Source organism: Schistocerca serialis, chromosome 7 (assembly GCF_023864345.2).
Source record: "Schistocerca serialis cubense isolate TAMUIC-IGC-003099 chromosome 7, iqSchSeri2.2, whole genome shotgun sequence".
NCBI classification, from domain to species: Eukaryota; Metazoa; Arthropoda; class Insecta; order Orthoptera; family Acrididae; genus Schistocerca; species Schistocerca serialis.
In genome coordinates, this window is record NC_064644.1 from 250,454,728 (window position 1) to 250,526,816 (window position 72,089).

The following is a 72,089-nucleotide window of genomic DNA, read 5'->3' on the forward strand; positions in this document are numbered from 1 at the left end:
AGGGCGCTGATAGTAGATGACGAGGATCACATTTCAGTGGTGCCAGTTGGGTCCATTAATATATCGGGTTTCACTAGACATGGCCTGAACCTCAATATGTATGGGAAAGGGAGGCTGGCTAAGTTTATTGGTGACAGTGTAGTGGGTGGTGGTGGGATCATTCATGGAAAAATTCCTGTAGTAGTTGGTGTTAGAACTGCACATTTTTTAAAGGCTGAAAACAGCTGTTAGGTATACCTGCTTAAAGGAAGTCCCTCTAACTAAGGACTCACCTTCAGAGGACGTAACGTTTCCAAGTAGGGAAGGAATTGCCATATTTCATCAGAAAATAAGAGGTATTAGAGATAAGGTTAGTGAAATGCTTACAGTTGTTGACACCGAAATTATTGGTATGTCGGAGCACCACTTAAATAATTTGACAGTTCAGAGGCTCCCTTTACCAGGAAACAGATTAGCTGGCTGTTTTTCAAGGAGTTCCTTGTGGGGTAGGGGAGTGGCTGTGTACCTAAAAAACAGTATTCCATTTGAGTCCATAGACGTATCACGGCACTGCAGTGAGCAGATATTTGAATGTTGTGCAGGATCAGTTGAATTTAGTGAAACTAAACTTCTAATTGTTGTTGGTTATAGGTCCCCTAACTCTACATCAGAGCATTTCTGCTCAAGCTAGAGAGGGTCCTTGATTCACTTTGTAGGAAGTACCAGAAATTAGTTATATGTGGTGACTTAAATATAGATTTTGTACATAATGATTGAAGAAAAAGGATGTTGCTGAATTTCCTAAATTCATATGGCCTGATGTAGACATTATTTTTTCCAACTAGGGTGCACAGGAACAGTAGCACAACCATAGACAATTTTTTTATTCATTCCTTATTACTAGATGGGCATTTTGTTAGCAAAAGGGAGAACGGCCTTTCAGACCATGAAGCACAAATTTTAACACTAAAAGGCTTTTGTACTCAAACAAAGGTCACATGGAATTACAAACTATGTGGGAAACTTAAACCAACAGCAACAGATAGTTTTTTAAACCTTATCAAGGAAAAAGAGTGGCAGGGTGTTTATAGTGCCGATAATATAGATGATTAATATAATGCTTTCCTTTACACATTTCTTATGCTCTTTGAGAGTTTCATCCCATGAGGAAGTTATAAACGTTGTACTAGCAGTAATAGGCAGCCTGGATGGTTGACTTGTGGGATAAGGATATCATGTAGAACAAAGTGGGAATTATATGAAAATATTTGAAGTAGTCACAATCAAGCTACAGTAGCCCATTACTAACTGTATTGTGAAGTATTTAAATATGTTATTAGGAAGGCAAAGAATATGTGGTATGCAAATACAATAGCTAAATCACAGGATAAAATGAAAACCATATGGTCAGTTGTGAAGGAAGTGTCTGGTCAGCAGCACACGGTCGAAGATATAAAGTCAGTTCGTAGTAAAAATATATCTTTTACTGATAAATCAGATATATGTACAGTATTTAACAACCATTTTCTGAGCATTACTGGTGAATAAAATAAAAATTTAGTGTCTGCAGGGATTCATATAACTTTCTTGGAAAATGCCTTTCCGAGATTGATGTTTGAAATACTCACTCCTCTGTTATACAGGCAAGTGGGAGATTAAGTCAATAATTAAATCACAGAAAACTAATGACTCTTATGGATGTGATGGAGTGCCTAACAGAATATTAAAGTACTGTGCTGCATATGATAGCCCTGTATTTAGCCATATTTGTAATTTTTCCTTTAGGATTTGTCAGGTTGCTGAACGATTAAAATACTTAGTAATAAAGCCGCTTTATAAAAAGGGAGAAAGGGATAATGTAGACGATTTCAGAGAAATATCCATGCTTTCAGTGATTGCTAAAGTTGTTGAAAAGGCTGTGTCTGTAAGGATAATTGATCGTTTTATACCACACGATATGGTATCAAATGTACAGTTCAGCTTTAGAAGTTGTTTAACATCTGAAATGCTACATTCTCTTTTCTCTGTGAGGTACTGGATGGGCTAAACAAAACGTTTCGAACGCCGGCCATATTTCTTCATTTAACTGAGGCATTTGATTGTGTTGATCACAAAATATTGCTCCAGACGTTGGACCATCAAGGAATATGGGGAGCAGCTGACGACTGGCTCACTTCTTACTTTGGCAACAGACAGCAAAAGGTCATTATTACCTATGTTGAGATTGGCTGTGATGTGGGGTCTGAGTGGGATACAGTCAAGTGGGGCATGCCCCAAGGATCAGTGTTGGGGCCACTCCTCTATCTTATTTATATAAACGATATGCCCTCTAATATTATGAGCAGCTCCAAAATATTTCTGTTTGCTGATGACACTAGCTTGGTAATGAAAGATGTTGATGGTTCAAATGGCTCTGAGCACTATGGGACTTAACATCTGAGGACATCAGTCCCCTAGAACTTAGAACTACTTAAACCTAACTAACCTAATAACATCACACACGTCCACGCCCGAGGCAGGATTCGAACCTGCGACCGTAGCGGTCGTGCGGTTCCAGACTGAAGCGCCTAGAACCGCTCGGCCACACTGGCCGGCTGAAGGATGTTGAGTGCAACATTGGCTCGATTTCAAATAGTGCAGTTCATGGCCTAAGATCATAGCATGCAGAAAATAATGTAACGCTAAACCACAATAACACTCAGTATTTACAGTTCTTGACGCAAAATTCAGCAAATCCTGACGTTCTAATTTCACAGAAAGGGCATATGATTAGTGAAACTGAACAGTTCAAATTTCTATATGTTCAGATAGATAGCAAACTGTCACGGAAAGCCCACGTTCAGGATCTTGCTCAAAGACTTAATGCTACAATTTTTACTATTCGAAAGGTTTCTGAAGTGAGTGATCGTTCGACACGAAAATTAGTCTACTTTTCTTATTTTCATTCGCTTATGTCATATAGTACTATATTTTGGAGTAACTATTCCTATTCTAAAACAATATTTTTGGCTCAGAAATGGGCGATTCGGGAAATGAGTGGTGTAAGTTCACGAACCTCTTGTCGACTCCTGTTGACAAGTCTAGGTATTCTGACATTGGCCTCTCAATATATATATGTATTCCTTACTGTCATATCTTGTTGACAATGTTAGCTTATTCCCACGGAGAAGCAACTTTCACTCAGTTAATACTCGGCAGAACTCAAACCTGCATTTGGATCGGGCTTCCTTATCTCTTATGCACAAAGGTGTGCAGTATGTTGCTGCATTCATTTTGAATAAGTTATCAGTGGAAATCAGAAATCTTAGCAGCAATCCACGCGCTTTCAAATCCAAACTGAAGAGTTTCCTCATGGGTCACTCCTTCTACTCTGTCAAGGAGTTCCTTGAAAAATTAAGTTGTTTCTTGTTGTATTGTTGATTGCATTTACTTAAAATTATAGACTGACTTTTTCGGGTTCATAAAAAGTTTATTTTTATCTGCTATTACTTTTATGTTGTAATTTCGTGTACTGACATTTTTCATGACCTTGGAGATTTGCTCCTCAATTTGGTCCTACGGAACTTAATAAATAAGTAAATCGACGTCCACGGCTTGACTGGTGCCGTCAAAGGTTCACTTGGAAGATGAAACGGTGGGATATGGTCTTCAGCGATGAAAGAAGATTCTATCTGTACGCAAATGACGGTCGTTTGCGCTTACAGTCTTAAACTGGCGAGCGCTGTCTCGTGGAGGGCATTCGTCCAAGGCACATTGCCCCCATCCCAGGGCCTGTGGTCTGGGGTACGCCAACCCACAATTTTCGTTTATCATGGGTGTTTCTGGAAGGGACATGCAAAATGTTGTTAGACATCTACTTTTGCCGTTCTTGTAGTGGGAAGGTGATAAGTTGATACAACAGAAATAATGCTCTCCCGTACACTGCCCGTAAAACTGAACGTGCTGCGGAAGACATGCAGCTATTTCCATGGCCAGCATAGTCTCTGAACTTGTCTACAACAGAGTACTTGTAGGATATGATGGGACTATAAGTGATTCGTGCAACTCATATCCACTAACAAATCTTACAAAGCCACGTGAACAGATCGAGCAGGTGTGGCATAACATACACCAAGACAGTATTCGTCATCTATACGATCGACCCGATGTCAGCACCTGCACTGACACTCGTAGAGGCTATCCACGTACAAATATGGGTGCTGCAAAGTGGGTCGATGCCTGGTACCTTAGAAATGCCTGTGCCATTGATCTGAAAATGTAATCATTTCATGTACTCCACATGCAATGTTGCAACAGTAAATCTAGAATGAATTAGAAACCTATAAATGATGTACTGACTTTTTTCCTTGCCGTGTATTAATCAAACGGTTTATCCTGTACTCGTGTAAGTGCGGATTAACAATGTATTTCATTTGGCATTGGATGTGAGCATAATTACATCTACATCAACATACATACTTGGCAGGCCACTGCGTGGTGCCTGGCGGATGGTTCCTTATACCATTACAAGTGTTTTCATTACTTGCTGCCTCCTTACGTGCCTGTTTCTCTTATATTCGTCATCTTTATAGAAATTATATTTGGGTGGGAGGGGAATAGTTCTGCAGTCAGCTTCAAATGTCGGTTCTCTTAGCTGTCTCATTATAGTTCCTCGAAAAAGACGTCGCCGTCCCTCCATAGATTCCCATATAAGTTAACGAAGCACATACGTAAATACTCGCATCGTAATGGAACTTACTGGTAATAAATCAGGCAGGCTGCCTTTGAATTGCTGCGCTGTCATCCTTTGAACAAAGCTGGTGGGGATCCCAAACATATTAAACGATTTTCTCAGAATAGACATTAGCATCCTATTTTTTATCTCATTTACGATCTACTAGCAGCACATGTGGGGTCATAAATACATGTGAAATTGAAAGTAACTATTTGTTGAATAAACTTCGTCATGAAATAATATGCAGCCTCAGCATAAATATACTTTCTTTTATCTCTTCTGAATAGTTTCTTCACTAACTTCCAGTTATCTTATTTGAAATCCTCGTTAACGTTCTCCAGCTCCACCTGTCTGTCTTCAACACGTGCAGCTTCCAAAGCCTCTCAGCAGCACGCTCTAGAAACAGCTCTTAACAATCTTATCTGTAGTAAGCCCTTGATTCACTCAGAGCTGTGTTCTTTGAATGAAAACGTGTTTAATGCTGCCATTCTTATCTTATTTCCAGACACTTTTCGTTGCCTTGTGGAGTTAAGCTACCTAAATAACAAAATTTACCAAATTTTTCATTTTTATTTTCTTCGCTCTTGATATTTCTCTTTCGTATCTTTGATACTTTTAACTTGAAGTTCGATTATTTCAGAACTGCTATAGATTGTTAAAGTATGCTCTGTATATCTTCACAATCAGCTGTTACGGCAATATAAACAAACTTGCGCAGCGAATGAGATTTTGTTCACGTAATGCCAGATTTTCTTAATTTGAAGTTCTTTCCCGATGAACAGACAAAACAAAGACCATGATAAGCAATAGCTACCTCATTCTACGTTGTACTAGCTTTACACTACGCTCCAGTAATCAGCTAGTTGAATGTTGTTTCTCTACCTTCGCGAAGACGTTCAAACTAACGCTGCATCAGTAAAGATTATGGAGATGCCCTTACCTCAGTGCAATCTTAGTTCCAGCTTGCGCAGGAGGGTTATGATAGCTACTCATAACTATTTTCTGCCAAAAGCCAAACTGATATTCTTGATATATTCTGAAATACTGACCATAGTTAAGGCGTGTGTCAATGTAGTACTGAAACCGTGATGTAATTCTATAATGCAATTTTATTTCCCTTAACTTAAGATTAACCTCGATTGTTAATAGTATGTCAGATTCAAATAACTGTATTAAAAATATGTTTCTTTTAATTTATTCTGTCGTGGTGCAGGACTATGATCTATTCAGCTAAACGCATTCAGTTTTTTTCTGATAGTTCAGGAGGATAATTGCTTGTTGAAAGCAATGGAATGCTAAGTATTTCGCTACCAAAATTGTTATAAATGTAGCTAAGAGACAAATCAGGATTAAGGTGCGAAATAACGCACTGGAATTACAGTGAGACTATGTTGACTATAATGTCGTAAATACTGTATTAAATTTTCACCGGATCTCGAAACACATCTGAACTTCTTCACCGAGTTCGTATACAAACAATTTTGTAGATACATTTACAGGTAATAGATGTAGGATTTGATAACGATTGTCACAATGACTTAAAGTGGCTGTGAATATAGACATGATATAATTTAAGTAGACTTCACAAGTGTGTTATCACACATGAGTTAATTCAAATAATTATTGCATTAATTGAGAAATTATAGCTCAAATCATTATCGGTTTCCAAACAGCAACTTGAAACTGATGACACAAATTTCATATGAATCTGAGTACTTGATAACAACAAAATCAGAAAAGTGGAAGGAGATCGTGCTCCTTATCAGTGTAAACAGCTTGTTACACATTCAACAGAATATTAACTGTTTTATTTAGCTTTCTGTTTAAAATTTGCTTGGGGGGGGGGGGGGGGTGGTATGCACAGTCTCTAATATCTCCTTAGCAACAGCTATAAGACTTTGAGAGAGGATATTACTGTGCTTCACTTCTCGTTCTAAAGTCAATGTTAAAAATATTATCCGGTCTAGTAATAACTGGTAATATCTGATCAAATTCTTGCTAAAAAGACATCTCAATGTCGTATTTATATAAAATTCATAATTATATTATCGGTGATCGTAACTTCAACATTTCTGTATTAGTATAGTATTTTATTATTGCACTTTTAAACGTCAAAATGCTCGAACTCTGCGCTCTTTATAACTGGCAAATCAGTGAGAGAAATCCTGAATTACTAAGTACGACTTGCTTCAACAAGCAAATGAATTTGAGCAGGAGTTCTTAGCGAACTTTGCCTCACTTATTTGAGGTAACTAAGAGACTCATTGTTGGTACCTTAGAAAGTGGGTGGCCTATCTTTTGTGTAGTAGAAATGACTGGAATCTCGGTGGTACCTCCGAAAATGTAAATACAAAGGTGCTAAGAGGAGACCAAAGCAGATCTTCGCCAAAAAAAGCGGGAAGACGTACAGTAGCTAGTACGGGTCGGGATCTGCGTATGTTGTGGCACAGATATGACAGACTTCCACGAGGCTACGGTACTGCAATGCCTGTGTTGTTCAGAAGTAAGATAAAAATTTCCTTAGGACATGCATGCATGCTGGAACTACAGTCGTAATGAAGTACATGAAACGTGCACTAAGGAGCCAAAACATTATGACCACCTGCTTAGTAGCTTCTTTGTCCGTCTTTGGGACTAAATACGTCAATGATTCTGTGTATCAGGTATCCGACAGTTTGTTGGTTGGTTTGTGGAGGTATGTGGCTTTGGATGTTCACGCAAAGGTCATGTAATTCGCGTCAATAATGGGCCTTCGATTTACGTACACGTTGATGGTGGCGGACGGAAACAAAGGCGGCTTCCACAAAATTTACTTCAGGCGAATTTCGTCGCCGAGACATCAACGTCAGTTCACTAAGATGTTCCTCAAACCAACGTAGCACGGTTCTGGCTCCGAGACACAGACACTCATAATGGTGGAAGATGATATCGCCGTCGGGGAAGATGTAAAGCCTGGAGGGATGGTTCGCGTGTCTTCGATTACTGCCAAATTTGCATGCCCTTGCACGCCAAAGATACCATGCAAGCGCAGGAGAAAGCCTCCCACAGCATTATAAAACCATCGCCAGTGTGCGTCCGTGGCGAGCTGCACGTTTCGAGCCACCCTTCAACTCGTCCACAGCGTTTACGGAGACGATCATCGACCTAGATTAGCAAAAATCTAATTCACGTGAAGAGACGACATGTTTCTATTGGTTGACGGTGCAATCTTGACGGTCCCGTTCCGACTGCAATCGTAATTGACGATATCGTTGGGTCAGCATGTGAACACGTAGGGGTAGTCCGTTCCGGAGCTCCATGTTCAATATGTACGATGAACGTTGTGCTCCGAAACACCACCATTGTGCTCTTTCGACAGCGATGCCACAGATCACCATTATCCTACTTTATAGAGCAGATAAGCCACCGAACCCCACGTTCTGTGGAGAGTCGTGTACGTCCAACCACTTAGCGTGTCTACCTCTTTCCGTAGATGCTCACGACGGTAGCACGTTAACATTCGACCACCTTCGCTGACTTCGAGATATTCGTTCAGAAGCTCTGCGTAATAATAATCTGCTCTTTGTCAAAATCGCTTATCTCAATGGGTTTCCCCATTTTCAACCCATATTTTCCCTAGGGTGATCCATCGTCCGTGTCTGCTCTGCTTGCATACTGTTGTTACCGCGTCACGTGCTCGCAACGCCACCAGGCGACATCCAACGTCACACAATGGTCTTAATGTTTTGGCTTATCATTGTATTCTGAGTTGTGAATATGGTCAACCATCAGCTGTTTAATGGAACGACAGTGAAAAGTTGTGCCGGACCGGGACCTGAACACGGATTCCCCGCCTATCGTGAGTGGTCACCTTATAATTAGGCACGCATGTTCTGAACAACACAGTGGAAGGCAATTTGAGAGCTTATGTGAGTTGAAAAGAGCTATACGAGACTAGTGGTCTGCGGTTACAAGGCAGGAACTACAAACCGAAACGAGATCAATGCAGAAGGGAGTTTTTGGAGTAATTAGGAAGAATTGAGGTTGGACCTTTGTCCTTAGTGCATAAGGCTACCCAAATGATAACACTTCCACTACGACAATTTCTGCTCATTATTACCTGCTGCCCTGTTCTCAGATCATGTAAGTCATACTGAAATCCGTCCGAACCCTCTACATTGCATTTCTTCTCATCACTGAAGAACTCTTTATACCATTCTCAAGTCCATGACACAAGGTTTCAACAAACTCCGATCTCTCCTGTTTACGTTTGAGTATTAGAGCAATTTTCTTGATGCAAGATGTTTTCATTTGACAAAACATGTTGTGCACGTCAGGCAGTTAATGGAAAGTGTAAATTAGCAACGTGCTGAAAAGGTTAACGGTTTGCGATCCTAGATTTTAGCAATAGTAACCGCTTAGGTGTCCCAGGTAATTTCTACTTTGCTCTTATTTCCCGTTCTGTCCAAATGTGAGCCCAATCTATCGAAATAGTAAATTTCTGTACTTGAACGGTTCAATTTCTTAGCGAGTTGACGATTAGAGTCCCTTTGCCTTCTATGCACTGATTTTTGCTTTTCATCGCATGATAACTGTTTTCCGAGTCACAGTCGTGGTTTATGTACACAACACGAATTGTCACTAATGGTGTCTGTTTCCTGTCAGCAGGAAATGCACGTACGCATACACTAACACAGCACGTAAAGGACTGTCTTTATTCCGATTTCCATTCCTCCACCTCCGGAATCGTTGATGTCTTGTTATATACTACACTACTGACATCAAAAGTGACACCATTTGACTGGATCTCGAATAACTGCGCATAAACTGTGCACAACTATTCCAATCTACAATGTTAATATTCCTACAAATATCCTTGCTTTTATACTAATTTTTACTACTGTTGGGGAACATACGTAATGAGTGTGCGAGTGCATGTCGTAAGCGTATGGCTGATGACATATGCAGGTTTGGGTTTGGCTCTGAAGAGCGCTCTGACAACCTAATCGTAAGGCGACATCTGCGATAAGCGGGAAATCCGGATTCGAGACCGGGTGTGGCACAAATATTCCTTTATACAGCTGATGGGTATCCATATTCGCAACTACGAATACATTTCATGTATTCCATAATGACTGCGGTCACAGCAGTACCTGTTGCTTCGGACGGGCGTGCATGTTCGGAGGAACTTCGCATCGTACTTCTGAACACAGAGGCACAGCCGATAGTCTTTTTCCTCCGATACCAGGCAAGCGACTTTCAATTAAAATTGTTTCCCCCCCCCCCCCCCCCCCCCCCCCCTACATGAATATATATAACCAATGTACGAGTGCAGCTTGCTGAGATATAGTTGACGACGTATGAAAGTCTGTGTCCCGTCGTGAGTCGTGTTCGGAAAGCCTAATGGTAAGGCGGTCGCTCGCGATAGGCAGTAAACTAGGGTTCGATTTCCTGTCTGGTATAGGTTTTCATTGTCGTCATTCCATTATACAGCTGATGATAGTCCATATTCGCGACTGCGAATAAGTTTCATGTATTTCTCCAATTTGGTGTACTTATTGACCTCGGCCATATACTCATTGGCCTTGGGGTAATCAGTTCTTCGATTTCTTTAAACTGGCTAGTCTTCTGAATTAACATGTTACACAATGGGACCGTGCCGGATGTGATTCTGTTGTGCTTTACTCGATTAACTCTGTCTTGCTGACGGCGATCTGAAAGCGCAGCTACTTTTAACTAAAATGTTTGTATCTGTATTGAAATTCAGCAGTCATATGTTGTCACTACTGTCGGTTTTCAAGAAAATATGACGACGGAAGTAATAATGATTACATTATACGTTTCTATTAAATGTAGGATTCATCTGGAATTTTGATAAAGCATTTCCAGTTGTAAGCTTCCCACTATTGTTACTGCATGAAACTTATCCAAAATTCACCTCCCACTCTAGAAAAATTCTACCAAAACTATGTACCCACAAACCGTTATCGAACTTAAACTCATATGTTAATGTTTGCTTAAACGTAATGTAATTTGAATTCAACTGTAACTGCTCTGATTATAACTTGCCTTTATACTAAATGTGCAGTTGATATAAAACAATTATCTGACCGTACTCAAAATTTCCACTTACCTCGCGTCTTGACAGCTTTGTTACAAGTTTCTCGAAAGCACAATAGCGAACACCGAGCAGGTAGTGTGTAAGCTAGATTGCTATTTTCAAATAAAATTTCCAAACAATAATCAAACTTTTGGGTATCATATGTTACAATACGATAATGCGTAGTGATAAATCTTCTTTTAACAGTCGCATAGGCAGGGTAACTACTCCTATGAAATGATATTCCGAGACAACGATTTTAGAATGAAGCATGTACTCAAAAAGACAGAGGAAAATTTCGCGTGATCTTTACCCATAACATTGGTCTGAACAGTAATATGCTAAACAAAGTGAAGAATGATTTGAAAAGGGTAAAATGTTAACAGAGAATTTCTATAAATACCAAACAGCTTAATCAGTTAATATCTTAATGCATGACTCAGGGAATTAGGGTGCTCTTTCTCTCAGCTCTGAGCAAGTTAAGTAGCTGACAATAATTATCCTTTCTAGCAAAGCAGTGCTGCAGTCTTACCTCAAACTCCTTCTCTTCAAAAACTATAACGTTATTCAAAATTAATATTCTTTTCGCCTTCCAATGTATATATGCACTGAAGAGCAAAAGAAACTGGCACACCTGCCTAATATCGCGCAGGGCCTCCGCGAGCACGCAGAAGTGCCGCAACACGACGTAGCATGGTCTCGACTACTGTCTGAAGTAGGGTTGGTGGGAACTAAGACCACGAATACTGGAGGGCTGTCAATAAATCCGTAAGAGTAAGAGAGAGTGGAGATCTCTTCTGAACAACACTTTGCAAGGCATCCAAGATGAGCTCAATAATGTTCATGTCTGGTGAGTCTGATGGTCAGCGGAAGTGTTTAAACTCAGATGATTGTTCCTGGAGCCACTGTGTAGCAATTCTGGATTTGTGGGGTGCAGCGTTGTCCAGGTGTAATTGCCTAAGTCCCTCGGAATGGACATGAATTGATGCAGGTGATCAGACAGGATGCTTACCTAAGTGTCACCTGTCAGAGTTGTATCTAAACGCATCTGGGTACAGTATCACTCCAATTGCACAAAATGGTTCAAATGGCTCTGAGCACTATGGGACTCAACTGCTGAGGTCATTAGTCCCCTTGAACTTAGAACTAGTTAAACCTAACTAACCTAAGGACATCACAAACATCCATGCCCGAGGCAGGATTCGAACCTGCGACCGTAGCGGTCTTGCGGTTCCAGACTGCAGCGCCAATTGCACATGTCCACAACATTACAGAGCATCCACCAGCTTGAATAGTCCCCTGCTGACATGCAGGGTCCTTGGATTCATGAGGTTGTCTCCATACCCGTACACGTCCATCCACTCGATGCAATTTGAAACGAGACTCGTCGGACCAGGCAACATGTTTCCAGTCATCAACAGTGGAATGGCAGTGTTGACGGGCCCAGGCGACTCGTAAAGCCTTACGTCGTGTAGTCGTCTAGGGTACACGATGATGTTCCGTTGACTGGTTCTCCCGCTGACACTTGATGGCCCAGCATTGAAGTCTGCATCAATTTGCGGAATGGCAGCACGTCTGTCACGTTGAACGATTCTCTTCAGTCGTCGTTTTGGTTCCGTTCTTGCAGGATCTTTTTCCGTCCGCAGCGATGCCGGAGAGTTGATGTTTTACCGAATTCCTCATTTTCACGATACACTCGTGAAATGGTGGAAGGGGAAAATCCCCACTTCATCGCTACCTCTTAGATGCTGTGTCCAATCGCTCGCGCGCCGACTGTAATACCATGCTTCATTCTCACTTAAATCTTGATTCCCTGCCATTGTAGCAGCACTAATGGATCAAACAACTGCGCCAGACACTTGTCCTATACTGGCGTTGCCGACCGCAGCGCCGTATTCTGCCTGTTTACATATCTCAATATTTGAATACGCATGCCTATGCCGGTACCAGTTTATTTGGCGCTTGTGTACATCATATTCATCGTTGCTGTCCTTTACAATAAATCTTACTTCTCCTAACAGAGAAAATCACAAGTTAACATAGCACTACGCAATACATCCATCACCTACCACACTTCAACTAATAGTATCAGGTTGTGCAGAGGCAAAGACTGTGCCACAACAAGACGAAAGATTGTTTAACAGTAACATATATATATTGGCTCTGAGCACTATGGGACTTAACTGCTGTGGTCATCAGTCCCCTAAAACTTAGAACTACTTAACCTAACTAACCTAAGGACATTACACACATCCATGCCCGAGGCAGGATTCGAACCTGCGACCGTAGCGGTCACGCGGTTCCAGACTGAAGCGCCTTTAACCGCACGGCCACACCGGCCGGCTAACAGTAACATAACTTGCTCTCTATCTCTCTCTGGCGTGCACATAGATAACTTACAGAAATCAAAAGGACATTCCCACATTACGTGGTTCTATATATTACCAGGGTATGAGAAATGCAGGTAGTTGAGATTCACATTAATTGTTGATTGCATCATCCAGGATGTACAGGCCGTATACTGATTTGCTCCACGTGAAAGGTGCCAAAATTACTCTTTTTAAAGTATCAGCTGGACTCATAAAGGTAGAGCACGTGTGTTGAACTCTGGCCAACCATTTTGGGTGTCACACGTGCTGTCCGTGTACCACAGAATGCTGTACCCCTCTAGACAAGCAACTGCAACTTTTGTTGTCCTGGGGCCGCGAAGCTTGATGTGCTCGTTAGGCAAGTTGGCCTGTAGCGTGGCATTTAGTCGAGTGGAGGAAGCGGCTCTGCCTTGTTTACTGCAGCTGTCCGAGGATGTGTTCTCGCAGCTCAGTACAGCCTCTTTAAACTATGCTCTTCGACTTCCGCTAATTATCAAAGTTTTTATCGTTAATTGCTTTTTAGAACCAGACATTAGGGAAACTCGATAACATATACGTTGTACTCGGACAGCTCTCTCTCTCTCTCTCTCCAACACACACGCACACACACACACACACACACACACACACACACACACACACACACACAGACTTACAAACTCGTATGAGAGAGAGAGAGAGAGAGAGAGAGAGAGATAGGGACAGAGCGAGTATCTTACTGAGTTGTCCTAATGTCCTGCTCAGAAAAGCAATTAACGACATAAACTTCTGCACTAAGCACTGATAAACCAAGACATTATGACCACTGTCCACCACGACATCGAACGCCGTCTGGTATCGCTGCATGTTGCGCCGTCCCCAGTGATTATACACAAAAAAGTGCTCGAACTTAAATACTAAAAAGAATTAATATGGATGAGAGCTTTTATCTCGCTGCGAAATATTATACTGAGTGCGATACTGGCCGCACAGGTGTCGAAAATATTTTTCATTTGTGTTATTATTATATAAAATATTAATTTCAGTTTTCAAATGCACAGATTACTAATTATTTGCAAGACAATCAATGTAAGTTTAATGTGAAGGGGAACGAAGTTCAATTGTTCTTATAATGTCCTTTTTCTCTCTCTCTTGTCTGATATGGTAGAGGTCGGACATGTTTGTTAATTGTTGATGAATGTAAGTTCATTTGTCGTATTAATTTAATAATATTATAGTAAAGTTATTGTTCACTTTATTTGTAGAAGGTGAGTTCTGTGTCATGTCCGATTTCTTTTTAGAATCAGTATTCAAAGTAATTTTCTGCGCAACAATTTCAGTCGTTGCTCCATCAACAGACGCCATTACGTGGTAATTTTAATTCAAGAATTTAGCGGAAGCTAAGAGATCGCTCGCTCATAATATAACAAATATTTTTTTCCGCGGCCGCCTGACGCAGCAGAAGGAAACATAGTTTTTACGATTTTTATTTCCAGTTACCCGCCGAGATCCAGAGCCACGACTCGGACTTCAATTATTTGTTAACGGCGGTAAGAACAATTCTCTCGCGTATGTTGGCAGTTGCAAATTGTAACAAACAACTCACGTTTGCAAAAAAATAAATAAATAAATAAAAAATAAATTAGCAGAGGCAAAATACAATAATTATATTTCAGTTTTCAAATTAAATGCAATTTTTTAAAGACTGCCTCATATTTCAGTAACTAACGTTAAGAAAAGCTTTGCTCATATTAATCTTTATTAACCAGCCAGTTATTAAAAGCATCATTCATCGTCATCATTTAAGACTGATTATGCCTTTCAGCGTTCAGTGTGGAGCATAGTCCCCCTTATAAAATTCCTCCATGATCCCCCATTCACTGCTAACATTGGTGCCTCTTCTGATGTTGCGCCTGTTACTTCAAAATCATTCTTAACCAAATCCAGGTACCTCCTCCTTGGTCTGCCCCGACTCCTCCTACCCTCTGCTGCTGATCCCATGAGTCTCTTGGGTAACCTTGCTTCTCCCATGCGTGTAACATGACCCCACCATCTAAGCCTGTTCGCTCTAATTGCTACATCTATAGAGTTCATTCCCAGTTTTTCTTTGATTTCCTCATTGTGGACACCCTCCTGCCATTGTTCCCATGTACTAGAACCTGCAATCATCCTAGATACTTTCATATCCGTAACCTCAACCTTATTGATAAGGTAACCTGAATCCACTCAGCTTTGGCTCACATACAACAAAGTTGGTCGAAAGATTGAACGGTGCACAGACAACTTAGTCTTGATACTGACTTCCTTCTTGCAGAAGAGAGTAGATCGTAGCTGAGCGCTCACTGCATTAGCTTTGCTACACCTCGCTTCCAGTTCTTTCACTATGTTGCCATCCTGTGAGAATATGCGTCCTAAGTACTTGAAACCATCCACCTCTTCTAACTTTGTTCCTCCTATTTGGCACTCAATCCGTTTATATCTCTTTCCCCCTGACATTACTTTCGTTTTGGAGATGCTAATCTTCATACCATAGTCCTTACATTTATGATCTAGCTCTGAAATATTACTTTGCAAATTTTCAATCGAATCTGCCATCACAACTAAGTCATCCGCATATGCAAGACTGCTTATTTTGTGTTCACATATCTTAATCTCACCCAGCCAGTCTATTGTTTTCAACATATGATCCATAAATAATATGAACACCAATGGAGACAGGTTGGAGCCTTGTCTTACCCCTGAAACTACCCTGAAACATGAACTCAATTTACCGTCAACCCTAACTGCTGCCTGACTATCCAAGTAAAGCATAAACGCAAAAATAATTTCTATTCAGTTCAACGTTACATTCAGATTTCAATCGTTTGTAAAGTCTTTCACGCCAAAAAGACATATTTTTATTATTGTCCTGCGAGAAGGTACATGCTGAGCTAAGGGAAGTGTACGTCACCCAGCTGCCCCTAGCGATGTTGTTTTATGCAACACGTAATATTCATACTCTGTCGCTCGCTATGCATAAACCAATAGTCCTATAGAAAAAAATGAGCAGAACCTTTCTGTAGGAAATTTAATGCAGTTAAATCTTGTACCCAGGTGCGTTTGCACTAGAGGCCATTGTTTTCGAGTCACTCAAGAAACGCGTACAAGAGTGATCTTCATACAGATTTCCACTCCGTACTCAGCCCACACCAATCATTATTTCTAGCATGTTGAGCCTTTGTAGAAAAATTTGAGACTGCACGAATTATTTCCCACAGTCAACCACTTTTTATCTTCATTGGTGGCCTTATTATGCCACCACTTTCGTCAAGTTCAAATGGGTCTGAGCAGTATGGGACTTAACTTCTGAGGTCATCAGTCCCCTAGAACGTAGAGCTACTTAAACTTAACTAACCTAAGGACATCACACACATCCATGCCCGAGGCAGGATTCGAACCTGCGACCGAAGCGGTCGCGCGGTTCCAGACTGTAGCGCCTACAACCGCTCGGCAACACCGGCCGGCTTTCGTCAAGTACTTATATTCTGTGATACTGACGCTTGCGTAAACTTTACCTAACAATTTTGTGAATTTTAACCACATAAAGTAAACAATTACATCGTTGAATTTGTCAGGCCTTCTCACTATCAAACTGCTGCGCATGCAAGTGTTGAGTTTGGATCGAATTGTCAACGTAAGACATTGAAGCGTCTAGTTTACAAATTAGCCTCATACGCAATTTTAAATTAATATGTTAACCGAATAGCCGACAATGCTGGCAGCGTAATAGCTAACTCAATGGAGACCAAAAAAGGTTTAATACCGGGAATAGTTGGTGTAGTCAGAAATTTTTGTACTGTATAATGGGGAAAGCCATGAACAACGCACTAGTAATCGTGACTGAAGAAGTGTGAGTGTGGTGTAATTTTGCGTTAATATGCTTTGGCAGCGGACAACCACAGCAAATACCTTTGCTAACAGCACGACATTGTCTGCAGCGCCTCTCATGAGCTGGTGAGAATATTGGTAGGACCCTAGACGACTGGAAAACTGTGGCCTGGTTGAATTAGTTTCTGTTGGCAAGGGCTGATGGTAGGTTTCGAGTGAGGCGCAGACATCACGAAGCCATAAACCGGAGTTGTTAACAAGGCAGTCTGCAAGGTGGTGGTACATCTACATCTACATCTATACTCCGCGAGCCACCTTACGGTGTGTGGCGGAGGGTACTTATTGTACCACTATCTGATCCCCCCTTCCCTGTTCCATTCACGAATTGTGCGTGGGAAGAACGACTGCTTGTAAGTCTCCGTATTTGCTCTAATTTCTCGGATCTTTTCGTTGTGATCATTACGCGAGATATATGTGGGCGGTAGTAATATGTTGCCCATCTCTTCCCGGAATGTGCTCTCTCGCAATTTCGATAATAAACCTCTCCGTATTGCGTAACGCCTTTCTTGAAGTGTCCGCCACTGGAGCTTGTTCAGCATCTCCGCAACGCTCTCGCGCCGACTAAATGTCCCCATGACGAATCGCGCTGCTTTTCGCTGGATCATGTCTATCTCTTCTATTAATCCAACCCGGTAAGGGTCCCATACTGATGAGCAATACTCAAGAATCGAACGAACAAGCGTTTTGTAAGCTACTTCTTTCGTCGATGAGTCACATTTTCTTAGAATTCTTCCTATGAATCTCAACCTGGCGTCTGCTTTTCCCACTATTTGTTTTATGTGATCATTCCACTTCAGATCGCTCCGGATAGTAACTCCTAAGTATTTTACGGTCGTTACCGCTTCCAATGATTTACCACCTATGGCATAATCGTACTGGAATGGATTTCTGCCCCTATCTATGCGCATTATATTACATTTATCAACGTTTAGGGAAAGCTGCCAGCTGTCGCACCATGCATTAATCCTTTGCAGGTCCTCCTGGAGTACGTACGAGTCTTCTGATGTTGCTACTTTCTTGTACACAACCGTGTCATCTGCAAATAGCCTCACGGAGCTACCGATGTTGTCAACTAAGTCATTTATGTATATTGTAAACAATAAAGGTCCTATCACGCTTCCCTGCGGTACTCCCGAAATTACCTCTACATCTGCAGATTTTGAACCGTTAAGAATGACATGTTGTGTTCTTTCTTCTAGGAAATCCTGAATCCAATCACAAACCTGGTCCGATATTCCGTAAGCTCGTATTTTTTTCACTAAACGTAAGTGCGGAACCGTATCAAATGCCTTCCTGAAGTCCAGGAATACGGCATCAATCTGCTCGCCAGTGTCTACGGCACTGTGAATTTCTTGGGCAAATAGGGCGAGCTGAGTTTCACATGATCTCTGTTTGCGGAATCCATGTTGGTTATGATGAAGGAGATTTGTATTATCTAAGAACGTCATAATACGAGAACACAAAACATGTTCCATTATTCTACAACAGATTGACGTAAGCGAAATAGGCCTATAATTATTCGCATCTGATTTATGACCCTTCTTGAGAATGGGAACGACCTGCGCTTTCTTCCAGTCGCTAGGTACTTTACGTTCTTCCAGCGATCTACGATAAATTGCTGATAGAAAGGGGGCAAGTTCTTTAGCATAATCACTGTAGAATCTTAAGGGTATCTCGTCTGGTCCGGATGCTTTTCCGCTACTAAGTGATAGCAGTTGTTTTTCAATTCCGATATCGTTTATTTCAATATTTTCCATTTTGGCGTCCGTGCGACGGCTGAAGTCAGGGACCGTGTTACGATTTTCCGCAGTGAAACAGTTTCGGAACACTGAATTCAGTATTTCTGCCTTTCTTCGGTCGTCCTCTGTTTCGGTGCCATCGTGGTCAACGAGTGACTGAATAGGGGATTTAGATCCGCTTACCGATTTTACATATGACCAAAACTTTTTAGGGTTCTTCTTTAGATTGTTTGCCAATGTTTTATGTTCGAATTCGTTGAATGCTTCTCTCATTGCTCTCTTTACGCTCTTTTTCGCTTCGTTTAGCTTTTCCTTATCAGCTATGATTCGACTACTCTTAAACCTATGATGAAGCTTTCTTCGTTTCCGTAGTACCTTTCGTACATGATTGTTATACCACGGTGGATCTTTCCCCTCGCTTTGGACCTTAGTCGGTACGAACTTATCTAAGGCGTACTGGACGATGTTTCTGAATTTTTTCCATTTTTGTTCCACATCCTCTTCCTCAGAAATGAACGTTTGATGGTGGTCACTCAGATATTCGGCGATTTGTGCCCTATCACTCTTGTTAAGCAAATATATTTTCCTTCCTTTCTTGGCATTTCTTATTACACTTGTAGTCATTGATGCAACCACTGACTTATGATCACTGATACCCTCTTCTACATTCACGGAGTCCATAATGGTGGGGCTTTAGGGGTGAGGAATGAACTTGGATGTGTTCGGCTACTTGGAGATCATTTGCTGGCATTCGTGGACTTCAAGTTCCCGAACAACGGCCGGTCGCAGTGGCCGTGCGGTCCTAGGCGCTACAGTCTGGAACCGAGCGACCGCTACAGTCGCAGGTTCGAATCCTGCCTCGGGCATGGATGTGTGTGATGTCCTTAGGTTAGTTAGGTTTAATTAGTTCTAAGTTCTAAGCGACTGATGACCTCAGAAGTTAGGTCGCATAGTGCTCAGAGCCATTTGAACCATTTGAACCCAAACAACAATAGGATTGTTGTGGATGACAATGAACTATGTCACAGGGCCAAAATTGTTTCCGACGGTCTGAAGAATATTGTGGACAATCAGAGAGAATGATTTAGCCACACACATCTCCCGACATGAATCCCATTGAACATTTATAGGACAACTGATAAGTCAGTTCGTGCACAAAATCCTATACCAGCAACGCTTTGGCTATTATGAATAGCTATAGAGGAGGCCATGGCTCCGTTCTTCAACAGGGGACTTCCAATGACTTTTTGAGTCCTTCCACGTCAAGTTTCAGCAGTGCGCTGTGAAAACGAGGTCAGCTTTGATATTAGGAGGTAGCCCACGACTTATCACCAGAGTCTATATACTGAGCCGAAACGAGTTAGGAATATTTCCACAGATGGGGAAATCCGCAGATGAAAGCGACTTTGACAAAGGGCAGATCTTTATGATCCAGCGTCTGGGAACGAGAATCTTGGAAACGGTAGTACAGGCACAAATGCTTTGCAGCACACCGTTCAGCGCACATTACTGAACGTCGGGCTCCACAACAGATCCCTAAGTGTAACGGTGCTGACCCAACGAGGTTGTCAATTACGGTGAAGTACGTACAGGATCACCGAAATTAGATCAATGACAGATGTAAACATTTTGACTGGTCAGATGAAACATGTTTCGTGTGACACCTGGCCGATTATTGTGTCAACATACACCATATAGGCTAATGAGTGCAGAATGGTGGTTGTGTGTGTGTGGGGGGGGGGGGGGGCAGTATTTTGTTACTGAGGTTTATGATCATGCCTTCCATTGCACTTGTAGTAGTAATGTTGACTACCTGCATCTTGGCACTGTCTTTCACTTTGATGCCTTCCCTGATAGCAATGTATTCTGTTCGTGTGACAAGAATTGTACTATAGTGCGTAGAGGAGCATCGTAATGGACTAAAATAATTAGCCTGATATGAACATGATGGCATCCATTACTTTGGTACTGGGCGCAAGTACCACGCCCACAAATTACTAGCCTGCAATATCTGGAAACCGTGTGACTTTGAAAGTGCCCTGCTTTATCTAGAGAGAAGTTCTGACAGATATGAGTGATAAGAAATTGAACTAACTGAAAGAAATTTCACAGGGAGGAACATATGCAGACTGAAGTAACAGATGAAAGTTTACACCGTGCCTAGGATTCTTTGGGTTTACTGCTCATTAGGCAGGTGCGCTAACTACTGTGCCACTCTGGCACAGTGGCTTCGCAGACCTGCACAGACTAATGTCCTCGATCCGAATTCCCATCCACTCCCTAGCCCACTTGGTATTCTCCCTAAACTGGAACAGCATGGCAGAGGCTCTCCACCTGCACTGGAATAGTACTTCAGAATGAAACGAAATGGGGGAACCATCCTGAAATCAGGGTATAAGTGTGATTCTTGAGTTTCTCCCGGCGTATTTGATAATCAAAATATCCACGGGTATGCTGCCGGTCTATAGTGTCCAACGGGCACAATATTTCGGCGATCATACATGTCGCCATCGTCAGGTGAACTGACGGACTGAGCTCCTGTGAACGTGCCGGCACGGAGATCCGTACGCTATGGCTGCTCAGAGGGAACTGGGTTCGGTTGCGGCGGCGGCCGATTTAAATACCCTCCACCCGCGGCGCGCTCCCTCCGCTGTCCGCCATGGCGCGGGGCGCGGACGGTGGACGGAGGAGCGTTGGTTGCTCGCACGGATGTGTTCTCATTTGAGGGGTGTGTCGGCTGCGGGCTGGTGGTGATGGCCTCCAATGCACTAGCAAGTGTGTAAATTGTACTACCTGAAGCTGGTTGCCCATGTGTGCCATGTGGATTCTCGCCGTTTGCTGCTACTAACGGTGGGAATCTGCTATTTCCTTGAAGTTGTGTTTTATGATCAATCTGATCGTAATTTGTGTTCACAGCCGGGGACAGAGATTGGTATGTGATTATACCCGTCGTGGCGGGAATAAGGAATTTAGACTTGGTTCCGGTATGAGTTGAGTAGTGGTGTTAAGTGTATAAAATACTGCTGAGTGACCGGAGCACTAAGCGTGAGTACTGTGAAGGCTGCATGAGTCATTCTGGGACAGTACGCAGGCCATGTTTAGGGTGAAGACAGTGCGATTGTAATGTTACCTGAGTATCTTATGATTTATTCTGTGGTCTCCGTTTGGGGGGGGGGGGGGGGATGGGGGCTGACTTTGGACTTTGGTGTCTTGTATTATGGGCTTTTTTGTTCGTGGTTCGACCGTCCGTTAACTGCTACAGAGTTTATATTTGTTATTGGGGTCTGTCTGTAAGAGTAAAGAATTATGAGTTGTAAGAAGTGAATAATTTTCCGTGCTATTGGTTTGAGGTATTGCATGTGTTAAGGTTATTAAATTTAAATGGGGGGGGGGGGCATAACTCTGAAATAAGGTGGTTTGTGCTTTGTCCTTTGGTTTGGTTCTGTCCTTTTCGTTTTTTAATTGTTACAGTGCACTACGAGCTACGGGAACAATCAGTTTCCGGTTCACCAATAATGCAGGGGGCGCTGTCTTGATTGATATATATTCGGACGCCGTTAGCTCGGCGGTACTTGGCTGCATCCTGTCAGAGCCGCTACTCGCCCGAGTGGGTGGCAGTTGTTGGGTACTCTCTCTTGTAATTATTTGGAGATTCCTCTTCTTAATGTGTTCGGGCTGAGCCAAGGTGCTCCCCCTGTTCCTAGTAGTTTGGTCACTCCTGTATTATGGTCGGTCATTCGTTGAGGTGGTCGATTATTGCGTAGAACTTAAACTATTATGATAACTGTCATTTCTGCCTAAATATTGTCGTTATACGTGAAAGGGATTTCACGAGTGAATTCAGTGGAATAAGTCACTATATAAATGGTAAAATTGCGTTGTTCTATGATTGGTCTAACAACCCTGTTGGGTATTTGCTGTTTTACTTAAAATTCGTTATTTAATATTCTTTACTGTTGGTTTTTTTACCAAAGGGGATTTAGTTCTGGTAAATTCCTGTTAAATTTGTGGGCAGTTTTGCTTGTCGTCTGTATTTATGCGGGGCTATTTGTTATTGAGTTAAGAGTAAGGATCTTTGGTAAACTTGTTTCGTTCCATACATTCTTGTAAAATATATTTGTTATTGGCAGCCATTGGAAGACATTTAAATCTGTTTTTGGGGATATGTGTGGTAAATCTTTGAACTACTAGGCTGTGTTTGCGTTTTCTTGTGATTGACCATTGTGTCTGGATTGAGGATTGTAAATTTCAAGTATCACAATGTAATGCGGATTCTATCAGTAGATACCAGGGGAGGTGAACCTGCTAGTGTGAAAGAAATCTGGGATTGTTGCGCTGTTAGTAGAGAACGATTAACAGCTGAATGGGTCGGAGAGGAGAATACACTGACTTGCAATGTCTACTAGTCATTTGATGTCACTTGAGTAATAAATGCATCAGGTAAATCTCAACCGTTCTGACGCTACATGACTGTTGGATTTCTGACGCGGAAACGCGAAGGAACAAAAGAAGACTGGGCAGATGTCATGTATTGACAGACAGGGACCATCGAGGTATTGCGAAGTTGCGAAATTGGCGGAAGGCATCACTAGTGAGTTCCAGCGTGTGACCAGAAATCTAGCAGAATGACAGGGAGTTAAAAGAATATCGTATCGTGGTCGAGCAGGTCATAAGTCACATATTTCTGTAGCAGCGTTAATCTCTGTTTGAGATACCGTAAAGTACGCTGTTCCCTGTGGAAAACCAGCGGCAGGGTTTGAGTTTGGAGTATGCTTGGAGAACGTTACCTCATGTCTTCTGTAGTGCCAACAGTGAAGTACGGTGGAGGTGATGTAATGGTGTGAAGGGGTTTCTTGTGATTGTGGTGTGATACACCTGTCGCGCTTAAGAAAAGGTTAAATGCGGATGGGTACAACATATTTTACAGCATTTTGTACTGGGCACATCAGAGGAATCGCTTGGAGACGACAATGCACCTTGTCGTAAAGCAGCACCAGTGGGGATAACTTTCTTTAAATGGATCGGCCTTACCAGAGTCCAGACCTGAACCCAATGGAACACGTTACGGGTGAGTTACAACGTCGACTTCCCTCCGGACTCCAGCGACCAGAGCCACTAACTTCCCTGGTCTCGGCTCTTGAAGAAGAGTGGCTTGACATTCCTCCACAGGCATTCAGACACCTCGATGAAAGTGTCCCCAGCAGAGTTCCAGACGTTATAAAAGCGATCGATGGACACACTCCATATCAATGCCCGGTAACAGAGGTGTCGATACTTTTGATTGTGTACACTGCAAAATTGCTTTGAAAAATTAGAAGAATCACTAAAGAGCGTTCAGAGAGGAATGTGACAGCGACTAACAGACTGATAGAAGAAGAAGAAGCATGCGAGACATGACGTCAAGTTCACCAAATACTATTCAGTTCTCAATGTAGACTGCCTTCGCAAATTATAGGGTGAAGGAGCTAAATGTGGCTCGAAGTACGAAACCTATCGGCGCATCACTGGAAAACGTGTTTCAACCTGTGCAGATACATCTGGTACAGCACTCTCCTGATACCTACAAAGGAAGTATCATATCGTATACCATCTTGTTTACATGAAATATTCAACAGTATGACAATCAATGCGATCGCTGTAACAAGACTTTTTATGATGCAACACTGTTTTGTAAATTTCAGTCCATCGCTTGTACTGTATCACGGTATGTTTTAACTTTTACTTAGTTTTCCTTTATTTACAGATACTCAGATGACTGTCGACTACAGCTGAAAAGTGTGGACTAATGTGAGTCTATGTTACCTGCAAGTTCGATTTAATAAAATTGTGACAAGTTACTATAATCAACAGTGCTACTTGACATTTTTAGCTATGTGAACTACTTCGGCCTCGAACATAACGGGGTTGGGATACTGATTTACATCAAAAGTACTGTCACTGGTCAACTTGGCAATATTTATCGCTAAAGATGATTCTGAATTTCCAATTTATATCTTGCCCGTATATGTACAACTGTGTTGAGAAGAAAACAGCTGTCGGTGGCCGATACACAGCAATTTAGAAAACGTTTTATGACTTGAGTACTGGAAGATGAAATGACCACAGGAAGAAATTATAAGGTTATTTATGTGATACCACTAGAGTTTACTACCAAAGAGACATTCAAGACAACATGAAACATGAAGTTACATTCTGAGCAGTATCGCGCGATTAAAAACATTGCGCCGGCCGGAGTGGCCGAGCGGTTCTAGGCGCTACAGTTTGGAACCGCGCGACCGCTACGTTCGCAGGTTCGAATCCTGCCTCGGGCATGGATGTGTATGATGTCCTTAGGTTAGTTAGGTTTAAGTAATTATAAGTTCTAGGGAGCTGATGACCTTAGCAGTTAAGTCCCATAGTGCTCGGAGCCATTTGAACCATTTTTTTGATAAACATTGCAATTACTCATTCCACGCCAACATAGACAAGTTGTGTACCAAACTTTTCCCTTGTAGCACAGAAACGACATAAATATGGCCAAAGTAACACGATTTTAGTAACATGCCACTCTTAACAGGGTCTGTTGTGAAGATTTTGAGCGTATCTTTTTACATGAAGATAGTTTGCTAATGATTTTAGTTCTAGTGGTGTAATGCAACCAAGTATAAAGGAAAATTAATTTCGACAATAATTCATGTTCGACGACTAGCGACCGGTCTGCTGAATTTTACCTTAGTTCTCAGTACATTAACACGAACAAAACCGGTTTGACCTAAGATGGTGCGGAAAAAATTTGCATTGTCTTACTCACTGATAGTCGACTGTAGATTCAAGAACCTCGTGACATTGGTAAGATATCTACGGGCCGTTCGCACCAAATGTAAGTTACGGTTTTGGGTATCCGCATGCTTTCTGTTCACATCTGTTCACCGTCGACAAAACGTGTGATGTAATGAAATTGGCTTGCTTTGTTTACATTCAGTTGACCTCAGTTTCTGAAAGTTTCTCCAGTGTTTCGTGCAGTAAATGTATCACCAGTACACCATCACGTACGAGAAATTTTGTAGAGGTCGAAACATTTGGTGGAAAAATTTTAAGATTTGCTGAAGAAAGCAGAAATCCGTTTGTCTGCTACTGTTCTCCGAGAGTAAGGGACAAACCGAATAATGGTATTTGGAACCTAAAATTTTCAAACTGAATGTTCTCCCACATTACACGACTAACGCTTTTGATACAAAACAAGAAGTCTTTCTAAGGGCTGCATATTCACCACATTTTACATCTGGCAGTTACATTTTGTCTACAAACTTGAATAAAAGACTTGTTGTGTGGCCATTTGGTGAGGCTGCACATTTCGACAAGTCCTCTTTCCCTAAGAGTATTAAAGAGCTGTCATATGACGTGCCTAAGTGTGTTGACCTACATGTTCATAATAATGAAATGTGGAAACAGTGCCTGTTTTTTGTTTTTGTCTACCGTTCGTAATGAATATGCCGGCTGCGGATACGAACGCAAGACGGTATGAGACACCATTTGGGAGACTCTTTAGAAATGCATGAGGCACGGAATCCCATTCATCTCTCTCTGTGATTTGAGGGTCCCGAGAGGTCTGAGGTAGTGGCATACTTCTCCTGCGTATAGCCCTCGAATGATGTATGGCATTCGGATTCGCCAAAGATATTCTTGCGAATACGTCATCCCTACGTTGGCGCTGTATTTGGAACGTTCGGATGATTCAGTACGAACGGGCGCTTTTATTCATGGAAATGAGTCGCAGCTCGTCTGCACTACGAAGTGGAAAAACTTGCTCTTTGTAGCAACGCATATCAAATAACAGCGGTAGATCACATAAAAGCCATTCTTACAGAGATCAGCTCCGGTAACAGCGCAAACTGGTGTTACGAAAGATGAAAATTTCTTTATTTCTGTAATATACTACCTGGGCTGTAGAACATACTGCTCAACACAGTACAATTGCACGAAGAAAGATCTAACACCCATTTCATGTCAATTTAAGCAGAACTGACAGACCTGAAACTACTCGTAACTTCATCTGCTTACTGGTCGTCTTAGCTTTCACATCTTCCAACACATGGAAGTGATGACAGGTTTTGAAGTTCTTAGTACACTATTTTTTGCTGCTTCTGCCCTTCTTTCACTGGTTGTGACTCACTTACCGGCTTAAACCAGATAGTTTTCTACAGACATACTGATGGTGCTTTGTTGTCATCGTCTGCTAGATATTTGTCCGTACAGTACCCTACAACTACTTGCCACGACCTATACAGAGTACAATAGCTTTTGTGTGAGGTGTGATCTCACGCAGTACGAAGGCGAGTGCAGCTTATCTGTCACCTATGACTACGATATCAAGTAGGCACAACACTGCAAACTAATAAGTCGTTAATTTATTTTAAAAAAGTCATACAGTACAGTAAACAGTGTGAGAAAGAACGAAAATCATTTGTATATGCGTATGTAAGGATGCATATTCATATTCCCCATACTACGCAAGGTAGCATACGGTGTGTGACGAAGAGGTTCTACGGGTTCTTACGTGTTTCATCCACGATTGTTGAGCTAGCGGAACGACTGTCTCTATACCCCCCACGACATGGAACAATCGCCAATTTCTCCACCATGATGGTTTCGCGAGATGCTTGTGATACAAAGTAATGTGTTGCTTTTCCTTTTCAGATGTATGTCCGAGAATTCTAAACTATATGTGAATTAAATTTTTACCATTGGTGGGAATTTAGGATCTTCGAGATGCTCTTGCGCTAACGAATTTGCAATGAAACGTTACTTTTATTGCACGGATCTCCTGTCCATCTCCTCAATTAACCCTAGATCCTATGCAGTGGCAGACTGACCAGAAACACCGAATAATAGAGTGAAGGGGAGTTTTGTAAGTTGTTTTTGTAACTTACATAGTGATGTACCAGGTGCGGACGACGGCTGTGGAATTTTCACAAAGGAAAATAAATTCAAATTTCCTGTTTCTACATCTGGTGATAATTGTATGAGCTGCCTCACAATGCGGACGAAATGCGAACAGATATAATAATCACCGACTCGCTGGTCCTGAAAATCGAGACTTGTGGCATTTAAAGCAGTTGCGGATTATGTGGATAGTAACAAATCAGCCGTTCGTACGAGGACGTGTTAAAAATGTAACGCCACCGAATTATTATGGGAAACTTCTTAATGATTTTGAAACAAAACAAAAATTATTAACATTTTCATCATTATTCTTCATGTCTACATATTTGCTGCCCTCTGGCGCTAGAGGGCCCCGTATTGTAACGTGTAACATGGCGATATGTAAGCGTATGTATGTCGTTGCATGAGAAACAGTGTGCTCTAATCCAGTTTCAAATTCGAAGAGTTCGTCCACACATGTCACTCTCCCTCCTTCAGCATGTCAATTTCAGACCTCACTCGAGTGATGTGACATCCGCAACAATACATCTTGAGTTCACTGTCATCGATCGTCCTCGATAAGTTCGCTACTTGTCCCCATTCGATTTTCATCTCTTTCGAAAACTTAAAGAACGCCTTCAATGACTTCTCTTTAGTGATGAAGCGCACAGGGATAAGGTTGTGGCTTCTACACTGTGCGATGATACAGTGATTAGTAACTTGTAACATCGAGAAGCCTCCTCCACATGGATTAAGTGTCACAGGTTTTCTAATGACGTTGAAATGATAGATAGTGTATGTTCCGTTTTGTAATATGATACTGGCGTTCTACGGATTGGAGCGTGGAATGTCAGATCCCTTCATCGGGCAGGTAGGTTAGAAAATTTAAAAATGGAAATGGATAGGTTAAAGTTAGATATAATGGGAATTAGTGAAGTTCGGTGGCATGAGGAACAAGACTTCTGGTCAGGTGAATACAGGGTTATAAATATGAAATCAAATAGGGGTAATGCAGGAGTAGGTTAAATAATGAATAAAAAAATAGGAGTGCGCGTGAGCTACTGCAAACAGCATAGTGAACGCATTATTGTGGCCAAGATAGACACGAATCCCACGCCTACCACAGTAGTACAAGTTTGTGTGCCAACTAGCTCAGCAGATGACGAAGAGATTAATGAAATGTATGATGAGATAAAAGAAATTATTCAGATATTCAAGTCCGCAGCTCGTGGTCGTGCGGTAGCGTTCTCGCTTCCCACGCCCGGGTTCCCGGGTTCGATTCCCTGCGGGGTCAGGGATTTTCTCTGCCTCGTGATGACTGGGTGTTGTGTGATGTCCTTAGGTTAGTTAGCTTTACGTAGTTCTAAGTCCTAGGGGACTGATGACCATAGATGTTAAGTCCCATAGTGCTCAGAGCCATTTGAACCATTTTCAGATAGTCATGGATGACTGGATTTCGATAGTAGGAAAAGGAAGACAAGGAGACGTAGTAGATGAATATGGAATGGGGGTAGGAAATGAAAGAGGAAGCCGCCTGGTAGAATTTTGCACAGAGCATAACTTAATCATAGATAACACTTGGTTCAAGAACCATGGAAGAAGGTTGTATACGTGGAAGAGGCCTGGAGATACTGGAAGGTTTCAGATACATTATATAATGGTAAGGCAGAGATTTAGGAACCTAGTTTTAAATTGTTAGACATTCCCAGGGGCAGATGTGGACTCTGACCACAATCTATTGGTTATGACCTGTAGATTAAAACTGAAGAAACTGCAAAAAGGTGGGAGTTTAAGGAGATGGGACCTGGATAAACTGACAGATCCAGACGTTGTAGAGAGTTTCAGGTAGATCATTAGGGAACGATTGACAGGAATGGCGGAAAGAAATACAGTAGAAGAATGGGCAGCTTTGAGGCATGAAATAGTGAAGGCAGCAGAGGATCAAGTAGGTAAAATGACGAGAGCTAGTATAAATCATTGGGTAACAGAAGAAATATTGAGTTTTAATTGAAAGGAGAAAATATAAAAATGCAGTACATGTAGTAGGCAATAAGGAACACAAACGTCTCAAAAATGAGACCGACAGGACGACAGGAAGTGCAAAATGGCTAAGCAGAGATGGCTAGGGGACAAATGTAAGGATGTAGAGGCAAATCTTACTTGGGGTAAGATAGATACTACCTACAGGAAAATTAAAGATACCTTTGGAGAAAAGAGAACCACTTGTATGAATATCAAGAGCTCAAATGTAAGTCCACTTCCAAGCAAAGTAGGAAAAGTAGAATGGTGGCGAGAGTATATAGAGGGTCAATACAAGGGCGATGTACTTGAGGAGAATATCATGGAAATGGAAGAGGATGTAGATGAAGATGAAATGGGAGATATGATACTGCGAGAAGAGTTTGACAGAGCAGACCTAAGTCAAAAGAAGGCCACGGGAGTAGACAACATTCCATTAGAACTAATGACAGCCTTGGGAGAGCCAGCCCTGACAAAACTCTACCATCTAGTGAGCAATATGTATGAGAGAGACGAAATACCATCAGACTTCAAGAAAAATACAGTAACTCCAATCCGAAAGAAAGCACGCGTTGTCAGGTGTGAAAATTACCGAACTATCAGTTTAATATCTTTCGTCTCTAAAATACTAACGCGAATTCTTTACAGACGACTGGAGAAACTGGTAGAAGCCGACGTCGGGGAAGATCAGTTTGGATTCCATAGAAATGTTGGAACAGGTGAGGCAATACTGACCCTACGACTTATCTTTGATTAAGGAAAAGCAAACCTACGTTTCTAACGTTTGTAGACTTAGAGGAAGCTTTTGACAATGTTGACTGGAATGCTCTCTTTCAAATTCTGAAGGTGGCAGAGGTAAAATACAGAGAGCGAAAGGCTATTTACAACTTGTACGGAAACCAGATGGGAGTTATAAGAGTCGAGGGGCATGAAAGGGAAGAAATGGTAGGGAAGGGAGTGAGACAGGGTTGTAGCCAATCCGCTATGTTATTCAATCTGTTTGGGCAAGCAGTAAAGGAAACAAAAGAAAAATTCGGAGTAGGAATTAAAATCCATGTAGAAGAAATAAATACTTTGAGGTTCGCCGATGGCATTGTAATTCTGTCAGAGACAGCGAAGGACCTGGAAGAGCAGTTGAATGGAATAGACAGTGTCTTGAAAGAAGGATATAAGATGAACAACAACAAAAGCAAAAGGAGGATGTAGTCGAATTTAGTAGGGCGATGCTCAGGAAATTAGATTAGGAAATGAGACACTTAAAGTAATAAAGGAGCTTTGCTATTTGGGGAGAAAAATAACTGATGATGGTCGAAGTAGAGAGGATATAAAATGTAGACTGGCAATGGCAAGGAAAGCGTTTCTGAAAAAGAGAAATTTGTTAACATCGAGTATAGATTTAAGTCCCACGAAGTCATTTCTGAAAGTATTTGTATGGAGTGTAGCCATGTATGGAAGTGAAACGTGGACGATAAATAGTTTGGACAAGAAGAGAATAGAAGCTTTCGAAATGTGGTGCTACAGATGAAAGCTGTAGAATAGATGGGTAGATCACATATTGAATTGTATTTGGGAGAAGAGAAATTCGTGGCACAACGTGAATAGAAGAAGGTATCGGTTGGTAGGATATGTTCTGAGCTATCAAGCGATGACCAACTTAGTACTGGAGGGCAGCGTGGAGGGTAAAAATCGTAGAAGGAGACCAAAAGATTAACACACTAAGCAGATTCAGAAGGATGTATATTGCAGTAGGTGATGAAGAAGCTTGCACAGGATAAAGTAGGATGGAGAGCTGCATCAAACCAGTCTCTGGACTGAAGACCAAAACAACAATATGATACTGTAAGAGATGTCTATTCTGTTTTCTTTTCATTGTTCGAGGACGCGGCATAGCAGTAGCAGAACGGCCAGTCGTTTGATCCTCAAGTTGCCCTTTCTACTGGCAGTTTTGGCGTTAGAGCAACGGCCGGTTCCCAAAGAACGCCTCCCAAATCGACATGCCTAATTGTATGTTAATAATTCAAACAAGCGAAATATATCTACATCTATATATACATGGATACTCTGCAAACCACACTTAAGTGCCTGGCAGAGGGTTCATAGAACCACCTTCACAATAATGCCCTATTATTCAAATCTCCAACGGCACGTGGATGAAACGAACACCCATATATTTCCGTGCGAGCTCTGATTTCCCTCATTTTATTAAGACGATAGTTCCTCCCTAAGTGGGTCGGCATCAACAAAATATTTTCGCATTCGGAGGAGAATGATGGTGCTTTAAATTTCGTGGGAAGATTCCTCTGCAACGAGAGATGCATTTCTTTTGATCATGTCCACACCGAATCCTGTATTGTGTCAATGAATCACACTTATTTTTTGACAATACAGAACAGCCACCCCTTTTCAACTTTCTCGATGTACTCCGTTAATCTTATCTGGTAACGATCCCACACCGAGCAGCAGTACTCCAAAAGAGGACGGACAAGCTTTCTATCAGCAGTCTCTTTAGTAGCTCGCCGGCCAGTGTGGCCGAGCGGTCCTAGGCGCTACAGTCTGGAACCGCGCGACCGCTACAGTCGCAGGTTCGAATCCTGCCTCGGGCATATATGTGTGTGATGTCCTTGGGTTAGCCAGATTTAAGTAGTTCTAAGTTCTAGGGGACTAATGACTTCAGAAGTTAAGTCCCATTGTGGTCAGAGCCATTTTTTTCTTTAGTAGCTCTATTGTATCTTCTAAGTGCTCTGCCAATGAAACGCAGTCTTTGGTTCGGCTTTCCCACAACATTTGCCACATGTTCTTTCCCATTTAACTTGTTTGTAACTGTAATTTCCAGATATTTAGTTGAATTCAATATGACTGATTTGTCGTATGACGATTAACGTATATAAAGTTCAACGGATTCCTTTTAGCACTCGTGTGGATGTCTCACACTTTTAATTATTTAGAGTCAATTGCCAAGTTTTGCACAATACGGATATATCGTATAACCTATATAAAGTTTAACCGATTTCTTTTAGCACTCATGTGAATGACCTCACACTTTTCATTATTAGAGTCGATTGCCAATTTTTGCACAATACAGATATCCCAATACATTAGAGACTTTTATAGACAGATTGACAGAGTGGCTATGGGCAGTCCTTTTAGTCCTGCTGTGACTAACTTGTTAATGGAGCCTTTTGAACAACGGGCGTTGCAGACTGCCAGTAAGAGACGAGCCATATTGTATCGCTATGTCGATCACACTTTCGTAGTTTGGACACACAGAGCAGGGGAGTTGGATGCTTCCTGACACATCCAAACAGAATTAATCCAAAAATCCAATGCAGACGGAGAGTAATGGACAACTGAATTTCCTCGGTGTGTCTGTGATTAAACGACGGGATGGAACATTGGGGCCATAAGGTGTATAGAAAGGCCACACATACTGATCGTTATCTGCCTAAAGATTCAAACCACCACCGTAGACAAAAAAGAGGTGTGATAAAAATCTTGGTAGACAGGGCGCACAAAATTTGTGAACTTGTTTATTGAAGAGATGAGACTGAACATCTACGGTCAACTTTCGTGAAGAATGGCGTTTCTAGCAAGGATATAGATCGAGCACTTCGCTCTAGGTAGAGAATCAGGAGCAACGACGAAAAAACAGTCGCCCAACGGCAAGGTTTTCCTTCCGTTCTTTAGCAAGGTCACAGATAGCATTGGGAAAGTGTTAAGTATGGGGTGGAAACTATTTTCAGACCCACCAGGAAAATAAAAGAATATTCCTTGTAGTAGTGGGCAGGTTTATATCGGTACCACAAAGAGAAGTGTAAACACCAGTCTTGTTAAATATAAAAGTAATTGCCGCCAAGGTCACGTGGGTAAATAGGCCGTAACAGAACATGCTACCCAGGAAGGTAATCATAAAATAAAATTCAGCGAGAAAGCATCATATCTAAAACCTCGAATTCTTATTCGCGCATGTGTAGAGAGGCTATCGAGATTATAATAATTTTAAAAGGAAAGATGAAGGTGTTAAACTGGATGAAATTTGGATGTTAGCGCTGCACCGAAAGCGTGACGATCGATTACTTTCAATTGAGAATTTTGGCATTCTCTTTGCAGTTCGCCGCATTACCTCAGAGGATGTCTCTCGCAGTCAGAGACAAAACGTCAGGAGAGAGTTTTATACATCGACTACGACCTATCAGCCCGGAAGTTTTAACTGAAGAAAATACCGGCCGTGAAAGCCTACATTGTATCAAAACAGATATCTTTCCTAAATCGTTTTGCAATTTGTTTCGGTACTCTGATAACTATACTACACGACAAACGGTAGCATCATTTACAAACAACCTAAGATATCTCTTAAATCATGTATATACCGGTAGATAAAGAACAGCAGATGACTTATAACACTACCTTGCGGAACGCCAAAAATCATCTCTATTTTACTCGATGACTTTCCGTCAGTCAATACGAACTGTGACCTTTCTGACAGGAAATCACGCATCCAGTCACATAACCGAGACCATATTCTATATGCACGCAGTTTGACTACAAACAACATGTGAGATTCACTGTCAAAAACTTTCTGGAAGTCTAGAAATGCACAATCAATTTGAAATCCCTTGTTAATAGCACTGAGCACTTCGTGTGCATAAAGAGAGCTAGTTGTGTTTCACAAGAACGGTATTTTCTAAATCCGTATTGGCTGGGTGCTGAAAGACAGTTGTCTTCGAGGTAATTCATAATCACAATATATGTTCGACAATCCTGCATATCGACGTTAATGACATGGGCCTGTAATTTGGATTATTACTCCTACTGTCTTTCTTGAACACTGGTGTGACCTGTGCAACTTTCCAGTCTTTGGGTACGGATCTTTCGTCGAGCGAGCGGTTGTGTATGATTGTTAAGCATGGAGCAATCGCATCGACATGCTCTGAAAGGTATACAGTCCAGATCGAAAGACTTGCTTTCATTAAGTGATTTAAGTTGATTCACTTCTCCGAGGATATCTACATCGAAGCTACTAATGTTGGCAACTGTTCTTCATTTTGCTTTTTGAGTATTTATTTGGTCTTCTTGGTGAAGGAATTTCGGAAGGCTGTGTTCAGTAACTCTACTTTGGCAGCACTGTCATAGATGGTATTTACATTGCTATCGCGCAGAGAAGGCATTAATTGTGTCTTGCATCTAGCATACTTTACATACCATCAGAATCTCTTCGGATTTCCCGCCAGGTTTCAAGATAAAGTTTCGTTGTGGAGACTATTATAAGGATATCGCATTGAAGTCCTCGCTAAATTTCGAGCTTCTGTAAAAGATCGCCAATCTGGAGATTTTGCAATCGTTTGAATTTGTCATGGTTTTTAGTTGTTTCCACGCAGTGTTCGTCCCATCTTTCAGAATATACGAGTATACAGTAAACCGTAAATGTAATGTGCTGAAGTACTGTTGTATTTCCTATTAAGGTAGGTCATGGGTTAAATATGAACCCAATTATATGTCGACTTATTCGAAAAGTTTACATTTAGACTAACTCGGACAACATTTCATACTGAAATCAGTGTCGGATCGCAATCACATGTTAGCAAATATCTCGCAGAAGGCTCGTTTGCAGACACTTTTATGCTGGAAAGTTTTTGCTTGTATTATCGTATACTGCGTTACGTTTTAGTTTCTACTTCAATTCTGTTGCATCTTTCTAGTAGAAGGGCATTTTGAATACGTCATTGCATTAATTATATTTTGCTATAACCACATTAGTTGCTTGTCGATCATCTTCCTGGTTTCTATAGAACCGGATAAGTAAAACGTATGTTTACACTTAAATACTAAATAAACGACCATATGAATGAAAGTGCATTACATGTTTGTAGTGTGTACTTAGAACATTACATCTTAACTACGTCATAACGTCTTTGGTTGGATTTAAACTGGATAGCAAACAGATTAAATGTTGTCAAAGACTCACATACAACACAAGAATAAAAAGAAAAACATTAAGGTGTAACATCTGCTCGAATTGACAGCTCACTCTTTGAAAAATAACCTCTAACCTGTCAGCTCTACATGAGTATTCTTAGCGAATGGTGTAAGTCTAAATATAATCTGAGATAATTTTGAATTTCAGGCATTGTGATGTCATAAATAAGAAATAGATGGTCTGAGCGAGTTGTATACCGTATGACTGTTTACTACCACACACGTCATCTCGATCTGAACGCAAAGCTTAAATGTGTTATGTCAATTAGGTAGTCCATATGCAATAGAAGATAATTTCGTTGTCTTAGACCATCATGCAAGTATATTTGATCTTGAGCCCAGGCAAATCTCTTTACCGAAAAGTGTACATGCGTTTTTAGCAAAATTGCGCTGAACTATACAAGTCACTTGGGTCTATAAATGCCGATTTTATACGTTCAGTCGCAGGCGTGTATGACAGTTAACCACTCCAGTTTAAGGTACAAACACGTAGTACCAGTATACCAGTACAATAGCTAACCTACTGGTTAGTATACAAATCAATTACTTCTTTGCTGCATATTGCACTCCTTCCTGTGCCGTTGACGGCTTTAGTAATAGGTAATAAAGTCTTCAAGTGTTGTACCTCAAGTGTTGTAGATAGGGGTCTCAATACTCTTCTCGAATTGTAACGTGTTACGTATCAGGAATCTGATTAGCGAATATGTATACTGTGAAGGGGCAGCTCAAATGCATAGCTCATTGAAGAGGTACCTGCAGAACAACTGTGGGGGAATGCCACATATTATTCGGACTGGTCGCTTTTGTGCATCAAGTACTTCCTTTCCAAAAATTATTTTGTAAGACGTTATTAAATGGAAACGTACAAAATATGTAAAGAGTTTAATTCGCTTCTTTCCAAGACTAGCAATTAATAGAAAAGCAAAAATAGCTGTACATAATTGTTTGACAACCCCAGTAATACGCTTCTTCCATTTCAAGTATTCGTAAATTTGTATACTAAAAAATTCTCATCCTTCTACCCTGTTTAGTGCTTCCTGCTCATGTGCTACTTCCGTAGTTGGTATGACTGTCTGTTTTACCGAAGTTAATGTAGTGTTTTTCTTTTTTAATTAGGGGAGTGCATTTTCTAGGAACCACTTAATATTTCTTTGTAAAACGTCGCCGGCCGAAGTGGCCGTGTGGTTAAAGGCGCTGCAGTCTGGAACCGCGAGACCACTACGGTCGCAGGTTCGAATCCTGCCTCGGACATGGATGTTTGTGATGTCCTTAGGTTAGGTAGATTTAACTAGTTCTAAGTTCTAGGGGACTAATGACCTCAGCAGTTGAGTCCCATAGTGCTCAGAGCCATTTGCACCATTTTTTTTGTAAAACGTCATTTACAAGCTTTTCTGTTGCATTCTCTTCTTATGGGCTTTATGATAATACCAGAAATGTACAAATTCTCGTTGTTGAATGTTAAGTGGAAGGTGACTGACGTACATAGGAAATAGGAGTGGATCCAAAATTCTACCCCGCAGGAGTCCCTTTGTTCAAAAATGGCTCTGAGCACTATGGGACTTAACATCTGAGGTCATCAGTCCCCTAGAACTTAGAACTACTTAAACCTAACTAACCTAAGGACAGCACACACATCCATGCCTGAGGCAGGATTCGAACCTGCGACCGTAGCAGTCACGCGGTTCCGGACTGAAGCACCTAGAACCGCTTGGCCACCACGAACGGCAGTCCCTTTGTGATTTTTGTCCTGTTACTCAAATTTTCTCCCCTCTAACATTGTTTGATGAAGGACTTACTTCTATCTCCTTAATTTGTAGATGATCCAGTTCGGTTCTGTTCTATATAATTTATTTCTTATGATTCCTTATTATGTCTTCCTAAGCGCATAATGCTAAGTATTGTAATGTTTCATTTTAAGGAGTCTTTGATTGGCCTTCTGAAGACATTTTGTCTGTAGCAGACTCTTAGTATTACGGTCATAAGGCACGAAAGTTGCCTTCTAGTTTCTCTGGTAGAACCTAGCTTTAGGTGTACACAACATTTGCAACAGCATGAAGGTGTCATGCCACAGAGGTGAAATTGGCATGAAGTGTGCTACGTCCTTGGATCTTAAAATGATCAGCATTTCAGGGCAACCGTAGACAATAGTATTGGCATATAAAAAAAGTTTGACGCTAAGGGAAGATGGCGGAGCGGGTTTCTTGTTCAGAAATATCTGAATATCTGCTGTTTGCGTCTGCTTCGTGTAAGAGGTAAAATTGTCTGCCAAGATTCGACTATTGCAGGTTCATGGCCTATGGAGACAACAGTTTATTGTTCCACAGTGTCCCTGGCCGTATTGGTCGAGATCCCGTGACTGGCAACATAGAATTGATGACCTCAGAAATACGTTATTCGTGAGGGATCTCAACGTCCCAACGTGACTATCACCGAAGTGTGCCGACATGTTGTTTGTTCGGCCGTGCGGGATCATGTAGCCACATTACATTCCTTGGGCAGTGAGATAAATATCCATGAGGGCTGTTAGTACCTCGACCGCTACGGGTGCTATACTTTTCTCAGCGGCAGACAGAGGCGCACAGTCAGTGGTGTGCTCAGGCATGCATTCCGAGTTGAGATGCGTAGAAAGAAGGAGCGCCCTGCTGCTTCTTCTGAGAAGAGTGTGGCAGATCGTTGTACAGCGGCGCTTACGTCGTCGTCGGCCCCATCTGGGCCCCCATCTACGGCGAGTCGGCTTATGACTCCTGGACAAGACACGGCCGACCGATCTGCTTTTTTTCCGAACTCGAGACCGCACTCGCGCTCGTGGGAATACGAGACGACTTTACTACTGCATGGTCTCGCCACTGCCGGCTCCCTGTAACGTCTAGAGGACTATGAACGTAGGTTGAGCACTGCACAGAAGAGGAGGACGCAAGCTACAAAGCCAGGAGCGACCTTCCCAGCAGCCGCTGCACTGCCTGGAGTGGCCCTGCAAGTCATAGCGGCAGAAGACGCTACTGTAGCGCCAGCAAAGGCTTCGCCAGTCGCGGCCACTGAAGCGATCACTGTCCTGTCCAAGTGGACAATGCCAGTCGCGCCTCACCCAGAAGAGGGCACAGTATTACTGATTACTGCCCAGCAGTCCTGATCCCACAAGAGGTTGACAACTGCCCAGTCAGGCATGGCAAATGTAGTGTCACTGATCCGCCAGAGGCAAACCTGGTGGACCAGACAGATCTTGCCCAGCACACACGTCAGCTGGAGAAGACAGAGTGAATGTCTTGTAGACCTCACGAAAGCAGACTGCAGTGGTGGATGGGGACGATTCCTCGTTTCCTCGTCTTCGCCCAAATGTACCTAGCAACAGTCGAGGAAGAGGGAACAGAGCGGTGCCGCCACTCATCCATTTCCACAGCCTGATAGGGACTGCTTCGTCGCCCAAGGTGGAAGAATACTGCTCAGGCCCAGGCGCTCGAGCAAGTGCACACACCACCAATCCAGGCGGGCAACCGCTTCGAGGCATGCCTGAAACAGCTGTAGATGATGATGACGCGGCACCACCACTGAGGAAATCTGCTCCCACCTCCCCCTATAGTCATCCATTGGCACACAGTTTACAAAAACTTCCATCACTGGGATTCGAGTGGCGGGCGATGACACGTGCAAGGTCTTCCTGGCCAACACAGATGACCGCATTAAACTGATGAAGTCCATTCGCCCCGAGGTGTTCCACTGCTTCGCACACAACGCAGAGCCTCTCTGCCTGCCGAAGGTGGTTTTCCGCCGCCTCCCTTTCGAAATCCAGGGCTCTGATGTCATGTGGTCGCCCCGGACTCATTGGAACACGCCATTATTCCTCATTGTCCTGGTCGACACTGCTGACAATAGAAAAATTTTTCAGGTCACGATGATTGCTGACATTGCGGTGAAAGTCGAATCTCTCTGTGGTAAGGGAAGATGGGCGCAATGCTACTCAAGCCAGCCTTCACAATGTGTCGAGGTACTGCATCATACTGTCCTGCTGTGTCAAGACTCAAATCAGAGCCGAGAATTCAGAAAGAGAAGGGATGACCCACTGCAGAGCTGCAGCTGCAGTGGACAGCATGTAGGAAGCTAATATTACCATGGCTGAGCTGCCATAAAACACTGTCACTGTAGTAGCAGGGCAGTGCAGAAAGCCACCGCCTCTGGCCACACCTTAGGCGGAAGTGGTTGCTTGCTGGCTGGCCAGCGCTACTAGCCCCATGGTCGTAGGCTCCATCCACATCGCCCCTCCTTCACCACAGTGCTACAGGCTGCCGAGGATGCCTATCAGCGGCTGGCGGCGGCTGCTACAATGCAACCTGCCACTCTAGCTGCAGAGGCATCACTGTCAGCCATCACCCCGACCCTGAGGGTTGACACAGTTGACTTGAAGACCTTACTGCACTCCCTCAGTTCCCATCTATCCTAGTTGTCAGTATTCTTCAAAACCGTCAAGTATCCTTCCAGGCCACCATTGGTGCCCCACAGTAACATCCCGGATAACGATGTCTGTGCATTTAATGGATGCAATCTCTGGATAAAGTAAGGCGTTTCACCAGTTTCTCCAAGACAAGGTGACTAATATCTGCCCTTCTGCCGAACTCACCTGAAGCTGTATTTCTCAGTGCCTACAGCCAATTCCAGCTGCTACTGCACTGACAGGTTGACAGTGGGTGGTAGGATAGCTGTCTCCTTGCGAACATCACTGCGCCACTGCAAGATCGAGTTTCTCTGACCCCCCCCCCCCCTCGAAAGACACTTTGAGGCGATGGGTGTTGTGGTGACCACCTCGGTTGGCTAGGTCACCTTCATTGCGACCTACCAGCTGTGAAGATGATTGTTCCAGTAGGCGAACTTCGACACATTGCTAGCTGTTTGGTGCTGGGGGGTGGAGGTTGATCTTTCACTGTGGTCAACTTTAATGCAAAGAGAAGACAGTGAAATTCTTGCCTCACCAACAGCAATGGGCATCACCTCCTCCATGTGGTGCAGAGACACAGTGCCATCCCTCTGGGGCTTGATGGTGACATCCTTAAGGGCATCAGGCAATACATGTCTGATTGGTGGAGTGATGACACCTGGGCACCTTTCCTACCAACGCCTACAGAATAATCACTTCGAGACCTTTCACGCACTTCCCCTGGACATGGTGGTGGTTGGTGCAGCTCTGGCCTTCCTCATCAGAGGAATACTTTGAGCTGCAGATGCAGCTTCTCCTGATTGGCCTCAACAGCAGCAGGACCACACCTGTTGCCTCCCTCCTCATCTCATGGCTGCCATCCAGGAAAAGAACTGGGTGCTTGGTGACTGGCAGTTCACTTGCCAGTTGGCCAAGAACTGTCTAGTTTGGATGTGAAATGAGGTCGTGATGACTGTTGTAAAGCACTGCAACAGGGACTGGGTAGACCTTGCCTCCTCCCTTGACACTCAGTATGACAGCACTTGGCACTTTGTCCATAGTTTCCTGCACCTCCAGCAAAATACCTTCCCTATCCAAGTGGGACAAGATGTCGTCTGGGACCCTGGTGCAGAGGCCAGCATCTTGGCCAGTGCATTCTAAGGAAACTTTTCGCTATTGTCGAATATTGTCGACAAAGATTACAACTGGCTTGTCACCTACCGGCTGACTGCCTTTCACGCCATGTGTGATGAAGCAGATATTATTCCTTCAATATTCAAGGAGGATGCCGCCCTGCAGCTTCGATCATCTGATCCCAAATGGGTGGTGGGCGCTAATGGGTCACCAACGTCTTTCTCAAGAACCTATTGCTGGGTCTCCATCGGATCCTGACTGAAATCTTCAATCAAGTCCTCTTCTGGGGTGTCTACCCTTCCACATGGAGCCATGCAGAGATGGTCGCTATCCAAAAGGCGAATAAGGACAGGTGGCTGGCATAAAACTAGCACCCCATCATACTCCTTCCATCCTTCTCAGAAGTTTTTGAGGGGCTTTATCTGCGGCGCCTCATGGTGCATATCGCAGAGGAACTTCTGCCAGCTGAGTAGTCAGGCTTCTGAGGGTGCCACTCGACTTCCCATCGGCTGTTACATCTAGTAGATCCCGCCATGATGGTGCAGGAGATACGGGAGCACATTGGGACAATACTCCTGGGTGTGTCTCGGACCTCTTAGCCTGTGTGGCATGATGACCTCATATACAAACTATTTGTACATAGGGTTGCGACATCATAGGGTCCACCTACAATCATATCTTTCTGGCGAGACCTTTCATACATGGGCTGACTAAGGTCTGTCCACTCCAATGTGGGATGGGATGCTGCAGGGCTCGGTACTGGCCCCATTCCATACTCTCCTTGAACTGCAGATGCTCTGTGCTGTCGACTCAGTGGTGTTCACCTGCAGCATAAACGTGGACAACATAGGCCACCACCTCCAGTTTAGCTGTGGTATTCTGGGTGGTCAGGCTAACAAGTAGCAGGTTAAGTTGAATTCTGCAAAGAGTCAGGCAATCGTGTTCACATGATGGCATGTGCCATTACCTCTCACTCCAGTTACTGTTGTGGGCGTCCTGACCCATGGACTGGGACTGGAACATATCTTGGGGTCAAACCTGACCAATGGCAGGTCTGGCTCCCACATATCCACGAGACCTGCAATTTGGGCCATCAACACAACCACTGACCATCCACACATTGACCACACCTTATGCGTCATGAGTAATATTATCCAGAAAGTCAAGAGGTCCAACCTCCCCTTCCTCCAACCCCCCCCCTCCCGCCGTCCACACAAATGCTCACCCATATGCAATCACAGGCCAATCCATTATGCTATGCCCCACGTCTCCACTCGCTTAGGAATTGCAGGAATAACTATTTGGTGCTTAACCTGAGACAGGACGGACTTTGTATATTTGCCCCATGAAGCAAGCAAAAGAGGTGCATTCAGTAACACCAACAGGCCTGCTAGTAGTATCACATTTCTTCTCAAAAGAGGTCCGCGCCATCGTCTAACGTCATGAAGGATCTATCACTGTCAGGAGGAACGTGAGAGTGACCACTGACAGATTTAAGTTGCCATTGTCACACAGACAGAGCTCCTGCTGAGGTTCTATTCGCTGTCATTTGGTACATGGCACGATTACTTGTGTTTCGCATAGCCAGTAGTTTGGCAAGCAGATACTACATTTCTGACGTTGCAGTCAGTAGCTGTGTCCCAACTTCGGCATGATAACGCCAGACCAAACATTGCTGTGCTCTCCTGACCTACCTCATTGTACACTGAAACGCCTGTGTGTTCAAATACAGAGATATGTAAACTGGCAGAATAGGGCTCTACGGTAGGCAAAGCATATATAAGACAACAAGTGTCTGGCGTAGTTGTTAGATCAGTCACTGCTGCTACAATGGCGGGATACCAAGATTTAAGTGAGTCTGAACGAGCGATGGGACACAGCATCGCCGAGGCAGCGGCAAAATGGTGATTTTCCCAATGTGACCATTTCACAAGTGTACTGCGAATTTCAGGAATTCGGTGAAACATCAAATTTCCAACATTGCTGCAGCTGGAAAAAGATTCTGCAAAAATTGGATCAATGACAACTGAAGAGAATTGTTCAATGTGGCTGAAGTGGAATCATTCTCAAATTTCTGAAGATTTCAGTGCAGGGCCAGCAACAAGTATCAGTTTGCGATCCATTGTGTGTGTAAAATATAAATGTGTGTAATTCCTAAAGGACCAAACTGCCTTGTTCATCGGTCCCTAGACTTACGCACTACTTAAACTAACTAATGCTAAAACCAACACACACACACACCAATGCCCGAGGGAGGACTCGAACCTCCGCCGGGAGGACCACCCAGTCAGTGACATGACGCCTCAGACCGTGCGACCACTCCTCGAGGCTGCGATCGATTAAATGAAGCATCGTCGATATGGGCTTTCGGTGTTGAAGACCCACTCTTATACCTTCGATGACTGCACAACACGAAGCTCTACACCTTGCCTGGGCCCATCAACACTGACATTAGACTGTTGATGACTGTAAACATGTTGCCTGGCCAGACGGGTCTCATTGCAAATTTTATCGAGCGCATGGATGTGTATGGGTATGGAGACAACCTTATGAATCAATGGACTCTGCACGTCAACAGGCGACCGTTCAAGCTAGTGGAGGCTCTGTAATGGTGAGGGGCCTGTGCAGTTGGAGTGATATGGAACTCCTGCTATTTCTAGATACTACTCTGTCAGGTGACACGAATGTAAGCATCCTGTATGAACACCTGCATCCATTCATTTCCACTGTGCATTCCGACGGATTTGGGCAATTCGAGCAGGAGAATGCGACGCCTCACACTTCCAGAATTGCTACAGAGTGGCTCCAGAAACATTGATCTGAGTTTAAACACTTCTGCTGGCCACCAAACTCTTCGGACATGAACATAATTGAGCTCACGTGAGATGCCTTGCAATGTGCTGTTCAGAAGACCTCTCCACACCCTTGTACTCTTACGTATTTATGCATAGCCCTGCAGCATTCATGGTGTCAGTTCCCCCCCAGCACTACTTCAGGCATTAGTTGAGTCCATGCCATGTCACGTTGGGGCACTTCTGCTTGCTTGCGGGGGACCTACAGGATTTTAGGCAGGTGTACCAGTTTCTTTGACTCTTCAGGGTAGAGGATATTTGGTTGCTGTTGTGGCAGCACCTTCTCCATATCTCTCGCGCAATGAAAACATCTGGTCACCGGATGCCAAGGGACTGGCACGCCACCATTTCCCAGCAACTGTGACTGACAAACACTAGCTTATTATTGAAGCAGCAGGCATCCAAGGTCAGTTCCATTTGATACCAATACCGTTCAAATGGTTCAAATGGCTGTGAGCACTATGGGACTTCACATCTGAGGTCATCAGCCCCTAGACTTAGAACTACTTAAACCTAACTAACCTAATGACATTACACACATCCATGCTCGAGATAGGATTCGAACCTGCGACTGTAGCAGCAGCGCGGTTCCGGACTGAAGCACCTTGAACCGCTCGGCCACAGCGGCCGGCACCAATAGTGTTAGACACAGTGTTACAGCAAGACCTGGTTGCTCTATATACAAAATTTTACATACTTTCCATCCTGATTTCACCTACAAAATTAATCAAGTATTCTTCCTGTTAAATGTAGAACAGGGGACATTCCTCACTTATGGGAATTCGTGTCCACTTGTTGTGGACGAACCGGTTCTTTCAGATGCCAAAACATGAGACAGAATCTTTATGCCATCATTAATGGGTACACTAACTCAGTTGTGTAAAATTCAAACAGATTTCAAGTGGTAACGAAAGTGGATGTAAAACAGTCCATCTGTTGTGACTAAATCTGGAAAGTAGGGTTCTGTAAGACCCTCTTTACTTTCCTGTATGCTGGTAACTACATTTGCTGCTGAGTGAACAACTTCATTTATAAACACATGGCAGGATAAAAGTAGTCCACCGTTTTCGAGATTTCCGATTCACTCAAGATTGCATGTGGGGTAAATGAAATGAGCACACAAATGGATCTGAGGTAGTGAGTATTTATCCATGCTGAAATACGCATAGTAGTACATGGTGTAGCCTTCTTTGGCGGCAATGCAGGCTCTGACTCTGCCATCAAGTCGATCATATGGATGGCAAAATCTGTCCTGGGATACGTTATGCCACGCTTGCTCTAACAGATGTCATTTCTGTAAGATTTGCTGGTTCATGAGTTGGACATGTGTCATACCCCACACGTGACTGACTGGAGATAAGCTCAGAGATTGTGTTGGCTGGGGAAGATGCTTCAAATCTTGCAGAGCACATTGTTTCTAGGACAGTGTGTGGGTTAACATTATCCTGTTGGAACAACACATCACCTTATTGTTGCCAAAAATGCAAAATCTCCACGTACTGAGTGCTAGTTGGTGTCCCCTGCAGAAACATCCAAAGGTGAACGAGAGTTGGAGCTTATTACATCCCAATTCATAAGGCATGGAGTGGGGCCAGTGTGTCTTGGACGAAAGAACTCTACGTGACAGCACTCGCCAGGTCTACATTGTATGTGGAAACGACCATCACTTGCGTGCAGATAGAATCTTCTTTCATCGCTGAAGACCTCAGTGCGCCATTCAGTCCTCCAAATCTTCCTCTGACGATACCAGCCTAGCCGTTCACGCCGATGCTGTAGAACTAGTAGAAGACGAGCTAGAGGTGTGGGTGCCCATTGTCCCACTGCTAATAACCGGTTCGCGACCATGTTGCCACGTATAGGCCCTGAAGCCATTTTGTCTGTTCTTTGTTAGCTGTACAATCTACCCCAACTGCCTTTACAATAGCGTGTGTATAATATGAATATCCAGATCTCCTTTATGGATATGAGTAAATTCACTGACCAGTATGGTTGCACAATTGACACATCACGTCCAACTTGTGCGCCAATTCTGAGGACCATCCTCCAGCTCTGGAGGTCACTATTTGACCGCTTTCAAACTCGCTTTGTTGATTTTAGGAAGCACGAGTGCGTCTCTGTTCCATGATTGCCTGCTTGCTTCACAGGTTTGCACCGCACTGGGCCTTTTGGCTGTGAGCATTCCCTATTAGAGGGCAGACATAGATGGCGCTCTTGTAGCTATGCCACCAAGCTATCTGTAGGCGAACGACGTCGAAATTATTGTCAGTACATTCACAGTTGCTCAAGCGGCTTACGTCGTCATCGCATCAAAACCGACGTCGTCTTTCCGGTTGTACTAATTATTTTTCCGGCAGTGTACATTGTTCTGGCGCGAAATATTTCACGATTATATTTTTGGATTGTAGAGTTATTTTATATCAGCATGCTAATCTGCTTTGGGAGCATACTGGCGTGAGTTGGATGTGAAATGGCTGCCTATGAGGGTTGGGGTATGGGGAGGGGTGGAAGGGACTTTCTTCTAGTTGACAGGGCAGACTGTGTGCATGTAACCTGTTATACCAGCAAGCCACGTCAGTTACAGGTGCACGCTGTCGTCTCGTGGTTTGGGCCGGTATCATCTGACGCCGCCCTAGTCTCGCTGCGTAGTTAAGGCGTCGATCTTGCAGGCCACGGTGTCACCAGTTCATTCCTCATCTCATCTGCTCGTGGCAAAACCACTGTATGATGATTCTCGATGGATGATGGAAGAACGTTAGCGGCCTCTCGCTGGAAGCCAACACACGGTGGACGCTGACTCAAAGCCCTGTTGTCGGAACTTGGCCAAAGGGGTGGCAAGTCGGCCAACATTTATACTAGACCAGGCAGGTGTTGTTTAGCTGAGTTCATGTATGCGGCCTGCCAAGCACTGCCAAAACGTCTCGCTACGCCGGATATTGTCCCAGAGCCCGCCCGGTGCATAACAGCAGAACTGTGGTCTGGCGGATGTGTGAAGCAAGTGGCCGTCGGTAAGCACCGGGATTCCATCATCGGGCACTAGCTCGATTATATACCGCTACGGTAACGTTTAAATGTGTGTTGGTGTTGTGAGTCTGGTTTCTGTCGACGTTAGTGTTTCTGTTTGCTCTCCCCGCCACTTCTCACCCGCTGTCTGTCACTCTCTCTCTCCCTTTGTGTGTGTGCGTGTGCGTGTGTGTGTGTGTGTGTGTGTGTGTGTGTGTGATGTGGGAGTTAATATTTGATTCTATGTGTGTGTGTGTGTGTGTGTGTGTGTGTGTGTGTGTGTGTCTGTGTGTGCGTGTGTGTGTGGGAGGGGGAGGGGTTGGGTGGGTGGTTGTGTGTGTGCGAGTGTGCATTGAGGATAGGGGTGGTTCGTCACTTTCATTTATTTATCTCCTCCCAACTTAACGAAGATTATCAAATTTCTGTATTTGCAATTCATGTTGATGTAGCAGTTTCATTGTTAGCGGTGAACTTTCGTGACAAACATACATATATCCCTCAATTACGGAAATCCATTTTTTCGTAAATTTAATTACCAACATTACCTTCCCCTTCTCTTCCTCACTGTTAAGAAGCATTCATCAGCCAAGATCGCATTCAATGATTTTTTTTTTTAAGACAACCAGTTTCAACAGACTGTGCTGTTGAAACAGGTTGACATACATAAAAAATATTTTATGCGATCTTGGTGACTGAACTGTTTTTAACAATTAAACAGATCACTCTTCAGTTCTCTCAAAATGAGAAAATTCAGTTCTCTTCCTCATTATCGAACTGAACTGCTGCAAACACTAACTACCGGTACTCGTTCTTTTACTGACGACATTTTTACACATGAAAAAAAGTAGAAAACACAAGACTAACCAAACTGCTCCACGAAAGTTTGGTCACATGTGAAAAAACTGAGAAGTTTCGCCTACAGCAGGAATTTTAAACTTTGCGCAGTTCTCACTGACGCAGCACTTACCTTTGTTTCTGCGACTGTTGGTTGCTTGGTTGCAGTGTAATGCTGCAAGCTGCACCGCTTCCTTGCGTCATCACGATGCCACTGAAATCGAAGATGATGGAGGATTACTTTTCTAGTGTGGAGCCCCTGCAATCGAAGATGACGTGGATTTCCGTTTTTCACATGTTCTGTCGGAGAGGGCCATTCTTTATTTCCACACGTAGACTCATAGCTCTATTGTTAACATTTATTTCTCAGTTTTGTTTTTCAGTTACTATTCTTCATCGCAGGGCAGTAGCCATTTCGTGCGTCGCCAGATGTAAAGCTCCATCTTTTCTCGTTAGTAAATATTTCTTCTTCTTTATTTTTGCGACTATCGGACTGTCTGACTCAAGTAAGGGACCTACCCACAGGGAACACCATTTGTCAGGAAATTAACCTGACCATGTGTGTAATACGGATATGTGTATTCCATGCGTTTCGAATATTAAAGTTATTCAATTAAAGAGTGAAACATGTCACTTTGAAATAATAGCAATTCAAGTCAAATTATTATTATTTTTTTTTTAATCTTACACGTACCACACGTTTTTAACAATTCTCACACTCTTGCAATCTTGTTTAACAGTCATACGAGGACTGTTCAGAAAGTACTGTCTGATCGATCGTGTAATGGAAACCACGATTAAAACAAATGTCGTATTGCGCAGGTGTGTTTGACAGTATCTCTAGTACGACCGTGGATCGTGTCACGTCACTCTTTTCAGATCCGAGCGTACAGTGAGCACATAAAGACGGGTAGCAAGCAGTGTCTCCCGCCACTTATGAGTGCCCGTGGGAGATATCGCCCGATTTCATGCAGCCTACTCAACGTGACTGTCATGCATTTCCTTCTCTATGACAAATCTCGGCTGCACTTTGCAGCGACAATGAGAACGCTCTTGCAGCACTTTCAATGGGAAGTATCTGATCACCCACCATACAGCTCTGACTTGGATCCTCTGGTTTTCATCTCTGGCTATGAAGACAAGCGCTGGCTATGAAGGCAACATTTTGACAGAAAAACAGCTGCCGATCAGCGTAGAAAATCGGTGGAAAACACAAGCTGCTGCCTTCTATGAGGAGGGTATTGGAAAGTTGGTACAATGCTACCACAGATGTCTAATTTGGAGCGGCGACTATGTAGAGAAGTAAGTGGAAAGTGTGGCTAACTGTTTGAAACATTAAACATTTAGATTTCCTCTGTGATTTCCATTTCGCGACCGAGTAGACCTTACTTTCCGAATAGCCCTCACATTTGTTCCACATTCACTCAGAAGCAATCACTGCTACGTTGGGTTTCTGTATTAAATAAAAAAGTAATGACTGCTCATGGAAGCTTCTTTATTTGCGTTTTACTATGAATACGTTATGAATATGTTTCTCCACGATAATTAGTGCTTCTCAAACACGACACTGTATGAAATATGAATCTCTCAATTAATCCTAGCCTCTTTTTAATGAAAGAATGAATTAATCAGTTTTCTTCTCCCAACAGATGCACCACTTTTAACTCCTAAATACACTTTCCACGAAATTCTTCCTTCAAACTATCCTCGATGTAGCTGCGTGCGCCCTTTCCGAGCCGGAGCTCAACACTGATTCTTTTTGCACACGTCACGTCAAGATAGTTGATGACCGCTAGTGCTGGGTCATTTTTTCATTGTACACATAGGCTATGCTCCCTCAGGCATTAGGCGCGTCCGTACCCTAAAGTTGCTAAAGCCAGCGATAAGTATGTAGTACAATATCGGTATGTTGCGGCATCAAGTTTAGCAGTACTCTTTACAAGATAGCATGAAAACGTGCATCTCGGTGAATAGACTGAGAACCGAGAACAGTCTATGATGACGGCCAAAATACTTCAAGGACACGTCACTTGAAGAAGACGAATGAGAGGTAGTTGAATTGCATGTAAGATGTGAGCTAATTTTCTCCCAGCCATACAAAGCTCAAACAACACTCAGGAGTGCAGAGCCATGGGACGTCGTCGTCAACTGCCGATATTTCGGCAGGAACATACCCTGCCGTTCTCAAGACATAATTGCAGCAAGTAAGCACTGTGCTAGGGGATTTAAAACCTCGGTTTTCAGATAAATTCCGGTAAGATAACACACACACTGAAAATACTAACGCCATCACAAACCAAAGATGATCGACGTCAGAAGTTATCGATAGTGGAATTAATAATCATTGGGTGAGATAATATTAACTCGGTCCCTCTGTATTTTGACAGGGGAGAGGACAGGATTCCTTGCAGAATTTAAAGAAAAAGCACCATCTCTATATACAAGGTGACTTGCTAATTTAACTTCAACAGCTTTCTTAATAACACTCTCCCAATATCTGCAAGTGCCTTCCATAATTTCCGGAATACGGTGAACACACACATTACTGAAACTAAGATCACCCTTTACGGAACGTGAAATAGCCTAATCTTCGATAGTGGTACAAAAACACACTTCACTTCATATTCCCGCAAATATAACCAATCCTAAATGCTGAGTGTGTAAGGCAAAAAGGCCGTAGGTTTTGGCACTACCTTAGTATTATCATCATTCATCCGATACACAGTTGGCCGATAGCGAAACACACATCTGATTTATCACTATAACCATTCTGACGAAAAGTGACTTCGAGATGGGCCAACAGCCGACAAACTCTCATGGTACGTTATGACATGGGCCCTGTGAACCGAGGTACATAGTATCCCTTCACGGTGATCCATATAGTGACAACTATCAGCCTACAGGTACAAGTGAGTGTGAGTAGGCTTCCTATAAACGGCATATCACAAACTGTCATCAACCTTCCTCCTGGTCAATACTTCTGGAAAGCGAAAACAGCCATCCTTTTCCACCTCCATCGTGAAACATTCGGATGGATTGAATTCAGGTGTTCTAAAAAGCAGTTCTAATTCTCACTGCCGTGAGGCCAAACAACTATCGTCTACGTATCTGAATAAACAGGCAGGTTTCAAAGCCGCCGTCTCCAAATCACGTTCCTCGAACTCTTCCATAGACAAATTGGCAATAGTAAGTGCCAACAGGCTTCCCGTCGCCACTCCATCTGTCTGCTCGTAGTGCTGATCGTTGAATAGGAAGGAAGCGAAAGCCAGCACATGTCGAAATAGATCCGTTAATTCAGCATCAAACCAGACCACAACAAAACTTATTCCAATATCAGAGCCATTAAAATGTATTCCCTCTAATCGACGTAAGATACCCGTCGAGATCTTAATGTGGTGCTCACTTGAACCTACTATACAGCTCAACAGACTAACAAGGTATTTTGCTCCACGATACGTCGGAGCACCACTGTTACTCACAATTGGACCATGAGGAACTCCTTCCTTCTGGACCTTAGGAATAGGAAGTCCTTCTTTGTGGACCTTAGGGAGGTTGTATAACCTACGGGGTACATCACAATGAGAGAATAGCTTTGAATATCGTGGTATTAGATTATCTTTCAAAGCGCTTGTTTGGTGCAGTTATGCCTTGAAAATGGTAAGATGTGCAAATGCAGAAATACCGGTGGTTGACGACGCCAACCGCCTGCATTCCTGTAAGCGGTTTGTACATGTAAGTTATTTTTAGTACATGTGTCTGTGCTGCAAACATGTACTTCTAAACTGACGCAAAGTTTCATCTGGAAGTTTCTTTGTAGTTCACAAGGATTACAACATGCACATAATCGAACAGAACTGAATAATAATAACATTCAATAAGATAAATATTACCATGAGATATAAGGGATTATTCAGAGTTAGCCTAAACTTCAGCGACAAAATATCGAAGATGGTTCATGCATAGGTTCTGAGTCTTTCCGCATAAGGAATACGTGGCCTCTGGTGGCTTCTTATAGCGTAATTGCGTTTAGTTTCATTTCGTACCTCTTTTTATCTTTGTTTTTGTATTCCACTGAAAACATCTGCCCAGCTCTGTAAATAAAGACGAGATACATTTTGTGTTGTTCGGAAATAAACTTTTAGTAGTTACTCACGGTAGTTTATGTGGACGATCATAATGCCCGCTTTTTCTTTCCCTTCTTGCTATCATCTAGTATTGCCCAGTCGTATCTCGGGTTTGTTTTCCTGGCTGAATTAGTTATTCTTTAACTGTGGTACACAGCAGTGTGGAACGGCTTATTGATATTCAGTTGACCGATAGGCACTTCGTGGGATCAGTGAGTGTATTGGAAAAGCGACGCAACGACACTTTGCTGAGCTGTTTACATAGTGATGGCAATCACATCGCAGTACTAATGTTGTTGTATTACTCTGTCGTTTGTGTTGTACATTGTTCGTTACTGTGCTTTACAGACATTTCCACTGTTGCGAAGGGTTTTCACTGAAAGGAAGGTGTCTGAAGCAACCAAATAAATGACAATTACGTTTTCTCTGTATGAGCCCATAGGGACTATCAGTCTGTTATAACAAGATATTCAAAAGATATTCAGTAACAACCTCCGAAATTTCGTCGATAGCGTCCGTGATCATCCTGTATAGCAACAATTAACTTAAGAGATTAAATCAGAAATGGCAGGAGCTTTGAAGGAAGGAAATTTTTATTTCAGTGTTCCATGGACGCCGATGTCATTAGAGAAGCAGCGTAAGGTCGGGTAGGGGAAAGGTGACATAGTAAATTGGCCGTCTCTTATTCAAAGGAGACATCTCGACATGTGTCTAGGCTAATTAAAGGACCCACGGAAAACCTGATTCCAGCTGGACGGACGGGGATTTGAACCGCCATCTTGCCGACTATGGTTTAAGATAGTAGCACTGATGCGAAATTCTGCCCTTTACAATATCGTGGAGAATTATTCTGCAGAATATCTTGTAAATGGACTGTCTTGCTCGCACTGGCCAAGGATTTATAATGTATGAAAATTTCATGTTTGGAAATCGAGAACCACATGAAAGGTCTGATTTTTTGAGATTAAGAAGATGTAAATAGTAATTATTCTTCAGCCGCAGTGCTCGTGCATGCCACAGGTAATCGACTACCTACGAGCACCGATACTTTGTTCCTGATGGAGGGAAGATGAAATTGTGTCCATTCGTGTCCGCGGCACTTGGTTGAAAGCTTGTTCCGTAAAAACTCATTTCACGTGCTGTCATTTGCACGGATATCACCCCACGTGCCGAGATATTTCCCTAGCGCTGGCAAACTCCGCAAGCCGATACGAAGAAGGTGATTCTCTAATGGTATTGAAAACACATAAAACAGAATACAGCTGCATGACACAGTATCACACGCCACGTCAAAATTTAGTCCAAATTCCTCTTTAGTCTCGGCAGTTGTGTCACTCACATAGGTGTCCACATGAATCCTAAGGAAAAAATAATGACACGTGACCCTGGAAGAACGAACTGACCACGGAATAAAACCTTCTGTTTCGATAAGCCCGTTAGAGAATATCTGACGCAGAGGTTCACAAGCTCCGAAACTATCGCTATGCAATCACACATGCCAAGGAAGGTAAAATGAGGGATGTTCCAACTACGTGGCGGTTATGTCTCTCAAACGTACAGGGTACACTGGTGTAGGTAAACGGGTGGGAAGTGGGGCTATAAAGCCTTCGTTGTTTACGCCCCCGAGTTCACTGGAAATCTGTTTTGATGGCTCTTTACAACTATAACTTGAATAGTTTCTTTGATGTAGCAGGAGTCATCCTATGAACATAGTTAAGCGGAAAAGTGAGGACTCTAGGTTAAGTTACCTCCACAGATTTTATAAGACATTTTTATGTGTAACCGCCACAAAACTGCTAAAATTTTTTATTATTCTGCAGCTGTTATCAACAGTGTGTCATTATCTGGCAGAGTAGAGATTTAAAGCGGTGTACGCCACATGACCGTAGCTGTGAAATATTTAGTGCTGTGAATGTAGTCTAAGTGGATATAGTTACATAATAACGATGGTTTTGTAGCCATTTTCTCGTCCTTATGCACAAAAATTGAGGATTTTGCTTTCCGTTAGTGCTATCGGAGTACCTGCGTTCCACGCTACTCTGACCGACACACATTTCGCGTGCTGACTGATCCGAACGCACTTGCGAGAACATCCACAACACTGATGGAGTATCCCGCACCCATGGCTCATGATCTAAGCCGAAGTAGTAGTAGTGATTACCTAAATTAAATGTTAGCAACTAAGTACAAAAATCATCTGTCAAGACAGATGTAATCGATCAAACAATTTGTCAAACTCCACTGATTTGTTCACAATCTGGCAATAAGCGGATTTTTCTGACGTGTTTGGGAAACATTGGCTCTTCAGGATTTTTCCTTAATTTAATGCCGATTTGACAAGACGTCGTGCGTTGTTTGCATAGATGTTTCGCCGAGCGTGTTTAGCAGAAAGAATTTTTCCACGGTATTGTGAGTTGCCGCAATTGTGGAGACTACGATAAGAAGAGTATGCAAATGAAAACAAAGGTGCACCGGCAATTGTAAAAATGTTAATTGCCTGTGTCCATTCTGGATATACGCTATGTGATCAAAAGTATCCGGACACCCTCAGAAACATACTTTTTCATATTAGGTGCATTTTACTGCCACCTACTGCCAGGAACTCCATATCAGTCATTAGACATCGTGAGAGAGCAGAATGGGGCGCTCCGCGGAAGTCATTAAATTCGAACGTTGTCAGGTGATTTGGTGTCACTTGTGTCATATGTCTGTACATGAGATTTCCACACTCATAAACATCCCTAGGTCCACCGTTTCCGATGTGATAGTGAAGTGGACACGTGAAGGAAAACGTACAGCACAAAAGTGTACAGGCCGACCTCGTCTGTTGGCTGACAGAGTCTGCCGACACCTGAAGAGGGTCGTAATGTGTGACAGGCAGACATTTATCCAGACCATCACATAGGAATTCCAAACTGCATCAAGATCTACTGCAAGTACTATGACAGTTAGACGGGTGGTGAGAAAACTTGGATTCTATGGTCGAGCACTGCTCATAAGCCACACATCAAGCCGGTAAATGCCAAACGACACCTCTCTTGGTGTAAGAAGCGTAAACATTGGTCGACTGAACAGTGGAAAAACGTTGGGTGGAGTGATGAATTGCAGTACACAACGTGGCGATCCGATGGCAGGGTGTGGGTATGGCAAATGCCCAATGAACGTCTCTGCCAGTGTGTGTAGTGCCAACAGAAAAATTCGGAGGCCGTGGTGCTATGGTGAGGTACTGTTTTTCATCGAGGGGCTTGCACCCTTTGTTGTTTTGCGTGGCACTATCACAGCACGGGCCTTGTTTTAAGCACTTCCTTGCTTCCCACTGCTGGAGAGCAATTCAAGGATGGAAACTGCATCTTTCAACACGACCGAGCACCTTTTCATAATGCACGGCCTGTGCCGGAGTTGTTACACGACAATAACATATCTGTAATGGACTGGCCTGAACATAGTCCTGACGTGAATCCCATAGAACACCTTTGTGATATTTTGGAACGGTGACATTGTGACAGGCCTCACCGACCGACATCAATAACTCACCTCAGTACAGCACTCCGTGAAGAATGGAGCGCCATTCCCCAAGAAACCTTCCAGCACCTGATTGAACGTATGCCTGCGAGAGTGGAAGCTCTCATCAAAGGTAGGGGTTTGCCAAGACCATACTAAATTCCAGAATTAACGATGGAGGGCGCCACGAACCTGTAAGTCATTTTCAGCCAGGTGTCCGAATACTTTTGATCACATAGTGTATAATACGCACGTAGGTATTAAGATGAAAATCAGTATTCTGCTCAGAACATACAAGCGGGAGTACAGCAAAATAAGAGGGAGTTCAACAAAATAAAAATCTGGAGCTCTCAGCTTCTACCACGTACACTATATATATTACCACGATGTGGTGATTTAATTTTCATTAGTTTTTCAGGGGTACATTTACCTCTAATTTCAGGCACTCCCTGGACCAGCAGTTTGATTTCTTTTTATTCTTTGTACACAGTGCTAAATCCAATGTAAGAAACACTTTGTCTGCATTAGCAGCAATTCCCAGTCGTGCCAAAATAATTCACGACAGCTGCTTCAAAAGTGAGATTAATTTTGACAGACTCTGTTGCTACGTCTGCTCGCGTCTTTGTCTAATCTGTCGATACTCACAGCGATTTCGACAACACAGTTTGATTGTTTATAGGGGCCTTTGTAAACATCTATCATGTTATGTGTCCATGTAAGCAAGGTTAGAGCTTTATTCATGTGTAGGTTTTGAATGTGCGAGAATTTGTATCTATTTTTAAATGGGTCATTCCGAGATAAGGTCATCTTTCGCGCCATTTTTGCATTCTATAAATTTTCTCCTTATTCTTCTTCTGTCATGCATTGGGCCTTTTTCGGCTTGTTGCAGCTTCATTTCTTACTTCCATGTTTTTGCTGCTTTTGATGGGTATCTTTTACCTTGCACAATATATTGCCAAAAGTAGTAGTAATTTTGACTCCTCCATCCGCAACAGATGCGGTATCCATTATTGCTTATTTTATAAGATGTATCTTCAGTATCTTCCTAATATCAGTTTTTCCTATATAATCGAATGTTTTGTGTCCTGCCACGGTACTAAGGAATATCATTTCGTTGACGAGTAGGTCCTCTCTCTCTGTACTATGAAGAATGTTAATCATCTGCGCTATTTTTTTGGCTTGTTTGAATATTTGGTGTTGTCCATCCACGAGGTCCATTGGAGCACATTTATGTGAACTTTCCACGAGTTTTTGAGTTTGTTTTCTCAAGAATAACTGTAGTTAATATACAGTCTGTCACGAATTAGTTTCCTGTTAATTTTTCAATCGTACAATCTTTCCTGTTTATATTCACATGTGCTCACTTTCTTAGTTCATATTTATATGAATAAAAAGAATTCAGATACCACATATATTACAGTTCATTTAAAAGTCTTTAGCCAGACAAGGTAAACAAGAATTGCAGGGATGGTCAACACTCGTGCAGCTGCAATTAATGCCTCCAAACTTCACATTGCTATTAATCATATCCTTGGCGGTAGGTTTTAGGACACCTCGTCTGCAGTTACATCCACAGTGCACGTCTCTTCTGCAAGTAAAGACGCATTTAACACTAATAAATTGTATTAGGGCGGTTGAAAATTTTGGTTGCAATTTAGCTTCCTTTAATTTATGTTAAAGGTCGTTATTTATATGTCACGTTGCACTGTAAAAGTTTGCTTACTACCCCTTATTTTCTTATATGTAGCCGCATCGCTTTGTTGTTCATTCATGGTTCAAATTTCAAACAAAGGGAAATATTTTCATGACATTAATACCGGAATCGTAAACTGCTATACACGCAGGTTAAATTATAATAGGTAGCAGCGGATTTCATGTATATTGCGATTTAACTTACCCCACAGCATAAACGCCGTCCCACTGGCTACTTCATCACTCATAGAGCTTCGCAAATGTGTTGTTTTCGAACCGGTATGATACACCGTCTTTCTCAACTATCCATAGTTTTCTTTTTTATCATGGCCACGAAAACATCCTAATACCCTTAGTATCCGCTTATTATAAGACCAATGTTCCAACTCACATATGCTACTTAATTTATAAAATAACACTTTTTTAGCTTTAGTCACTATAACTTTCCGACATTTGTCACGCTTTTGATGGCATGCCATCATCAGTAATGTACGCAACCTTTTGCTGCAGCCGTTTGTGGAACTCAGCACTTTCAAACAAGCTACTGCAGCTAGCAGCTAGCTTGCCATCATCATTAATGCGTGCAACCTTTTGCTGAAGCTGCTTGTGGAACTCAGCACTTTCTGAGAAATGGCTGCAGCACAATATGCATGCTACCACACCTATTTTAATATGCTTTGCAGATAATACAACGAACGCTCCCAGAGAAGGTGTTTTCTTCCATGAAAACTTCCACACTGAGGCGCCGTGGTGGATGCATAAAACTCTTTACTTAGGCTTCATTTTCTTCCGCAGGGGATTGAAATCTTCAGGGAAGAAACACAGATTACTGACTCCAGGAGTGTGAGGTTTCTAGGGGTATTTTGAACTGCAAAGAGGACACAGATAACCATTACATGATAGCAGGTGCACATTGTGCCGAAACAAGCGCGACAGCTTCGTGAGTGATACAGATGCGAGCGATTGTGCCGGGACTTACCCCCGTTCTCTACAACCAGCGATACGTCATCATACCGCGCCTGTGATTAATACACAAAGGATTGCACTATAATCTAAGACTGGATTAGAAAATAACTTTTCCAAACTTTGTCAGTGTGTACTTCCGTATATTAAAGTTAACGTTGTGAAGTGTCAGAATGACCTAATGGTTATATTTCGCTAAATATATTATTTTAAGAAAAAGCAAGTGGCGCTAAATAGTGAAGGTAGAAAGCTTAAGACTGTTCGCAATGTGCAGATGCATGACACAATTAAAAGTTACTAGTGTCAGCTAATATTTTGGTCAAAATTGGTATTTTTACGAAAAATTGAAGGCACTGGATAACAGACTCAGATGAAAATTCGTATGTAGCCTCAGTTTCAAACAGAAACATTAACAATGTGACTCCAATAAGCTGCCTCTATCAGGTTTCAATTTTTTTACTAAAAACGAACATTAAAACGAAAACATTGTTATTCATAATATATTAGGAATCATTTCTTTCTGTTATAGAAAGTCCTAATTACAGGAGTCGATAATATAAATGAAATAATACATCTGTATCAAGTTGCAAGACATTGCTGTAAGTAACAATCATTACAAGGAATCTTAAAGAGCTATATCAGAGGTCATCTTCTGCAGTCGGTTCTATTCTAAAAATTCTAAGCGGAAAAGTTTAAATTCAGTCGAGCTAAGACTTTATCAGCACGGTAACTAAGGCAAAGTTAACTTTAATTATATAATAATTAGGAAGATTGTAAATTATTGAACGACAGAGATATTAATTTTTATGTGTCCAAGAAAATGGCCATTTATTTGCTGCTACCTGTTTCTAAGGCGGTTGACAGCAGACGTTCCGTTCAGCGGTCCACTGCCTCCATATATAAATATATGGCTCAAAGTCAGCTCTGATGGTTTTTCTAAACCTATATTCACCATAAATAACAAATCGTAAATATTCTTTTCCATTCAAGTGAATATATTCTCGTCAATAATTTGGATGCCTGGCCTGTCAAGCTAATTGTATGACGGTTGTTGCCTTTTCGCTGTTTTTGGTATTTTCCAGATTGTGATGATGATATTCTTCGGGATGTGTGATGTTATGTCTGTAGCCTCACAGACTCTACTTCCTAACGTGAATAGTTGTTGAGCTGCCGCTGGCCACTATGACTGAAAAATTTCCTCACAAGTATTACGCATTTTGCCTTGTTACACGACAATTCTTTGGTATAATTGTGAGCACCTCACATTATCTCTACAAATTCGAGGGACTTGGAGCCTTCTACTCAAGTGCAAATGTTTCACCGCTGAAGCCATCCCTCGTAGACGGAGAAAATTCATCAGTAAATACTTTTGTGCATCGTACAAATGCTCTCTGCTCCTGTATCTGAACAGAAACACCGTATTGACCTGAATGTAAGCCACATTTTCTTCCCGAAATATGACCATGAGAAATTAAGATAAGACTCATCACGGAAACATTGTCCTGTTTCCCTAGTTTAAAGTGAAGCGAGAAAATCTCTCGTATTTGAAAATTAAACACTGCATATGAGGTAAGAATGCACCCGCCTCCCACTACCGATGCAGTAACTTCTATAGTGCTCATATTTCCTTTATTTTCCACTATGGGACCAACACCGTTTTTCTCTAACTATTAAAATTTAGTCTTCATCAGTGACTGGTAACGGCGACATGAGATCATCAACGAATTTAGAAATTCGCCGAATTGGCGAAAAAAATTTCCAACTCGAAGTTGTTCGTTAAGAGAAGCTCGGCTTGGGCGAATCTAACGTGCGGCTTCGAGCAGTGGTGGAGAATAAGGTACGAAACGTTATTTCATCAAGGAAACCCTAAAGACGGCCAAAAGCAGGAGTGTACCCTGTGTTTGAGACTACGGTTCTTTCCTTTGTACAGATCAAAAGGACAGATGGTCTGTCGAAAAATAATTCATTTACAGGCACTGAGCACTGCGAAGGCCTCAGCTATGTCACGGGCAGAATTACGCGGAAACTGTTGATGCCACGTGTTCATGCCTAGAAGTGATCTATCTACTCTACGATGTGCGTCACTATCCCCGAAACTGGCTGAATGTTTTACCGGAAAACTGCTCAGTTTCCAGATGGATGTAATCTAAACGAGACAGCGGCATTCACATCTTCAGCATAATATCGACAACGCCTACTAGACACTCTTCTTGGTAAATGTCGAGCAATACGTGAGACGATTATAAAGAGGTTAGAACTTAAGAAAAATAAAATGGAAACGAAATACAAAGATTTATAGCAGTCAGAAGCTACAGAAAAAAACGAAGTCGCATTATACAGGAAGACATCACTATGCCGAGAAAACAGTGAGAGAATCTCATCAAGAGTTCTGGGATAGAAATCAAACACCGACAATGATCTACCTGACCGACAAGACACGTAAACTACTGGAACAGCTCATCAAACAGCGAAAAGATTCTGCACTATTACTCGTAATAGTCGTAGACGCTTGGATAAAACACTGCCAGGGATTATGGTTAGAAAATAATGATAAAGCTGAGCTAACGAAAGTACAACCGGACAGTAAACAATGTAACGAAATATAGCAAGCAGACAATTTGACAAGAAGTATTAATGCAGAGAAAGGATAGAAAAGCAGCTGACCTGATAATATTAATGCGAACTTATTAAATGAGGATACTTAATGCTACAACTTGGGCTGATGCATTTTTTAAATGAATTCTTAAATGGAAGATGATGCCTGACTCTTTTAGATTGGAGTATCACTCTATAAGAAAGGAACTAGGAATGAGTGCGAAAAGGATATGCCTACTGAACATTTGGCACAAAGTATAACGAATGCTTGTAGGAAACCTGTCAACATAAACAAAGTGCGTTAATTGCTTGTATGCAAGGAGTTGCTTACTATTTCCTTGTATTACGTATAAACAGGGATAATTCATAACAGCCTGGAAGAACAAAATGATTTTAGAAAAGGATGATTTTATCGTGAAAATACTACAACAGATCGAGAGGTAACTGAGAAGAGAGGAGAATATAATCTGGAGGTTCCAATATCATTTGTAGATTATGAACTTCGATAGAGTGAACAAGAATATGCTGTGATTTACAATGAATAGACGAGACTATACAAAACATTCACTACAAGTGATAAATGGTTATATTAAAATAACGAAAATTTAATTAATACAGGCACGGAAAGAACATCACTGAAGAGCTGATATCAATTCGAGAAGGAGTATAACAAAAATGCAGTCTCTCACACACTTCGTTTTCAGGCAATGAAAACCAGAACCTAACTCTGGGTTAAAATTAATACCTAGAAAACATATTCATATTTATATAATGTACTCTTTGTTGATTAACAAATAACTTTACAAAACAGGAAGAATAATTTACAATTTGCTCCACATCATTTCGACTCAGTATGCAAACTCTATAACTTGAAAATATCAGAAAATAAAACCAAAGTTATGGCTTTTAAGGGAAAATACTAGTTACACTTCAAAACAATGCTAAAGGGAAAATCAGTTCTACAACTATCTCACATTGAGTTATTGGGATTCGATGTCAGTTATGAATATGATATTGACTTCTCCATTATGTTAAGTAAGTTTCAAATGGTATATGACACTAAAACCAGAATATTATCCAATAAATCCAAGAACGACACAGGGACAAAATTCTACAGAGAAGTGCAACATCTATGCTCACATACGAATGTGAGACCTGGGCAATAACTAAGAACGAACAAAGGTGGAAACCGTCAACTGAAATGGAATTTTTAAAGAAAGTAAAACGATGTACTCTGACAGATCAATAAAAATGTTGTAAAATAAGGATAGAACTAAGTATATTTTTCGTGAATGAAAAAAGAAAACGGGATAACAAAATAGAAGAGACATCCTGGAAGAATGGAGACAGAAAGAATAATCAGACGTTTAATAGACCATTGACCTGTAGGAAAGAAAGGTACAGGAATTTCAAGGAAAAGATGGCTTTTGAGAAGACGGACAGGTTATCAGCCCAGTGCTCGATGTGAAGAAGGAGAAGAAGAAGAACTTACTGTGGAAGGAGGAAAACTGCCTGTCTATTTTATTCTCGAGTGTAAAACTTTGACTATGGAAAACTTTCCTAACTGCTTGTAGATTCGTTGTCAGAAAGTACAGGTTGGATGTCAATATAATTATGCACTGATCAGCCACTATTCGAAATGGTTGATGTTCTGCGCGATTCAAGAAGAAACCTAAGCCAGTGTTGGATGCTGTAAAGGTAACAACACATTTAAAGCCAAGTTGATGCATTTAGCAGTGCTCTAGTCGTTATACATAAACTATGACTTAAAAACTGCAGGTACTTGATGCCATGACGAAACCGTTTCCTAAAAAAAGTATTCCGGTTGTCTTTTTATAACTGAATCAATCATTCACTCCATCTGGTAAGACTGAAAAGCAATCAGATAGTCATATCCGCGAACGGCTTCTTTTTTCATGGCGATTCTATCACCAAAGGAAGTACTGTGTGTCCGATTGTCTGGTTGGTTGTGAGGACCAACTTATGTTGCGACTATCGTGATGTATAGGTAGTGAAACAGTGACCAGTACTGAAGTTAACAGCTATACCAATTAAGGATGTGCTTGGAGGTCAGAAAAAAAAGAAAAAACCTGATTTCAATAGTGCATATTGAAAATTTATTTCTCTTAATTATTTATTTCTCTTAATGGGACGAAATAAACAAAAATTTCCGAAGTTTTTAATTCTGCTCTCAGATGATTACGAGCACTAGAAAGTCGCTGGATGTCTCTCTTTACAGCGTTCTTGAATGAGTGAGAGTATTGTGCTACTCGGTTAGTGGTTTCAGTTTTTCCACAGCTTTTCGGGTTTGTGATAGATGCCTGAAAAAATATACTACAAACGCGTACCCATCGTTCGCGTAGATAGCGCCAAGACAGGATAAGAATAATTAGAGCGCGCTCAGAGGCGTTTAAACAATCGTTATTACTGCACTCCATGCGTGAATGGGTGAGAAAAATGTCCTATTAATTGACATTGACAGTGGGAAGTATCCTACTCCATGGACTTAACAGTGATGTACAGAATATATGTACAGATGTGGAAACAGCAGCGTGTCCGATTGACGTTTCGTTTTAAACTTGTGAGAACCGCTAGATAAACACACAAAATGTAAAAGCAACCTTGTGGAGAAAACACTGACACTTATGATAGCTGTAAGCGCCACGACAACGGGTAGACGTCGTCTGGCAGTAACGACCGTCCCGATCGACAGTGAATTGGCGTCACGCAAGGAGATGCTCAGGAAGTGAGACGTCCGATTCTGCAAGAGCACTCCCAAACCATAGCAGCTTGGCTAAAACTCTGGTACATTTGAACGTATTCTACCGGAAGAGTCGGACATTAGAAGGATTGTGGTGAATTTCGTGCCACATCACAAGGAGGTCTCCAGGGAACTGAAGCAGCTGCTTCAAGACGGCTGCAACTTTGATGCGAAGATTATCACTTGTGACGATCTTCGCTTTTACGGCTATGTATCAATCTTTGCAGTGGAGGAGTGCTCAAATCGGTCCAAAGAAAGCTCGACAACTCTTAAGTAACATTAAATCCCGGTTAACCATTATCTTCTAAAAATATACAAGATGACTCAAAATTAGCGCGCTTACAGGCGCCGCGATTCCTTGCTTAGTAACGACAAAAAAAGAAAATAAAAAGGATATGTCCTGTGGCTGGGGCTTCCCGTCGGAAAGATCGGTCGCATGCTGCAAGTCTTTTGAGTTGAGACCACTTCGGCGACTTGAGCGTCGATGGGGATGAGATGATTATGATGAAGGCGACGTAACACCCAGTCCCTAAGCGGAGAAAATCTCCGACCCAGACTGGAATCGAACCTGGGCCCCTTGTTCGTTCTACTTGTTCCGAGCGGACGTCCCATGACGCTTGTTCACGTTCATCGTCTTTCCATTAACTCAGTTTTTTATTACAGAAGGCAGCTAACTCTCTGACCGAACACACTGAGCTCCTGTGCCGGCTACCTCACCTATCGGGGTGGACGAAGACACAAAAAGTCTCTAATGAAATTTCATCCCATGCACTTTTTCGGCAGAAAACTGACATCATATAAGGGCAGTTTGGCAACACTGTGAATGTATGTACGACAAGACTGTCTTTCAATCTTGTTCTGTTTCGCCTTCCAGTTCAGATCCGCTGCGGCGGCCGCCGAGCGAGAACGTGTGCGCCGTCTCCTGCTTCACCTCCGCTGGCAGAGAAAGCCTATAAACAGGACTGTTACCGTGAGTACGACACAACGTTACCAACAATATAGAAAATTTGTTCCAATTACCTATTATGAAATCTGTATTTCAATATGGAGTTAACGACCCCCGATTTCCAAGCTATATGAATACCTGTTCGAAAAGATGGTTGCAGGATGACGAGTTAAATGGCATCCAATATAAATTCGTTGCAAACACGTAAAAATGAAACAGTGCTATGGTGCAAATTGTATTGAAGTATTGACTAAGACAAATCAGCTAGGGGGTCAGAAGACACTATTCATTCGTATGGGACGATAAGCAAGGTTGTCATCACTAATGCTAGCTCGAGTCTACGTACGGTTCATGTTTTTAACTCGCCTTTCGAAATAACAGCAAACCATATCGGAAATAAACTTTCCTTCAACTGCAAGTTTTTGCAAATAACCACCAAGAAATGGACGGAAATGAAAACTTTAACGTCGATAGAGGCGTAAATGGCTTGAAGAAAGATCTCAAGAAATAAATCCAATCCTTCGTTCTAGTACAAGGTCTCTACAACTACAACTGCATCCACATGGATGTTCTGCAAATCACTCTCAAGTACCTGTCAGAGGATTCATGTAACTATCTTCACAATAATTTTCTATTATTCCAATTTCGAACAGCGCGCGTAAAAAACGAACACCTGCGTCTTCCCTTGCGAGCTGTGATTTATCTTATTTTATTGTGGTGATAGTTCCTCCCTATGTAGGTCGGCGTCAAAAAAATATTTTCGGATTCGGAAGAGAAAGTTGGTGATTGAAACTTCGTGAGAAGATATCACCGCAACCAAAAACGCCTTTGTTTTAATGATGTCTATCCCAAATCCTGTATCATATCAGTGACGTTAATCCTACCTGGTAAGGATGCCAGACCGCGCAGCAGTATTCCAAAAGAGAACGGACAAGCGTAGTGTAGGCAGTCTCTTGAGAAGATCTGTTACATATCCAAAGTGTTCTTTCAATAAAAGGTAGTTATTGTTTGCCTTCAGCACAATATTTTCTATGTGATATTTCCATTTTAAGCTGTTAGTAATTGTTATTCCGAAGTATTTAATTGAATTTATGGCCTTTAAGTTGGACTGATTTATCGTGTAACCAAAGTTTAACAGATTCCTTGCAACACTCAAGCGGATGGTCTCACACTTACCGTTATTTAGAGTCAACTGCCAGTTTTCGCACTGTACGGATATCTTTTCTAAATCGTTTGGCAATTTGTTTTGATCTTCTAATGACTTTACTAGACGATGAACGACAGCATCTTCTGCGAAACAACCTAAGACGCCTGCTCAGGTTGTCTCCTAAATCGTTTTTTCCAGGTAAGGAACAGCAGATTGTCTATAACCCTACCTTGGGGAGAACCAGAAATCATTTCTGTTTTAGTCGACGACTTTCTGTCAATTACTACGAAATGCGGCCTCTTTGACAGGAAACCACGAGTCCAGTCGCATAACTGAGACAATATTCCATTGTGTCAAAAGGCTTCTGGAAATCTAAAAACACGTAATCAATTTGAAAACCCTTGTCAATAGCACTCAACACTTCGTATGTGTAAAAGTTAGTTGCGTTTCACAAGTATGATGTTTTCTAAATCCGTGTTGACTGCGTGTTCATAGACCGTTCTTCTCGAGGTAATTCATAATGTTCAAACTCAATATATCTTCCAAAATCCTGCTGCATATCTACGTCAGTGATAAGTGCCTGTAATTTGGTGGATTATTCTTACTATCTTGCTTTAGTATTGGTGTGACTTATGAGACTTCTCAATCTTTGGGTATGGATCTTTCGTCTAGCGTGGAGTTGTAAATAGTTGTTACATATGGAACTCTTGGATCAGCATACCTTGAAGGGAACCTAATTGGTATAGAATCTTTGCAGGAAGACTTGCTTTTATTAATTAATTTAAGTTGCTTTGCTAGTCCGAGGATATGTACTTCCAAGTTACTTATGTCGGCAGCTTTTCTTGATTCGAATTCTGCAATACTTACTTCACTTTGTCTGGTGAAGGCATTTCGGAAGACTGTTTCATAATTCTGCTTTGGCAGCACTGTCGTCGATAGTACTTCCATTGCTATCGCGCAGAGAAGGCACTGGTTGTGTCTTGCCGCTAGCATACTTTACGTACGACTAGAATCTGTTTAGATTTTCTGTGAGGTTTCCAGACAAAGTATCGTTGTGGAAACTATCATAAGCACCTCACAATGACATCCGTGCTGTAAAGATCGCCTGTCTGGAGATGTTGTTTTAGTTTAAATTTGGCATGCTTTTTTCGTTGTTTCTGCAACAGCTTTCTGACCCGTTTTGTGTACCAAGTGGGATCAGCTCCGCCGTTTGTTAGTTTATTTGGTATAAATCTTTCAGTTATTGTCGATACTATTTCTTTGAATTCAAGCCACATCTGGTCTACACTTACACTGTTAATTTGGAAAGAGTGGAGATTTTCTCCCAGGGACGTGTAAAGTGAATTTTTGTGATTGCAGGCTTTCTCGGAGTATTCCAGTGATGAACTCTTCTCGGGTGATCAGAGGACGCCACCATTCGGCTGATCACAAGAGAAGCTTTATGTGCTTTTTTGAATAGGTATATTTTTCCTAAATTTTTGGAGGGTTTGGCGGTTATGATATTCAGTTTCGCTACGATAACCCTGTGTTCACTAATCCCTGAATGCTCAGGATTATTTGTTGCTAAGAGGTAAAGGGTTTTAATAGTTCACTATGGGCTAGCGTATTTGTGCTAAGCGTGGTTCAACGGAACGTATGAAAACGGCATGCCCACATATAGAAAATCAGCTAAAAAATGCTTAGGTTCATCCGAACGCAGCCCAAGGACAGACAGGAACAATAGATACGTATGCATGGAACGTTTTGAATTTACCTAGTACAAGCGTGGGTATTTCATGTGGAAATGTCTCAAAAGGCGAAATATTTCTTCGCAAAAATCATGACATCAACCAGTGACGATGACAGAAATACCGCCACTTTGATACAGAAAGGATGTACAAATTCAGTCGTCGCAGCGCAACAGTTGGTTCCCGATACCAGTAAAAAATGCAGCTCGGAATGACGACAAGAGGAAAAACGTAACACCGCCGCGCACTGGGGCCGTGCGTCTGATATTTGCTTTTCAGCATTCGTTCGTAATACCACACTCCCTTCTCAGTTTGCAGAGTCTGGTAGCAACATACATAGAGGCGGACGGCGTCATATTGCTCCACTACAGCCCATTCAACTTACTGAATACTAATTTGAACACTTTTATACGAATAATTAATCCAATCTTGCTCCGAGTTATCCATCAATATCAACCTACCACAGCTATGGGTCGTTCATTGTTTAACATTTTAACAATGTACAAGAATCTAACATAGCTGACGTCGATGTGTAAAACTATCTAACATAGTTGACGTGGATGTGTAAAACCAAGGAAGCAGTAGCCTTCCTCCACAACGACATTGAATTTTTGAATTCTCCACACGCTTCTGCTGAAAGTAATGTCGAGCCTGGGCTTCAACGAGAAGGTAATCAGAATGATGGAAAGGTTCATTTCTGGCACCTTCCATAAATCGTAAGATATGAAAATTTCACAAGATGGAGCCGGATGATAAGAGCCAGAAGACAGGGTTGCCCGATGTCGACGACTCTTTGTACAATAGCTGCGGAACCGTGGCTAAGGATACATTAGCTTCAGTTTCCCAGATGGGCAAAATCCAGTTAACGAAACTAGCTGCTACGTATACACTGATATGACGAAAGTCACTGGATACCTCCTAATATAGTGTCGGACCTCCTTTTACTTTGCGTAGTGTAGCAGCTCGGCGCAGAACCGACTTAGCAAGTCGTCGTGTAAGTCTCCTGCAGAAATACTGGGCCTTGTTGTCTCTAAAGCCGTTCATAATTGCGAAAGTGTACCCGATGCTACATTTTCTGCACGTACTGAGCACACGATTATTTATCATAAATGCTTTTGGGCTATATGGGTGGCCAAATCATTTACTGGAATGGTCCAGAATGTTCGTCAAACCAATCGCGAGCTATTGTGGCCGGGTGACATGGCGCATTGTCATCCAAGAAAATTCCATCTTTGTTTGAGAACAGGAAGTCCATGAACGCTGCAAATGGTCTCCAAGCAGACGGACGTAGCCATTTCCAGTCAACTATGGGTACAGTTGGAACAGAGGACCAGTCCATTCCATATAAACACACACCACACCATTGTTGAGACACCACCGGCTAGCACAGTCCCTTATTACGCCTTGAGTCCATGGCTTCATGGGATATGCGTCACATTCGAATCCTATCTTCAGGTCTTATCAACTGAAATCAGAACTCATGTGACAAGGTCACTGGTTTCCAATTCTCTAAGGTCCAACCGACATGGCAACGCGCTCAGGAGAGCTGTTGCAGGCAATGTCGTGCTCTTAGCAAAGGCACCAGCGTTGGTCCTCTGCTGTCATAGCCCATTGCCGGCAAATTTTGCCGCACTTTCTAAGGGATACCTCTGTCGATTCCTTCGGCTATTTGACGCATTGTTGCTTCTCTGTTAGCACTGAGAACTCTACACAAAAATGGTTCAAATGGCTCTGAGCACTATGGGAATTAACTTCTGAGGTCATCAGTCCCCTAGAACTTAGGACTACTTAAACCTAACTAACCTAAGGACATCACAACTATCCATGCCCGAGGCAGGATTCGAACCAGCGACCGTAGCGGTCGCGCGATTCTACACTGTAACACCCAGAACCGCTCAGCCAACTACACACAAACGCAGCTGCTCTCGGTCGTTAAGTGAAGGTCGTCGGCCACTGTGTTCTCCGTGGTGAGAGGCAGTGCCCGCAATTTGGTATTCTCGACGCACTCTAGTCACTGTGGATCTCGGGATACTGAATTCCCGAACGATCTCAGAAATGGCAAGTCCTATGTGTCTAGCTGCAGCTGTCATTCAGCGTTCAAAGCATGTTAATACCCTTAGTGCGGCCATAATCACGTAGGAAAATGTTTCACACGAATTCTGTGAGTGCAACTGACAGCCAATGCACCGCCATTTTATATCTTGCGTACGCGACACTACCTCCATCTGTATATGTGCATGTCGCTATCCCATGACTTGTGTCATCTAATTCGTGCTTATAAATCGTCAACTTTGTGGATCCAACAATAGCTTGCGAAAGTATTACGATTTACACGCTGACTAGTAGAGCCAAAGTGAACGGAATGAAATCCCAAATGCATTACAAATAATATATTGGGTCTAGCTCGTTGCAGCAAGCAGATACTAGAAATCGAGTGGGAATGATAATCAAGTTTGAGGAATAACGAATGTGGACTGGAATGATAGGCTCAGAATCATAACAACAAACGTCAAAGAACATATGATGATAGATCTTGACGATATACAGAAAACCATTTCGACCAATATTAGTGAGAGTAGAAAATGTCTCATGTGTATGTCCACGATTTCCTCCCAAATCCCTGGATTGATTTCAGCCAAATTTGGTACAGAAACAGCAGGTCACACATGTATCAGCACTGTGGGGTGTAGTCCTACAACGATGAAAATTAATATTACGACGATGTCAAACCTTATTTTCATGATTTAAAGAAGTATTCATTATATTAAAAATGTAATCATAATTTTATTATTTTCATTTTTGTGCTCAGTGTATCAAAAACTTTCCAGTGCACGGAATAAATTAGCATTGTTTGTACTACGAAACTATATATGATTGTTAAGGGTTAATCATGTAATAATTCAATGTAAGACATTTTGTTGAGTCTGAATATTGTTCTCGTAATGGTCGGTAGAGAAGGAAAAGTTCCTTAATCGATGTGACGGTATATAGGCTGTAAAAAGGAGAGAGAGAGAGAAGGTAAATACAAGTTATTCAAAATAAATATCTCCTAAGTGTAACGTCTTGTCATTTCCTACAACTAAAAATTGCAAGGTCTAATCTGAGCCTGTCCTGAATAACAGCGAAGAACATTTATGGTATCATATATTTTCTTCGTTTGGTCACTGATGTGATTCGCATGTTTCTTTTTGTAGCGCGGCGTGTTATGAATATTTTCATTATACGCGCAAAAGTGCACTCAGCTTTAATCGAACCTGCGTCTTTCTGAAACGATAACTTTTAATCAGTACAATTACGCAAATACTGACTATATCGCAACCGTGATCGCAAAAGTGTTTCCTGGACCAAATAATTCTTGTAAAATGTGTATTCTGCAAAGCGAACAGCATTGCACTATCGCTGACTCGCAACAATCGAAAGAGTAAAAGCGGTGCTTAAATAAAATTGCCACCTTTTAATAATTATTATTATTATCCCATTAAATAAATAAATAGCAATTCAGTGGCTATCCAATCAATAAACAGAGGGTGCAATTCAGTGGCTACCTATTGACAGGAGTAGCTTATATGTGTGTGCTAAAGTGTGTTTTTTCTATTTGCTTCATGCTGTAATGAGCGGAAATCTACGACGACCCCAAGCACGATATTTTTGCTGTACCATTCCATCCCAGCGGCAGCAGAACGAAGCACTGCGTAAGGTAGGCACAACATCTTCTTCAACCTGGTGCTGTATAGGATCAGTAAAATACAGCATCAAATGTTTTCAGTAAATTGGACGTGATTGGAACTGAATTTTAATCAAACCAAAGTGAACATTTATAGTACTGATTCCAATCTGGTGCAGTGTACTAATTATTTTATGTTTTGTGTGACGGAATAATTGATGTATTGCGTGTGACCTATTCCCGATTAGACTTGCACCCAAACATTTGCAAACATGGTGAAAACAGGGCGACGTGCAAGAAAAGCTGCACAGCAGGAAGTAACTGTAGAACATTCAGAGGAGGAAGGAATAACTAGTGATGTAGAAATTGATCATATTTTTTCAGATCAGACAGAGGATATAGAACAGGACACTAATATTAAAGTAGTGATCCATCTGCTGTAGAACACTAAGGCGGAATACAGACGGTAGTTCAACTGCATACTGAAGCCGAACCACAAGAAACACCAGTTACAGTCGATTTACCACCGGTAGAACCAACACAAACAGTAATGGATCCATTTTCTCTTTTAATGATGAAAATGGAACAAATGTTTAAAATACAGGAACAATCAGAGATACAGCGTGAACAAGAAACTGCTAAACAGCTTGCAACTGAGATTAATAATAATTTAGATAAACGTATTAGCAGAGTAGATGAACGGATTAGGACCTTGGATGAACGCATCAGTCAATTAGACGAGCGCAGGCAGGTAAGCTTTTCACATTTCTCAAAAGAGATAGATCAAAAGCTTGAAAACTGGTTAAAAGAACACGATCGACAGCTGCGACAGCAAATACACTCCTGGAAATTGAAATAAGAACACCGTGAATTCATTGTCCCAGGAAGGGGAAACTTTATTGACACATTCCTGGGGTCAGATACATCACATGATCACACTGACAGAACCACAGGCACATAGACACAGGCAACAGAGCAAGCACAATGTCGGCACTAGTACAGTGTATATCCACCTTTCGCAGCAATGCAGGCTGCTATTCTCCCATCGAGACGATCGTAGAGATG